Source organism: Boleophthalmus pectinirostris, unplaced genomic scaffold (assembly GCF_026225935.1).
Source record: "Boleophthalmus pectinirostris isolate CB_2022bp ecotype Guang Dong unplaced genomic scaffold, ASM2622593v1 HiC_scaffold_21, whole genome shotgun sequence".
NCBI lineage: Eukaryota > Metazoa > Chordata > Actinopteri > Gobiiformes > Gobiidae > Boleophthalmus > Boleophthalmus pectinirostris.
Genome location: NW_026571175.1, coordinates 24,146,887 through 24,207,982, shown reverse-complemented (window position 1 = coordinate 24,207,982; position 61,096 = coordinate 24,146,887). Strand labels below are relative to the sequence as shown.

The 61,096-nt window shown below is 37.4% G+C and overlaps 1 protein-coding gene across 1 annotated transcript; it reads right to left on the bottom strand.

Annotated features, from left to right (window-relative positions):
- Window positions 1-408: 408 nt before the first annotated feature.
- LOC110168920 (solute carrier family 45 member 4) lies at window positions 409-44,426 on the bottom strand. Its single transcript, XM_020934410.2, has 13 exons — window positions 43,374-44,426; window positions 15,512-15,700; window positions 10,543-10,722; window positions 9,340-9,530; window positions 8,915-9,098; window positions 7,686-8,156; window positions 6,367-6,638; window positions 5,208-5,369; window positions 5,020-5,119; window positions 4,856-4,936; window positions 4,643-4,773; window positions 4,109-4,177; window positions 409-4,004 (listed from the first exon to the last, which is right to left on the bottom strand). Exons 1-13 carry the CDS (start codon window positions 43,672-43,674, stop codon window positions 3,669-3,671), a joined length of 2,667 nt encoding a protein of 888 aa, XP_020790069.1. The 5' UTR covers window positions 43,675-44,426; the 3' UTR covers window positions 409-3,668.
- Between the last annotated feature and the right edge of the window lie 16,670 nt (window positions 44,427-61,096).

Here is a 61,096-nt window from a genome sequence, read left to right as displayed (position 1 = left end):
TTGACATTTTCACTGTTTTGATGAGTAAAATGGGCGTGTTTCATATGAACTTTGCACAATAAGTGGTTTAACAAAGACTTTTAGTATCACAGCCATTATTTGGCCTTTATTTTTTACTGAACCGCCTTGAACTGATTTGAAATACATCATATTGAACCAAAAGTGCACTATATCGAGATATGTATCGTATTGTGGCCTATGTATCGAGGTATGTATTGTATCAGCAACTTCTTAATGATACCAGCCCTAATGTCCAAGTAATTTCCGCTGTAGATCAATAAAGTTTGTCTAAGTCTAAGTTACATAATTTTAAAAAGATATATATATGTAGACATTTTGAGGTGACCAAAATACCTCTCCGGGTCAGGGTTGACCAAATACTACCAGAGAAAATAAAAACAGGAGTCATTTTGGTTTAGTTGAACAGAGTTTAAAGGTGCGTTCAATACAGTGTTCATCCAGAGTCCTACATATGAAGGCTCAAGCATATGTACATACATAGAGATATATACAGTCTTTATATAGAAAACAAAACTAACAAAAATAATCATCTTTTTATAGCAGCAAAAAAGAAACTAAAAGAGAATTAGGTATATTTACATCTTTTTTTCCAAAATAACAAGGCATATATATTATAGTACACTGCGCATACGTGCTTTCCCATTCTTTAAGTAATCTTCTTGACTCGGCCTCTCAAGTTCGAAGAATAATATAGGCAACTTTCTCAACTCACTGAAGGCAGAACTAAACCAGGCTGAGGTGGATTATAAATATTACATTGCCCCTGTGTTGTCATTAAAAGACAACTCAACATTCAAAGATCATCTGAGCGGCACTGGGAGCACCTGTTTCGGACGCCTGCTAAAGCCAAAATGGCCGCCACGGGGAAAGTGCAAACTTGTGTGGTGTTGTGGCCCTGCCTTGAAGAAATAAACAAAAATGTGAAAGCGTAAAGACAATATAAATATCTTTTCTGTATTGCAGCTGTCCAGAGAAAAGTGTAAACCGGTTTTGATTTTAAAAACAAACACTGAGATGACATATTTAAACACACCTTTTAGTAACACCTCCCATAACAGCAAATAAGATCAGGTTTCATTATTCATTTGGAAACTATATGTGAAAAATGTCTCAAAAAATAAATATCAGTTCTTCCTTTTGCAAAACAATGCTTTTGTAACTTTTTAACATGTGCAAGTTTGGTGCAACCCTCTTGGCTTTTTATCACTTCACATTCATTCATAAAGATGGAATCAAGAACTCAACTTCCCAGCATGCCGAGCGAGAGGTCAATGCTGTCAGGACATTCCCCAGTCTATATATAAAGTATATTTTGTGTTTTTTTTTACGTAGAAAAAGGCTTGGGACGAGACGTATACAACTGCATGGGAACACTTCAAGTATGGCGGTTGTTGCCTTAGAAACGGGGAGCGTCTTTCTAACATTTTGAGGTGAGCTGTGCAAAAACATCAGAAGTCACATGCGATTTTAAGAGTGTATGGAGTCTAGTTTAAGTCAAGACTCGAGCATTTTTCAAACAAAATACAAATACATCCAGCCATGCATTTTTCAGCACACACATCCCCAAACAGCCGATCGACAAAAAGCTCAGTGACTGCCTCTACATACTTTGGTGTCTCATGCATATTGCTGTTGCCACATGCAAATCCGCCCAGATCTCTAAAGTTTTATTAGCTCAGTTTGTCCTTGTCTGTTTTTAGTCAAGGGAGAGTGATTCCCTGGAAAAACACAAAGCTCTCAATAATTTCAAAGCCAAAATGATGTAATCTGCACTGAGATTAACTGAATGTACCTGAAACTTAAAAATAGGAATCAAAACTTTTGAGAACTTCTCTGTTAAATTATTAAACTATCCATAAAACTACCAATATGTAAAAAATAAGGTTAATTTCAGCTAACATTCACCACTGCAATTTATTTGCATGTTAAAACTCACAGCCTTCATCAGAAACTAATTATTTGCAAACCCTGGCCAACACATAAAATTCTCATCTTTCATAGACGGTATATATTTTTAAAAGGCTGTTATTGCAACAAATGGTCTGATTTGTCAAAACACGAAACACAATCACTATGAATTTTTCAAATCTTAACAGAAAGAAACTCCCCCAAATTCTGAATAAAACCCTTCGGCATACTTTGCAGCCTCCCAACAATAATATTTTAAAAAGACTCCCCTAAATATTGAAATACCTAAGTCAATGCAAGTATTTCTCCATGTAAAAATCAACATTTCCACATTTTTGTAACTGCTATAACTAGCATATAATAAACCCTAAGCCTCCACCAAGCCGTTTCTATCCTTTTGTAAACCCTCATTCACACACAACACAAGTCATACAACATGACTTCTTTCCTGATTAAATTTGGCCCAAAATACAGTGGACCCATCTCGCACTTTAAAGTCAACCCTGTCGTACTTATAGGCTACATATTCCCGACAATCGAGGCATCATTTTTACACTGAGCACAACAAAGATGGAAGCCACTTCAAAAATAACATATTTTTAAACACTCAATGGCTCAGCGAGTTGTGCTAAAACAGCATCTTCTGTTAAAGTTAAATCAAAGCTGGAGGAGGAAGACCGTCCCCTCTCTTGTTTGGTACGACATGCAGCATTAAGGTTGTCTAAATTATGTAATCAAAATAAACCTTGATCTGTCTACGTCTGTGAAAAATATGTAAGAGTGTAATGCCCTGTATACTGCACATATTGCATCTATGCTCATTTGTCCTGGAAATAACCTAATACACATTTTAATATAAGTGAATGTACACCAATCAGGCATAACCTCATGAGCCTCTCTTACACAGAGCCATATTTCTTTCTAAAAATCAGCTTGGTCACCTTTTACTTCTTCCAATACATCATCATTGATTCTAGCTTGGACCACTTTTGGCATCCACTCTGATCTCGTCATCTAGCCTTCACTATTTGGCCCTTGTTGAAACTTGCTTAAAAGTTTTGAGCAACTTTTAAAGTGGTCATTAAGTTATGCCTGATTTGAGTACAGGCTACTTGAGCAGATCCTTTTGTCCTGAACAAAGACATGTAAAGTAGGGCAGTATTAAACATTTGGGATCAAGCAGCAACAATGATCCGTTTTCAGGCTTTTGAAAAATGCCACTTCCAAATGTCTTAAAGCTACTGCGGTGGAGCACTGTCCAGAGTCCCACGAAGCAGTTTTGTAGTTGTTTATTCTCAACAAAGTCAGCGAACATCCAAAATGGCTGACATTCAATCAACTCCACAGCAAGGAAGAACGGTTTCATTTTCAGTGTCCGTTTCTGGTTTTGATTGTGTTTTAGTCCCCTGAAGATTTTTTGTTTATTTTTTTCCAGGCGGTGGCTCAGTAGCACCTCCTAGAGGCCCTGAGAGACACGACACAAACTCCTTATTTAGAAGCATCACCGATAAATTAATGACTTCTGGCTAATCAGTCTGTAGTCCATTGAAAGGAGAAGTGGAAGGAATTTCAAAGATGGCCAACAGCGAATGATTTTAACTTTTAAATATTGGTCTGGTGTGACACTGGTCCCGTTTAGGATGGTTTTATCTCCTAGAACCAGGAACAAAATCACTTCTCTGTCTGTTACAATGTGGACGGAGACTCTCAAAAGTCAATGAACGTGTCTTTTCAACCAATCACAGCGCAGACTCGTTCTCTGTGTGATTCGCAGAGGTGGTGGTGGTTGCCTTCCCCTCTTTGTTCAGTTTCCAGAAGCTTGGTTTCTCCTTGACGACGACTACAGCGACAGAGTTCTCATTGGGGTTTTCCAGCGTCGTCAAAGCTTTTTTCTCCGAAGCTTTGGTTGAATCTGCATCACTGCTGTTTGGAGTAGGGTAAATCACCAAGAGCCAGGCTGTGAAGAAACCGAGCAGAGAGCCCCCGGAGGCCACCATGGGAATGACACGTACACTGCCCACAGCTTCCACTACGGCTCCCAGCGCTGAAGCCACCAAAATCTGACTGATGTACACCTGAAATGTAATGAACGGTGAGTTAAGATCTGCTGAAGAAGTAAAGTATGTGTGCAGAGTAATAAAACAAGTATATATTTGTAATCATTTAACTAGAACTGCACCTGGCAGGATAAGATCGCACAGTCGATACCAAAGCCTCTTCTTGAGTTACCAGGGCTGTGATGGATGTACTGTAAAAAAAAATAAGATAAGTGATTAAGATGAATCAATTACATCACAATTATAATGTATTTGACTTTTCCAGATGCTTAAAGACAATTTACAATTTCGTGCATTATTAATTCACTCTATACTCAGTGGTAGTCAACTACAACTGAAGTCACAGCTGCCCTGGTGTAGCAAGGCTGCCAATCTGCACCAATGATTCCGTAACACACACCACATTCATACTTAGGCAAGGTGGGTGAACAAAAAGTTGGTAAAATTAATTATACTTTATGCTTGTAGTGTTATTGTTGACATATGGCAGTAACCATCTTTAATCTGTAATGTGTGTTTTTTAATGAGTAATAACAGATATTTATACACCAAAATATTGTATGAAAGAAAATAACTTAAATGGGCATCGCTTGTGCCACCAAAGTCTTCATGTAAACCTGTGGGAAACACTGAGACTAATTTGATTTACTACATACCTCTTTCATTTCGTGGTATTGTCCTAAAAGAGCATAGGGACAATAGCAAATGCTCATGGAGATGATGCCCATGCTGCTGATCATGACCATGGCAACGTACACATTGGGAAATAACGCCATGACCGCCGTGCCTATAAAATAAGAAATAATTTGTTTAAGCATTTAAGCATCTGTGGTGATTTGATGGTGATTGTATGATGTATGTTCATGTACCTATAGCAAATGCAAGTGTTCCCAGGATGTAGATAACCTTTATGCTCAAGTCAAAGTTGTCCAAGTATTTTTGAAGGATCGCTGAGTGAAAAAGTAGAATACAATTTAGTGACAAAATGAATCAACATATGAAGTGTGCAATGAATAATTATAGTTATAGTTACCTGAACATGTAGCCGCAGTTAGAGCATATATAACCAGCCCCCAGCACCCCATCTGAACACCATTCTGGTAGTTTTCAAACTCAGTAGTGTTTGAAGGAGCCTAAAAAAGTAAAATTAAATTTTAATATAAAAATGACTAACTAAAACCGCAATATTGAATAATTAAAACTGCAAATTGAGTGGCGTACAGTGGGATCTCCATGGTAAATGACTTGTCCCATGAAGTCTGTGAAGAAAACAGCTTCAGCGATGATGGAAAACCAGGTGAGGAGGTGGCACACGCACAGACGCAGCAGCTCAGGAGGCATCTTAAACATTGACAGCCACAAGAGGCGCACTGTGGTCTCAACCTAAGACAGGAGGAGGAGGAGGAGGAGAGTCAAACAACACAGCTAAAATCACCAAGAGAAGAGACTGCAAAGGAATCAAGAGTTAGAGTTTGCTGTTCAAGTCAGTATTGTGTATAATTCACTGAGAGATTCAGTCCTATTTTCAGTTACGGTTTAGGCTTAGTTTTTAAGTGAATCTTTGTTTGGAGAAAGAGCTAATTAAGTCCTTTTCTGCTCGCCTATTTATTACAATTAGTAACCAAGTGTAGCAAGTGCAAAAGCATTTTTTACAGCAGAAGTGCCAATTAACAGAGAAGACAATGATGTCCTCTCAAAGCCAAATATTCTCCTGTAGTCTAACAAATACTGAAAATCAAACTGAAATAACAAAGAAATAAACAGGGGTGATTCCGGCTCCATTGGCTCTGTTTCCAATTGGCTTTACAGTGAAAATTTGCTGCATTGAGTCTCGTAATTTTGCTCTTAAAATGTCCGTATTAACCTGCTCTACATGGTCCTGGTGGTTAGGAGTTTAATGAGACAAGATTCACCTCCGAGAACAAGACAAGACGAGATCTTTATATAATTTTTAATACGTAAATTGTGCCAAGTTCATGCCCTATAATTGCCAGCATCATGAACTTCATTTAACTGGAACTGAATGCTACAGGTGACATCACACTCCCTTAGGCCACTTCTTTATACAGTCTATGGACTAAACCAGGGACTTAATCAAGACTAGAACAGTACAAAACCAAGTCTACATCAGGACTAAACTGGGTTCAAACCTTGACCTGTATGAAGTGAAATCCCAAACAATAATATAATAAGATATTTGTCCCAGAATGAGGAGTGTTCAAAAAGAGTCGGAGAATAAGAAAACCATACACAAGATAAATAACTAGTAACTGTGATCATTGTAACTGTAATAATTATAATAACTGTAATAACTAAGTAAAAGTATGTAAATAACTACCATCTTACTAGACAGTTAGTATTTCTTTGTGTGGAAATATACCTCTCCCTCTTCGCTCTCTGTGTCCCCGCTGGAGGAGTTGGTATTCCCACTCCGATGTCTGTTCCTTTGCTTGTTTCTTCTGCGGTGACGGGCCTCCACTTCGTACAGGTCATTCATGCTGCGAGACGGTTTGATCAGGAAGGCAGCGTTGGCTCTGCGGTAACGGTAACGATGGCTCCCCACGCGCCCGTAGTACGAGAAAGTGCAAGATGGCTGCCGGTAGAAGGTGTGGCGATAGCGAGAGTGACGGACAGCAGCTCCGGTACTGGCAGCTACAAAATACACAAGAAAGTAAAGAATTTGTTTTAGTAATTCTGTGTACTTTTATTATTATATTACTATTTATAATGGCTTCTGATATTCTGGTTTCTTTATGTCTTTTGCTGTCAGTGTTGTTCATTGCTGTGTTGTTTGTTCCACTTTGTGATGTCATGTGGTAATACAGGAAATGCTCTACTGTGTTTTTAAACTCCATACACCTTCACTAGAACCATAACAATTATTACAGACCTGGAATTGCCTATCTCTGCTAAACAAAAACTAAAAGGTAGCTGATAAATTGAAAACTATCACTTCATCACAAGGCGGAACAGAGGATTTTGAGTTTTGGACATTTTGAGCTTTGTAGACAAACTAATAATAAAGACTTACTCATACAAACCACAACTCCAGCTGTGTTTTGAAGTAGTAACAACATTATAACATGATTTAAAGTTCACAAGAGTCAATTTTGCATAATAAAGAACAGTAAAGAGTAGTTCTGTACTTTTATTATTATCTTACTATTTATAATTATTGTTCCTGTTATTCTGGTTATTGTTCCTGTTATTTTGGTTTCGATATGTAGTTATTTAACTTAGTTCCGTATGTCTTTAGCTGTCAGTATTGTTCATTGTTATGTATTAGTAAATTAAATAATTACTTTAGTAAATATAAACACTACATATTACAGTAAATCTTTCAGAAAATATTAATATCATTGTGACAGTTGTGATGTGACTAAAATCTGAATGTCCTGACATATATTGGTTAATTTAAAACTATGAATCAACTGTCAAAAGTAGAGATTAGAGAGACTACCACAATATTTCAAATGATCCCTAATAATAATGTTACAATAATCTTTGGGCCAAGACTTTTTCACATTTTGTTTCATTTTACAATAGATGATTTCACTTTCACATTATGAATAAAATTGGATTAGAGTTAGAATTGAATTTACATTTTAAGATTAAACACCCAAATTCTATTATTTCCCAGTAATCTACGTGTGATCTTCAGTGCTTTATGATCCAAAATCCAATCCTTGCCATTCTCACCTTTGACCATCCCAGCGCGGTGAGCTTGACCTTTGCTGCTGAGCTTGTGACCATCACCGCCTGATCCGTCACCGTTAGCTACACCTGCTAACAGCCTCCCATTTAATGTACGCTGCTCATTCAGTTGATTATTTAGCAGCGCCTCTTGTCCGTCGTCATTCTCCATTTCTTGCAAAAACATTGACAGTCGGGATATTTTGGGTATGTGCGTTTGGTGGTGATGGTGGTTGACGTGCGGGCGGAGCAGGTCTTGGCTTCCTGCGCTGCTGCTGCGTCGGATGTTAGCGTTCCCCGGGGGAGGCGTGGCGTGGTGGGGAGGGAAGACTGATGTAGAGGCTGGAGGAGAGGAGCTGTTGTACGGAGACAAGCGATCGGCAAAGATGGACGGCTCCAGGTGACACAAGAACCAAGAGTCGTGTTCGATGTGGTCCAGGGTCGCGTCAGCCATGGCCAAAACACTGTCACTTTTACCTGAGGAGAGACGACTACATTAGATATGCAAGATGGAGAAGCAGCAGCTTGACTTGGAATACTTCTACTTCTATGTCTCCATGTAGATAAATAAATTTAATGCCACACTGTGGAAAATACAGGGAAAAGCTAAAACATCTACATGGAGAGAGGCAAGTGGTGAATCCTCCACCAGAAAAGTTTCCAGGTTCACTTTAAACTGTGCAAAATGTAACTTTTTAATAGGGGGTGTGTCACCTGCTTGTTTCTATGGATATGTCATTGCTCTGCCTAAAATGTTTCAAAGGACATTAAAACTATACTTTACTTTTTTTTAATAACAGGTGATCTTATAGCTGAAAAATACCTAAAAAAAACTGGCATTCTAATTGTGAGCATGGTCACCTTTCCACAGATCTGACTTGGTCTGGTTTGGTCTTTCCAGACAAAGCAATAAAATCTCCAGTTAGAAAAACATTTGATGGATCCTCCACCAGAAAAGTTACACAATGAACCTTTAAGGCAACAGACAGAAAGCTAATTTCCAAATTAACCAACCAACCCCTCCACGTGTTTATTTATTGTTTATTAATGTGTGTTAATTAATCAAATTAGTACTATTCTGAGACCTCCTGGACATTCCCAAGCTTATGTTCCTATATATATTGTATACAGAAATTACAGCACATACTGGAAATGTGATTTTGAACACAGTAACTCATATCAGATCTCCAATATCCGAGAGCTCAAGATGAACTGAAAAGCAATAATTGACTTACTCCTCACAAGCTCCACCTCCAGGAAGTCCATGTCCATATCATGCTCTGACTGGTCATCTCCGTAGTGGTCATATAGGTCAAAACTGTCCATTGTTTCATCTTCTCCAATCATCTCCAGTTTGGGGGCGAGTAATCCTGCCCTCCCATTGGTCGATGGTTGAGACTGGGCAGGATCTGGACTCTCCTGAGGGAAGACACAAGACAGAATATATAAGTAACTCACTAATAAAACAGATTATATTTTAGGACGTGTTTAACCATTGTAAGAGCAAGGGCTTTTGGAGGTCATTGAGCTTGGAGATGGTCAGCATTAATTAATTCTAGGCTCGATCTCTATTACATTGCATGATCGCCCCTAGTGCTTTGGCAGAAGTTTAAATAACTTTCTTAAAAACTTATTATACACGTTTGCATAATGATCTAACCTGGTCAAGACGGTCGTGCTGGGGCATGTACTGCTGCTCCTCGATGCTGAACAGGTGGAGGGCAACAGACCCTGTGAAGAGGATCGCAGCGAAGAAGAACAGAATCTGCTCTTGAGATTTAAAGGCTGCTCCCAGAAACGTGTGGGTCCAGTTGAGTCCTCCCAGAGCGTACCCCACCGCACCACCAAGACCTAAGAGACACATACGGAGTCATTCACCAAAAATCTACTAAACTATATTTGATTTTTAGCACCCATTGCATTGATTTTTTTTCTGCACATCTGTTTTAATATTAAATGTATTATGATTATTTATGTTTTAATTTGTTTATATTGTGATTTTAAAGTATTTCTTATTCTGTAAAGCATTTTGAATTACTTTGGGGGGAATTGTGCTGTACAAATTAACTTGCCTTGCCAGTAGAAAAATCATAATAAAAAAAGAAAATAAACCATGGCTACACTGAAAGCAGAATCAATGAAAAAACGTATTTGTAATTATCGTCATTTAAATAGTTAGATATAGTTAAAGCAGGACTACATGGTGATAGAACTTAAATCACTAAACAAAGTCCGAATAGAAAACAAAAGAGTAGCATTTTCTGTTATATTGTTCTTCGTTGTATTATTTGTTGGCTTGTCACAGTAATTACTATGTGAAAATATCGTTCAATACATGTTAGATGGAACTACGACTTTTTGGGGGTCAATATTTATCGAGGGTACATCTCTGCTTTGTGACTCTCTACATCTCCAAACTTCTATGACTCATTTCTTTTTGCAGCTCATGTTCATTAACAAAGCTGTTCATAGAGAATAGTTTTTTGAGGGAAATCCTACTTTAGTGATATTGTGTCAGTGGCATAAATTGGTTTCAGTATTAATGTTTATCATCTACATTTTCATCAGAAATATATTGTACTTTTGTTTTGTTTTGTTATCGTGACAGGCCTGTTTTTCATTTGGGTGTGGATTTGGGCAAGTGTGAAGTCCTCAGGGCAGAGAAATATTAAACTAATGGAAGTTTGGCAAGTGGAAACAAAAAATCTGGCAAAGTGAAATATGAAGTGCTTATAAAGGATGAACTGTCAATATCTTGTACCACGTAACATTTTGGGTGGAGGGTCCTTCATCTACATTTTCATCAGCTGTATATCGTACATTTGTTTTGTTTTATTATTGTAACAGGCTTAATGATTTGTACCAGCCGATGCAGCGTGAATGTTCAGGGCCATGTCTTGTTCTTCAGTGTCAGCCACGTCTAGCAGGTAGGCTCGGATCGGACCCTCCGTTGCATCCGCACAGAAGTCCAGGACCACCACCCCCAAAACAGTTAGGACTATCCCTATAGGCTGACTCCCCTGCTCGTCGCCCAACGCCAAACCTGCAACAGATGAAGAACAACAACAACAACAACAGTTTAATAATCATTTACAACAATATATACTATGCACTACTATATCCCATGTATCTCTATAATAGTTGTTTACAATGGAGTACAATAATTTTACAATAATAAGTAGTAGATAAGCAAAAGATATAATACTAGGAGATAAACACAGTGGTTTGTCATGATAAATAGCATTCCACATACAACAATCTATGATTAACTAATGAACCAAAGCAAATTTTTTGTATTAAATTGGCCATAATCTCAGTTAAAGGTCCTATATTATGCAAAATTGACTCTTGTGAGCTTTAAGCCATGTTAGAACGCTATTACCTGGAGTTGTGTTTTGTTTCATTCACACAAGTTTGAGTAATCCTTTATTATTGAATGAATGGAGTTTACAAACAAGGCGGAACACTTGTATTATCATGACATTAGGTGGAACAGAAATTTGAAATTGAAATTTAACACACAAACCCTAAATTATTCAAGGTTTGTATGTTAAATTGTGTGAATGAACCAAAATACAACTCCAAGTATATTTCTGATGAGGAAACATTATAACATTATCATCAGAAAATAGTGTAATATGGGCCCTTTAAGAATTATTGTTCCGTGAGAAAGAAATACAATACGAGTTATAAATACAAGCCGATTATTCATTTGCAATTTGTAAGAATGAATAATGAGCTTGTATTTATAATTCTGCTCAGCTGCTAAAACAATGCTGGTTATTGAAGGCCATGTGATTGGATGAACTCCCGGTGAACTAAAAACATGATCAATAAGTGATTAGCTTGGTTTCTGTTTGCATGGACACTTGTCACTACACATTACCCACAGTGCATTGCATCAACCCCATCTGCCTCACAACATCTCTGACCTCATGTAAGCTGCTTAGTGCTTCAGCATGATACGAATGACCCAAATATGACATGGGAACAAAATGCATTAATGTTCGGAAACGTTCATAGAAAATGTCAAAGGGTGAGTCAGCTTCAGTGTGTACTATGGTTCTGGACAATGGAGTGGTACTGCTTGCTTGAACGTGATTGGTCGAATGCAGGAAGCAAACAGGAAGCAAATCCCTGTGAACTGCCTGCTCCTGGGTTCCCATGTCAACACACACCACACGTAGGCACCAGCTCTTAAGATTACTATAGGAGATTTTCCCATGATTTCTGTATAGTATAATGCATATATTTATTCCATATTTATATATAAACGTACACAAAGCAGCGGCAGCTTAACCTAGAATACATGACAGATCAGAAAAATACTGACCCTAATTCACAAGAACATCTGTGGATTGATGACGGGATCATGGTGTACCCAAGCATGATATTTAACTACTAACACTTTTAAACTTAATTATTTTGTTTTGTTTATGCAATCACAAAGATACCTGGAGTTATGTTTTGGTTCATTCACACGTTTAATTCACAAACCCTGCTTATTTAGGCTGAGTTCTTATCTCAGACTTTTTTATTTTCCTTCTCTCCAACTTCTGATGTCATATGGTAATACAGGAAGTGCCCCAAGTTTTTTTTAAACTTCATTCACCTTCACTAGAATCATTTGGATGATTTCAGCCCTGGAATTGTCAATCTGTACTGAATGAAAGGTAAAATGTAGTTGTTAACTTGAAAACTATCGCTCCATAACATCACAAGGTGACGCGGCACATTATGAGCTTTTAGACACACTAATAATAAAGGGTTACTCAAACATGTGTGAATGAAACAAAACACAACTCAATGCATGTTTTTGAGGAGGAAACAACATTAAACCATGGTTAAAGCTCACGAGTCAATTTTTCGTAATATAGGATGTTTAATTATTAGTAACTGATTTAGAGTAATTTTCAGCTGACATCAAATGTAGTGAAGCCTTTTGATTAATCATACACCACCCTCCACGTTGCTGAATTAGCGTTTTCCTCATTTCCTATCACAGGTAAACTGGTTTGTTTTGTCTGAGTCTGACCTTGGCTCAGACCACAGCACAAAGAGTAGAACAAGATCTGCTGACAGAAATAACATCTGTTGCTGTTATTTATATCGCCATTCAAAATCCATTTCACGTTGCTCTATGTATTCACAGGCCCAGAATGTTGTGTGACATGATTGTAACCACCAGCAGGAGGTGAGAATATGGTGATAGATTTTAATTATGTTTGCATCAATACAGGGTGCAGTTTGGGTGTGTTTTTTTTTGGCCAAGTGTGAATTCCTCAGGGCAGAGAAATAATTAAACTAATTGAAGTTTGGAAATTTGAACACAAAAGATCTGACAAAACATATTAAGTGTTTATAAAGGGTGAAGTGTCAATATCTTGTACACTAAAGGTGCACTGCGTAACATTTCTAGTGCTTGTCTCCATGGTAATGTTATTGACTTGTCTAAAATGTTCCACAGTATAGACTAAACCTGCCTATCATGAGGGAGGCGGGCAGGTTGCAGCACTACATTACATTACAATTCAGATCTGTGGAAAGGCACATTTATTAACAGAGGGAATTACAGTATTTTTCAGGAATAGAAATACTTGTAATGAATAAATGCTAGATGGATGTGTTTAATGACATGCCATGAAGTACTAGCCAGGCTGGTGCCACCTAGTGCCTCCACTCAATTTCATTTCTCTCCAGCGACTAGATCAGGAATTGGAATACATTAGATGGTTCGCAAAAACCCCGGAAGTGTGAGTTCGGGCACCAGCCAATCAGTCATACATTCTGTGCTGGCAACGATTCCTGAGATCGAGGATTTAAAGCCGGAACAAAGAGAATGTTTGGTGAATTTTATTAAGGGGAAAGACGTTATTGCCCTTCTTCCTACGGGATGAGGGAAAAGCTTAATATACCAGTTATCCCCGTTAGCACATTACATACGTCATGACCAAACAGCAGTGATTGGTTAAATAAAAAAAGTACCTGTCTACTGTCGAGCAAACAAATTCTAACGCTGCAAGGTCAGACGGTTTCTATAAAGTGAAACCGGCTGATGAATCAGGCTAATGAAGCACCGTGCAGCTAGTAAATTTAATAACATAGAAAGAAGTCATGGTTTTATATTAATTTCTTTTATCTAATCATTACATTACTTCATTACTACATTACTTCTTTAACTTGTTCCAATGTAGCCCTGGTAAACAATCTATTCGCAGATTTATACATAACTGATTACACAAGAAACAGCTGACATAGACATAGACATAGATAGATCTATACTGGTGTAGCGTAGCCTACAGGTAATCAATGAATGTGATTGTATGTAAATGACCTTAGCGTGTTAGCACTCGGAGTGATGTAATGACATAACATCTGTTTCTCCAATGGACCAGGACAGGGACAGCTTTTGGCAAGGGATGCTCCAGTTACTGTAATTACAAATGTTTTGACCCAGTACAAGTGCATGCTGGGTAAATAGTTTGGGATGACAAACCTCTGAAAGATGCTAGTTTGTATTGTATTGCAATGCCTGCATAACCCATAGTATCAGATCATTCTGATGCAGCCTTACTAATCATATTGCAAAAATCTTGGCCTTTTTTAGAGCTGCTTTCCAAGATTAATGGTGAATGCTGTTACATAATCCTATTACTGAGAAAACAGCCATAAAAGTCTTCAGTGCTCTTAAATTGTGATAGGGAGGAGAATGCCAGTAGCTTGTGTTTTATAAGGAATGTAGCATTTATTGAAATCCCTCGATATAATATTTTCACAATATGCAAGTCATGGTACGATACTGATTGCGATATTTTATGGAGACTAAATTGTGAAATATGCTACTTTTTCCTTTAAAATTCTTTAAAAGTTCTTTTATTCTGTCATAACCCAAAAAAACTTAGATTTAAAATTGTTAAATAACATAATTTCTTCATACTGTCTGTGCTGAAATGGAGCAAAGGATCATGGGCTATGTAGTTCCCTCTGCTTTTTTAGCTGATGCTGCACCGTAACAATGAATTTAAGCAAAGGACTAAGTAATTCGATATATTATGATGGTCCATGATATTACTATGAGACTTTTGATGATATCACGATATTTCAATTGTTGTTACATCCCTAGTTTTTATGTAGTTTGTAAACTTGGACAAGAACCTCTGTTAAGAGTTTCTAGAAATGTGAGTTTCAGAAATGTATGTGGACATGTACAGTTCTGGACAGTACATAAAGAAGGCTGGTGTTAAAGCACCAATGTGTTACTTTTTAGCCAAAAATAGACTAAAATAAAAGCATGTTTTTATTTAGATGTTTTTCTCTCACTGAAAAACTTTGAAAACAACGGTGAGCAAGCTTCCTTTTGCTTGTTTCAATAGAAATGTTGTTCCTTTGGATATAATGTTCCACAGTATGACGTAAAACACAATCTGTCTCCATGAAGAATGTTTCCAAATATGGTTCGAAATTGCTCTTTCCATGGCACTTCCAGAATGTTACACAATGTTACTTTACAATAGGAGAAGACAAGGAGTGTAGATGTAGTGTGTATGTAGTGCAAAGGGACATTACAGGGGCACTGTGTAACTTTTTGTTTGGGGGTCTGACATCTGCTGGTTTCTATGGATTCTGACCTGTAACTTGGTCTGGTTTGGTCTCCATGAAGATACAAAGGTTTAATACCACACTCTGACACATTCTAAACAAAGCAATAACATCTCCATGAAGAAAAGCATTTGACAGACCCTCCACCAGAAAAGTTACACAATTTAAGTACGTCTGCGTGAGAAGAGGAGGTTACATCAAACAAAGTATGCATTGTGTAAACTGTACAATACCTATTAACGATCCATTGAGAAAGAGAGCCACCCCGATGAGAGTGCCGATACAAAGTGCCAGGATAAAGGGCCGTCTCCTGCCCCACCTCAGGGTGCAGCGGTCACTGGCGGAGCCGATCAGAGGGGTGAACATGAGGCCCAAGACTGGACTCAAGAACCACGTAAGGCTGTAGTATTGTTCTGGAAGACCTGAAAACAAACACAGCAACAAATTTAGATTTATTATAGACAAAGAGACAGAGGAGCTCATTCTACAGCACTCAAACAGTGAGAGATACAAAATACAATCATACCATACTCCATACAACTGTACAACAACTCACCCTTACGTAACAGATAATACTCCCTACAACTGTCAGTAACTAACCCTATGTCAATCATATATCTTTATGTCAAACTGCTTTCCTTGTAAACTGCTTATTTTTACATATATTTATTCCTTATTTGACACCAGCCTCTTTGCTATTTTATTATTTATTCCATTTATTCTCTTATTATTATGTGACATTTATATGTGTCATAATTTGTTACAGTGTTTGGCCAAGTGTCAAGTTTGTCTAAGTCTAAGTGTCATTTATCTTTTATTCCCAGACAGGTTTTTACAGGTTTCCTCATTGTCACATAACTCTATAGCACATTTCAGCATAAAATTTCAAAGTTTCCAAAAATTATAACAGAGGGTATAAATGCTTAATTTCACCTTGCCATTCCTGAAACACTAAAACTAGTAAAGTTAAATAAAAGCAAACCCATAAAAAACAATAAATAAATAAAATCAACAATATAATATAAAAAACCCACAGAACTCCTGCAGTGTTAAAAGCCAGAGAGTAGAAGTGGATCTTAAAACGAGACTCAAAACACGCCACTATGGGGGCTGTTAAAATGATAATTACTATATCAACTTCATTCAGTATATTAAAAACTGGAACAATATATTTTGGGGCTCAATATTTATCCAGTTTCTTTGTAAAAGTGAGGAAATATGGGGTATTTTGTTTTGAGCTGTAGAAGGTTGAATAAGTGACTTTTATGGCTAATTATTGGTTATGTATCTGTTTCAGCTCATGCTTCTTAATGAGACTGTCTATTTTAAAATGGTTTACTGGGATTATGCATTGTTGTTATTGTGTCATTGTCATAAAGTAGTTATATTTATCTGTAGCCATATATCATGCTTCAAAACTTGTTATTGTGACAGGCCTACTCCCTGGTTTACTCCTGGGTTACTTTTTACCACTTTTAAAATTCTTCTGAGGTCACATCACACTAGTCAGATATGATAATGTACAAATGGTTTACAGATTTTGGAGACTCCGTGACTTAATAGGTCCATTAAGAAAATAACTAACACAGTAGCTCGACAATGTAAATATAATAACAATTCTCAACCACTAGGGGGAACCTGAGCCACTTTCACAATGCATGTTGTACTTTGTTATTGTTTACCTGTTTACCTGTGTGTTTGGAGAACTATCTGCATCAGGTTCATAAAAAACACTAATAGTAACAATATACTGAAATGCATTATTTTTTTTTGACATCAGTTACACAAAACATTAACCTTGCATTATGAACTTTAGGACCAAATGTTTTGTACTTATGTTTTGTTTTGCCAATAGCGAATGGGACTACAGATGAAAATTTGCCTGCATGGGTAATACATGTTGATTAAAGGTGCACTCTGTAACTTTTTGTTTCTGTAGATGCCATTGCTTTGCCTGGAATCTTTCACTGTAAACAGCTCTACTTTATATTTATTAAATTACAGGTGGTTTTACAGCTCAAAAATACCAAGAAAAACATCCATTCTGACTGTGAGTGTAACTTGGTCTGGTTCGGTCTCCATGAAGATAAAAAGGTTTAATTCATCACAGTGTGAAACATTCCAGACAAAGCAATAACATCTCCGTGAAGAAAAGCATTTGACAGGCCCTCCAGCAGAAAAGTTACCCAATGCACTTTTAATCTGCACTGTCCCATGCTTAATAAATAAACAAACACATCCACACCTGCCCTGATTCAAATCCAGAAAACTTTATTTGTCCCCGAGGGCATTTGTCACATCCATTCAACTCCATCAGATCACCTCAGAGACAGTAAAGGGAACACTGCCTGTAGACTGTTTGTTTAGACCGGATTACAACACAAAAGACCAAGACAGTGAATCGTCTGAGCTGGAGAAAGACTAGAAGACTCAGGAGATAGGGTTTCTTCACCATAGAAAGTAGGCTGTCTCACAGGAGCTTGTAGTTGAGTGGGTAAAAGGATAAACGCTATGCTTTTGTTAGTAAAAGACAAATAAACAATAGAAAATACAAAATCTCCAGTCATTACTGTCTATTCACTTTAGTACTTTTGACATGTGAGTGGTAAAAGCCTGCAAGTGCATTACAAGCTCTTACTCTAAGTGGCTATTCAAGATGTATAATAGACAACCAAATCTCACTATATTAACCAATGAGGCTAAATGTAATGGGAAAACTGCTTTGTGGATTGTAACTATTTCACAAGAGCATTTGGAAAGAACAGTATGTGAGGTGAATAGTAGAACAAAAGAAAAGTGCTCAGGCATGTTAAGACAAACAAATGAAAAGAAAAAAAAAAAGCTGTCAGTGCAATGAGCCTCTCAGATTTGTTTACTAGTATAGCAGTAGGCAGATATTATCGGCCGATATGGGTGTTTTGTACCTCGTTATAAAGCATATACTCTCTATACTATGTCTATTTAATCCCATTTACAGACAGATAAACGTCCTAATATATGGTATCGCATCAGTATTTATCGGGGGAGTAATTTGTCTGTGTGTGGGATGCCATACTGCACCTGAATGCACCCCAGAGTCACGTCACTCACATACTCTTGTTTACACCAGTGTACGTTCACCATTCACTCTGCAAAATTATTTTAATGTGTTTAAGAACAGTTATCTGTAGTTTAAGGCAATCTGTATTCTATAAGTAGAAATTACAGTATAGTCATTTCTCAAAAATGTTTCTCAAAAGTGTATTACATCTACAAACCTTCAACAAGCATAAAGCTACGCACGCCTTGAATGACCTTTAATGGTTTTTATGCTTCGGTGTCAAACAAAACTAAATGGGAGAGTCTGAGTCTGCGCAGCGTGAATCATGTGAACAGTATGTTACACGTCTGTCACGCCTGAAGATATACACCTGTAATTTTCCTAAACATGGGCCACTCCCAATTTCAGAGCCTCATTCTTTGCAACAGATGTTCAGGACATGACAAACAGGGAGTCAACAGGCGTATAAAACAAAAGGAACAGTAAGGGCATACGCATATTGCTTTGAGGGTAGGTGATACTTAAGATGCACATTTGTTTTGTTGTGAACTGATATTCGGACCTTGTACCTAGAGAGAAAAATCTACAACATTTGGAAAATTTTCGTTAATATTTGTTTGTATTACTCTGCAAATAAAATGATACAGGTGCAAATTGTGAGACTTTTGGCGATATGATATTACGATACTTTGGTTCTTGTGACATCCCTAATACAATTTACCTTAAGTAAGCAAATAGACAATTTAAGTAGCAAGAAAGAATGACAATTTAATCTACTAAGCCTTATCATTGCCCACTGACAAAGCCACTAAGCAGCATCTGGCACACAGTCCCAGCCAAGATGACAACAACAAAGTAATGCATTAAAAGTATTGATTCTACCTTGTTTTAATGGCATTTGAAACTTTTAGGGTATGTCTGCCAAAATGAGGTCACTCTTTAACATACTTTAAGTTAAATGGGTCAATACATGACATTTAGAGCTATGGGAAATGGCATGTTTGTGAAGAAATTGTCTCAAGGCTAAAACGTGCAGTGGCTTTAAGTGGGACAGAAAAGACAGTTGATTTGTATAGGGAGGAAGTTATATATTACCTTACACTGCTTATAGATAATAAAAACACGATCTATATCCACAGTGTGTCTTCAGCTAATTATACAAAGTTTTTTCAGGTCTTGTATTTCGTGGCCTCCTGCTCAGATCCGTTGACAGCTCTGAGCGCTCAGTTACTGAATGTGACCCAGGCTCGACTCTTCACCTGGGAAAGGCCAACGTGCTCATTTTACACAGGGGCCAGTGAAGAGGCTGGGATGTATCTTATGCAATGAAATCAGGTGTTCAATACAAAAAAACAGTCTGATACACAGTGTTTTATCTGAACACATTCATCGAACGATACAGTTCACATACATATATATTTTGGGAGAACGTGAAATGAACACACTGTATTACTGCATGATGAACGGACTGTGAACGTGTTCATTCTGGTGTCTGTGAACGGCATGTGCTTATATTTAACTTTGTTCAATAGGGTTCCAGATTTCTTTAGTGTTCCAGGCAAAAACCCGTAAAGAGCCCTTAATATTTAGCGGAAAAACATTCAGTCTGGCATGTCTCCTGCAGAAAGAGTCTTTTCAGTGTCTTGTAGGATTTCAGCAAATTTCAGGCTCTCTCGGGGGCTAGTCGTGTTGATCATGTATGAATGTACAGTATGTCTGGCTACTGAAGTTTGAACCAGTTCTTTTCGTCATTTATGCAGTCACCTACATTTAACGCACATGGGTTATTAAGACGTATCCCACTCACTAATGTTCATTCAGTGTGAACCCTGGTTTGATAAGGATTCAAAATTTAAAAAAAAGATGAAATCTAACACATAGTTTCATTGTTAAAACTGATAAAATAATTGCGGTCTGTGGTTCTAAATGGGTTTGGGCAATGATATTGAAAAATAATAGCTCGGAGCAACGTACTGAAAAACAAGTTCATTTTTGGACCTATGAACAAACTATTAACAATAAACAATAATGAGTTATGAATGGACTAGTTCATTTTGAAATGAGTGAACTGAACTAGTTCATGTAGGAAATGAACTTTCCCAACACAGTTAAAACATAAAAATACTGACAGATTTGTGTTGTTTAAAGGGAATATTACACAATTTTTTGATCTATGAGTTGGTGTTTGATCATTACAGAAACACCTGGAGTTGTGTTTTGTTTCATTCACACATGCATAATAGGCTTTAGGAGTTCCTCTCTCAAACTGAAAACACTCTGTTCTGTTTGTGATGTCATGAGGTAATACAGGAAGTGTTCTACTGTGTTTTTTTGAAGTTAAAAAAAAGAAAAGTACGAAAGTTGTTCTTTTATAGTAACGCACACATCTGAATACAATAGCTTAAACTATAAATAGCATGTCTCACAAACACACATTGCAGCTTTGTTCCTGATGATCTGTCCACATGGTGCCCGGTGTTTCCCATGCGACAGGTTTGAAAAGGTCTCGACCCCGGCGTCGGACATCAGACAGGTCTTGGGAACCCGGTTACTACGGCGACTCCATCACCTTGACTTCCTGTTTCCAAATATGGCTGTCACTCTCAAAGTCTCAAAGTCCTTCCTGTGTTCCTACTAAAAATTGATGCTTTGTTCCTGGCGTCTGGCTTGGATGTATTTTTTTGCTTTCGGATACAAATAGTAAACATATGTATTTAGATGCATAACTCAAAAACAAGGCGATAAAACAGCAGACAAGAACCACTGATAGGGATCTGACTGTCTAGTACGCTGTCAACATCAAAACAGGAAAAGTGACGCTAATAAATATACTTCCCACACACAGTAAAGGCTGAAAACACATAGTAAATACAGATATGCCCCTGTTCCCACAAACTCACCTAGATGCAAAATAATAAAAAACTCAAATTCCCACAGTGCGACGTGGGCTACTACACTCACATCTAAGAACAATGCTGAGAGACCCAGCGGGCAGGAAGTATTTGAGAAAGAGAGAAAAAGAAAAGGAGACGGAGTGGTGGAAAAGGAGGGAGAGAGTGTGAGAACAGACTGATAAAAGAATGAATTAACAAGAAGAGGGGGACACAGAATAAGAGAGGGTCCAGTGAGACTGTATGAGTGAGAAAAAATAAAAGAAGAATAAAAGTCATGAATAGCACTAGTTTGACTGGTTAGATAGGACAGAGGGCTATTCATTCACTCATTCATTCACTCATTTTCTCTTAAAATCAAACATGAAACTGATAAAAGCATGTGGACAGCAAAAATAAATACACACAGCATATTACATAAATGAATATACAGAGACAACATAGACTATTATTGTTATCTTATAATTCTTATCTTTGGCTGCTAAGGATTACGGATGCACTGATTCAGCTTTTTTTCATTTATTAATTTTTTTTTTTTTTTTCATTATTCATTTATTTATTTATTCATATTAATTTCGATACTATGGCTTTAAGTATCTGTCGATATCAACCGTTACCACTGATAGACCAAAAACAGCATTTATTTCCTTCAAACTAAAATAAAATAAGATAGAACTGATCCAAACATGTTATTAAGTGTTAAGTAACAACAAAACTTTGTGTAAATAAAAATTCAAACATTATTAGACCCAGAAAACAGATCTTTGTACAAAACCAATATCTGAACCGATATTTTGAAGCAGACATCTGATCCAGCAAATTTCTCAAGATAGGCACCAATATCCGATACCAGTATTGGATCGTGAATCACTACTAAGGATTAAATCACTTTGCACTCTAAGGATAAAAGTTCTTCTATAGCTATGCTTCAATGATGGCCACTGATCTTTAAAATCTGCCAGACTCCAAAAAAACTGGGCCTACTTTAGAAAGTCTGTGTTATTCTTCCTGACTGATGGATGATTTGATGTTTCTAGTTGTAATAAAGAAGACATGATATCTTAAGAAATTGACTATATGTAAATACTTGTAAAGTTTTGCGATCAATGTACATAAGCAACTACATAATTTTTTAAACTATGTAATGACTAGACTGAGTTCATATAAGTTTTCTTCTGTCCGCTCCTTTTTGAGAAATGTGCTTTTCTGTTTATAGGAGGAGACACAGACAGACGTTCCGTGCATTGATAGATAGATATATGTAGCGTGTATATGATTATTTTTTTCTTTTGGTTTTAACTTAAAATCAAACAAATCAATCAATCAAATGTGCAGAAAAATGCAAAAAGACAATAAGGTGACAAACCAGAAGGAGACAACAACAGGAATGACTTAAAGCCTCAACTCAGGTGTGGGGTTTTGCTTTGCGGTTTTAAATGACAAATTAAATTCAGTCAAACTCAATTTCAATCAACTCAACCCCTATATCTTCTTTAACTGGTGACCTTACAGTCCCCTCTCTCTGCTGTCTATGGCACTCACCCACAACTAAACCCAGACCTGAACATGTGACTTCACCAGTGTTTATTCATCAAGTCTGGATGCAAATTTGAACTCCAAGCCCCAACGCTCATAGACATCATTTAGGAACTGAAAAATGTAGCACAAAACGTCTTTCTGCTGCTGATAAATGCATCCGTATACATAAAATAAGCCGTGTCTCACTTCAAAGTGAAGTTTACGATCAGCTGATACAAACAGGATTCCTCTCTGCACAGCCTCCCTCTTGTTTGGGGATAAAGAGCTGTGTCTGTCAGCATTTGGCACTTTTGTGTTTGTTAAGAAATTGGCTTTAATCTGAGAAAAATGTTTTATAAGTGGCCTTTGTTTCAGTCTTTGAAAAGAAATACACTGAACTTTGAAATTATTCAGATTAAGAATTAAGCAAAGGGCAAAGAAAGCTTACCACAATCAAAAACAGCTTTTTGTGAAACAACAAAAAAGGTCTGTCTTTAATAATTAAATGAATAAATGACATAACAGCATGTTAAAGTCCAATATTTTTTAAAGATGCACTATGTAACTTTTGAGGGTCCGTCACCTGCTTGTTTCTATGGTTGTGTTATTGCTCTGCTTAGAATGTTCCACAGTATGACATTAAACAGCTCTACTTTACATTTATTAAATTACAGGTGGTTTTATAGCTCAAAAATACTACAAAAATAGTTAATCTAACTGTGAGCGGGGTCGCCTCTCCACAGATCTGACCTGGAACTTGGTCTGGTTTGGTCTCCATGAAGATAAAATGGTTCATGGTTATTTGAAATAAACTTTAAATTAAGTATTGGAAATACAGGTTGAAATTTGTTTTTTTTGTTTGACACAAAAATGGAAAAATGAAATAACTGTTTTCCCATTTTATTGTTTTTCATTCTTAACTGAAATTCAAAAAAACTAATGGTACACAGACCATAAATATACAAATTCTTTTCTATTTTTGTTTTATCTTCTATTTATTATTTATTTATTATACTTTAATCATGTCTTGCAGATTTTTTTTTTATTGAAATATTTCAGATTATTTATATATATATTTTTTTTTTATTTAATATTTTTATTTAATTTATTTCAATGGTAGGTTTATGCTTTCACACCAGTAAATCAAACACCCCCATGAAGTTCCCATTCATAAAAACTAAACAATCTGTCGTATCCTGAGACGGCGTGAGAAAATACAACAGAAAACAAGAGGAAAATAATGAGAAAGTGAGAGTGAGTTCAAAGGTCACGGAGGGAGAAAGTGGAGGAGGAAGTGTCGAGGGAAAGGAAGCAAGGAAGCAGGTGTTTTTAAATAAACAAAACAAGGACTGAGTTCAGGTCAGGTGACTCGGACTGATACAAGATGAGACAGGGTACAGAGAGGAAGAGGTGGCAGATGGAGACTGAAGGAAAAAATTAAATGTTCTATTGTATTATTGATGGGACAACAGTCTGGTTGCTGGTTTGATGCCACAGAGAGTAGAGATATGCAGCTCTTATGCTGTCATTAAAAATACAAGAACACAAGATGTCTTTTGAGTTACAGGCACGGGACGAAACTAAAAGGGAGAGATGAAGTGATTTTGAAGATGACTGTAGAACACTTGCATTGTAAAAAAGTATAATTACTTGCTTACTTATTTTGAATTTATTATTACATGTATATTTTTGCTCTTTGTTATTATAATATACAATGATGTGTGAGCTACTGTGACAAATAATTTCCCTTGTGGATAATTAGTATGTCGAAGTCTTAGCTGTGTGTGTTTATTTTTTGTTTTTATGTTTTGTGTACATCTGGGGCCCCTTTTATAAGCTAAGGTACCTTCTGGGGAGTTCTCTTTTACAAGACTTCTGTAGAATTGTATGAAATACTCACAATGTTTGTATATGCTTTGTAAATAAATAAAACTAAATAAATATTTATAAACATGTCAGCGTAATTCCTTATCCAACCAGGAGTTGTGGAAAGTAGATCAGGTGTGAAAGGAAGTCATCTTGAAATGAAGACCTTTCGAATCATCCAAAAGTCATTTAAATTAATGGCGCTAGACTGAGACACTGGGCTTTATATTGCAAATAGCTAACTCAGTCGTGCCCTAAAGGGAGGAGTGTTAACCTACAACTGCTTTGCCTTTGTTTACAAGCTTGTCTCATTTTGGGTAATTCTATGGGGAGCACTTATTTAGCTCAGTACAGCATACATCCTACTTTGTCCTGGGTCCATATGATTACTTTTAAAACCTGTATACATATGTTTATTTACTTATTTTCTTTAAGTATGTAAAGATCAATAGCTTTCCAAATATATATTGCATGTGATGACATGAGAGGAATATTCACGTGTCTTGTTTTTAGCCCCTGACTAGTTTGACATGACATGTCAGAAGTTGCTGCTCTGCGAAGGCCAAGGGGCACATAAATACTTGGGGTGGTTCGTCCAGAGTTACCACTGTCCAACAACAAAGCTTGCTTGTTTTGTTTACAAACCGAAAATCTAAAATTTACAACTAAAGTAGTGACTAGGCCTGTCATGATAACAAATTTTGAAGTGTGATATATTGCTACAGATAAACATGCGATAAACTATCATTTTGAAACTACTAACAATAATGCAAGATATATTATTTAAATATACTTAATCATTAAAAGGCATGAGCTGTAGCAAATAAATAACAGAATGAAGCAAAAATTACCTGTAGAAGTCACTTATATACCTCAAATCTTATCGTATTACAACAAAAATAACACAAATCTCCTCACTACTGCAAAAAAAATGTACACACAATAAATATGGAGTCCAAAAATATATATTGTTTCAGGTTTCATATATTAAATGAGAAGTGGATATAGTAATTATCATGACAGGTCAAACAGTGACCCAACCAGCCATTAGATTTTTTAGCTTTTTGTCCAGACCAGCCAGAACAACAGGCATTAACCTGCCTGTCCATATGTAAATACATGTAAATAGTTGCCCCTGTTTTCTAGGAAGAAGGTCGTGCAGCCATCTTTAGTCTCAAGCTTTTGTGAATTTGAAGAATGAGAATTTTATATATGCCAATATGCAGATAAAATTGTGCTCTCATCCCTGTGATAATATGCAATTTTGATTATATATATATTTTTTTTTCTCATGCAGCACTACGCTACAAAATTAGCAATGGGTTTATTTATCTCTTAACACTGATACTAAATTGTGATAAGAATTTTATGGTACATCACCCACCTGTAATTTTGCCACAATTAGGCCTGTCACAATAACAAATTTTGAAGTATGATATATTGTTGTCGAAAATATTGATGAAAAGACATAATACTTAAACTAACAAATAGAAATGTAACAATAACTGTAATATCACATCGTCAAAAGTCTCACAATAATATCGAGGGTTGTCACGGTATATTGAATTATAAGCTTCTTTACTTAAATTGATTGTTAAGGTGTAGCAACGCTAAAAAACAGAAAACTACATAGACCATGATCCTTTGTTCCTTTTCAGTGCAGACAGTATGAAGTGAACTTTTCTAAAACTTGAACTTATCTTAATTCTTTGGAATATGATAGTAATATAGTAGCCAGGCTGGCACCACCTAGTGCCTTCACTCAATTTAATTTCTCTCCAGCGACTAGATCAAAACCCCGGACCTCTCTGGGCACCAGCCAATCAGTGAAGAGCCATATATTCTGTGTTGGCAACGATTCCCGAGATTGAGGATTTAAAGCCGGAACAAAGAAAATGTTTGGTGAATTTTATCAAGGGGAAAGACGTTATTGCCCTTCTTCCTACAGGATTTGGGAAAAGCTTAATATACCAGTTAACCCCGTTAGTGGAGCATTACATACGTCACGACCAAATAGCAGTGATTGGTTAAATGAAAAAAAGTACCCACCTACCGTCGAGCGAACGAATTCTGACAGATCAGGCATGTAGTACAGCATCAAAAGCTTGAAAAAGTAGCATTTCTATAATTCTGTTAGCATCTATAACATTTTGCAATAAATATTGGATCATGAAATAAATATCGTGACAATACGGTACTGTGACATTTGCATATCTTTAATGCCACTGATACAACAATCCTACATCAGATTTATGTCCAAAAACGAATGTATAATAATCACTTTGGTAATTAGTTTGTGTCTATAATGAGCCATAGATGTTCTTTATTCAACTCTCCACAACCCAAATCTGACCATGGTACAGAAAAATACCAAAATGCTCAAAGAAAAAGTCCCAGTGATAAATATTGTGACTCATTGTTGAACTTCTGAGATCTTTTTAATTCAGCATCAATCCCAAAGTGCGTCTCTCACCGCCGTTAGCTCAAAAGACGAAAACCAGATTAGGCTCATTCAACACTTTGGTATCAGGTGTTTTGTCTTTCTCTGGCTCCCTGTGTAAAAGCTGCCATTAAAATTGCATTGTAAACGCCTGGCTCTACGCACACACACACACACACACACACACACACATACAGCACACACACACAGACCACTGCTGTCTTCTGTTATGTAACACTGCAGTAAAGTCAGCACATGCTACCACACTACACCAACACTCAGCAAGAGACGCATATGAGAGGGGAAAGAAGTTTAAGAGGATTTGAGATTATTTTGGTATTATATGTTACACTTTGTGGCATTCATGGGGTGAAGAAAGGACAAAATGTACTTAAAATGTCACTACAAAGTAATAGCAAATACTAGAGTGGAAATTGAAAAGCAACAAAGTATTTTGAGGGAAAGAGTAGTAACAAAGGACAATATTAACGATGCAGCTTTTCAGGTGGAGGGTCTGTTACCTACTTGTCTCCATGGTGATGTTATTGCTTTGCCTGGAATATTCCATGGTCTGACATTAAACTAATCCATTTAGCATTTATTCATTATGGGTGTTTCTATTGTTCAAACTTTAAACTGCTTAGATTTAATATTTACTGTGTAAGATTCTCAACAAAGTACACATTTTTTCATGGAGATAAACAGGTGACGCTGTGCACTTTTAACTGTAACATTGTCGACATCTTTACTGTAATGTTGTTGCCAAGAAAGTTAATAAATCTTGAAAGCACCTGAAAAAGAATGTGGCATGATACTGCTGCTACTTTTATTGAAAATGCTTTATAGCCTTCAAGTATAAAAGACTTTTGTGTGAAATTCAGCCAGATGTGGAGTTGTGTCAGGTTGTTAGCAGACATTTCTTTCAATGTAAAATATATATATATATATGCAAATGACAATAAGCTAGGAGGGATAACTTCTTCTTGGCGTAAGCTTGTGATGTAAAAGAGCAAAGAAATGACCTAGATTACACAAAATTGACTCTTATAATGTTGTTACCTCCTCAACAGCATACCTGGAGTTGTGTTTTGTTTCATTCACACATGTTTGAGTAATCTTTTATTATTTGTCTTTTTACATCTCCAAACCTCAAAATGCTCTGCTCCACCTTGTGATGTCATGAAGCCGTATAGTTTTAATTTTAACAGCTAACTTTTACCTTTTGTTCAGCAGAGAATAGCAATTCCAGGTCTGAAATTATCCAAATAATCCAAAAATTCTTGAAGATTTCCACGCAAGAGCAAGAAACACAGTTTTCTGATACTTTAAATCTGATTTCAACAAAAATAAAGGTGTTGTTTCTTTTTATATTTTCATTTGTCAAATATTATCTGTGCAGCTTAGAAGAGTTTTGGCCCACTGTACAGCATGGTTGCTAGGTAACAGTCATGAAAATCCCTAGTCATGATTTCCAACCAGGAAGAAACATTTTAAAACCTCAAAAATTGCCAAATAGGGAATGAAACTGTAAAACTTTTGGTAAAATCTTAAATATAAAGACCTTAAGTGTGCTTTCGTTCAACCTGTCATAGGCAAATCAAGTGTACACTCTACTAAATGCAGCATGTGTGTGGCATGTGCTGTCCACTAATAATGAATGAGATGTGATTGACTGCAGGGGTGCGAGTTATGAGTGGCTTTGACCTATCTGACAATGGAGTTCCCACTGGCATCGAGTGACACCTCCAAAAACAGGTCTATAAAACCAATCGACTGTGGCCTTACATAACTCCAGCACAGTGGGTCACAACTGTCAGTTTTATTGGACTCAACTCTGCATTTGAATAGCTGTCAAATAGTCTAGTATTTTTTTTTCAACATTTACCCTTTTGGTTCAACTTATGACAGGAGAATAGTGAATAAAGTGTCCCGACTTTAAAGGTGCACTATGTAGCTTTATGGTTTGGGCTTCATTACCTGCTATTTTTTCTATGGATATGTCATTGCTTTGCCTGGAATGTTCCACAGTATGATGTTACACAGCTCAAAAATACCTAGAAAAACAGGCATTCTGACTGTGAGCAGGGTCGCCTCTCCACAGATCTGCCCCATAACTAGGTCTGCTTTGGTCTCCATGAAGATAGAATGGTTTAATACCATACTGTGAAACATTCCAGATAAAGCAATAACATCTCCATGAAAAAAAGAGTTTGACGGACCCTCCACCAGAAAAGTTACACAGTGCACCTTTAAGACAAGTGTTAAAAATGTACAAATATTACAAATCTATTATATTTATATTTATATCTCACAAATAAATACAGACACAGTGATTTTTGAAAGCTGTTAAACTGAGCTTAACTTGCAAGCTAAGTCGTCTTCCTCATTAAAATACCTATGACGAAGTATTATTATTATTATTATTATATTTAAGATTTTGCTAAACATTGTATAATTCTCTCTCCACTTTGGCCATTTTTAGGCTTAAAATTTTACTTTCTGGTTGGAAATTCCAACATCCCTCTAGGTAATTCCACAACTATTACCAAACAACCATGTGATAACTCCTCTAATGTACACTGAAATCATTTAACAAATAAAAAAGGTAGAAAACACTTTTACTTTGTTGAAATAAAGGTTAAAGTATCAGACAAAATGTGTTTCTTGTAAATTGTACTTCATTTTTTGGACAGAACTCTTCCTACTCGGATGTCATCATTATGGGACTCTCTAAAATAGAACTCTACTTCCAGTAATTTTCAACATATTTTCCAACTTTTCTTCACAAATTGCTTATTGATTGGTGCAGAACTATCATTTATATTTACAACAGATATTGTCCCATTAAATTAAGTCAAAATTAGAGAATCATCAAAACCTCATACGCACTTTTCAGATTATTCCAAGTCTGACTCATTTCATTAATTAGATATTTGTTTCATGCTAAATTCCAATGGACGACATGGAAATAAAAAGGTTTTGGGCCACATAAAAAGATGTTAAACTTAAATTTCAAACATCGATTCAAAATTAAAAGTCTACACCAATATAAAGAGAGGCACTGAAGCACTTGTCATTCACCACCAACCTTCTTAGGTTTAATAATTACTCATTTGTGTCATCTTGATCCCTGATGGCACATTATTATCTAGTGTCTGACTATCCGTCCATCTCCACAGACTCCACACTGCAGTGACAGACCACAGCTGTTTTCCTCTCACACAAAAATAACCCTGAGGCGGCCATTACTGCTCCATTAAAAACACTGGGCATACACGAGATGCACTCTAAGCAATTACTCCACACTTGGACCACAGACCAACAAACCAGCAAAAGGAAAATCTGAAAAATGTTTATTGATTTATCCAAATACAACTTCAGTTGGTAGCAAGCTGAAAATATGAGGTAGCAATCACAATTCCAGACAAACTGAAAATGAAATGACATAAACAACTACGCGCACTGTCAATCATGGTAGAAAAAAAATCTTGGAAAAATTGATGCCTTTTTCCAGTGGTTTATTTCTTCATCACTGTCATGTGAGTAGCATAATTGTTTCAGGGTAGATTGAAATATGAACTCACCTAATGCAAGAATGACTCTAAACTACAGGGTATTATACTGTCTCCATTTGTTTCTCTGCAAAGGACATTATATTGTACAAATAATTGCGGCCTGTAAAATTTGTTAACAACGCCCACTATATAAAAGAATGAGAACTTTGCACATAATTTACTTGAGACGGGTGCATTGGAGGAGAGGGAGCAGCCCAAGAACATAGAGAAAAATCCTGCACACCATTCACTTGCAAATTATGAGATTTATTAGGACAAACCGTGCAACGTTTTGGCACTAGGACTTCATCAGGCAAACAGAATGAGAGCTCAGGTGGCAATCTTAAATAGGGTGTGGCAAGCACCCAAGGTTGACAGGTCGTAAAGGAACAATGTGCCAAAAACAACATACCGTATTTTCCGCAACATAGGGTGTGCTCAAAAGCTTCCAACCCCATCAAAAAATGACTGCGCGCCCCGCAATCCAGACCACCCTATACACGAATCCACTCGGGTGTCCCAGCACGACTTTAGTAAACTACAAAGCCGCACCACCCACAGCGCAGGCAAACACGCACGGAGCAGACAGCGACCGCGCAGTGAAAAACACCTGCTGCCACACTCATCACTCCACGCCGACGAGGAATGGAACAGAGGAACGAACCGAAAAAGCGAGTGCACTTCTAGTCACAACTGAACAACTGAGTCAAAGCGAACACGGCAACAATCCAGCGGTCCCAGACAGCACCCTCCCTACACGCCACAACTGAACAAAGCCGAGAGTCACCATGGACAAACAAAATCCGACTGACCCATCTAACTGTTGTGTTTCGTTTAAAGTCCGGTGCGGTTTATTTGTGAAAAAAGTTTGAAAATAGACCATTCAATGACCACCTTATAATCCAGAGCACTTAATAGTGTGGAAAATATGGTTATTTTAAAAACTAAGATAATCAACATACAGTGTAATAACAATAATAATAAAATATTAATTATAGTAGAAAAAAATTATTAAATAATAAAAGAAAAATAAAATAGAAGAGCATCTGAATACATATAGACATTATATAATATATATTCACCAAACTATGGAATAAGGCTGTTGTGCCATATACACATCTATATTATACACATAGGATCCAGCCCATGTTCAAGGACTGTTCCTTTATGACCTGTCACCCTTGGGTGCTTGCCACACCCTATTTAAGATTGCCACCTGAGCTCTCATTCTGTTTGCCTGATGAAGGCCTAGTGCCGAAACGTTGAACGGTTTGTCCTAATAAACCTCACAATTTGCAAGTAAGATGGTGTGCAGGATTTTTCTCTATTAACAATCCCCACTTAAACTGCTATTTCAATTTGCAGGCAGTCAATCTTAGAGGCTTGTTTTCAGTCAATGAATTATCGTTTCATTCATTTTTACATCTATTATGAAAATGCACACACACACACATACACACAGGCCTGTCAAGATACTATAAGATCACTATATCAACTTATTGTTCAATATATGAAAGCTGGAACAATATTTTTTGGGTTCAATATTGCAAAAGTGGGGAGATTTGGAGTGTTTTTGTTTAATTTTTGAGCTTTTTTGAGCTGTAAATGTTGAAAAAATAACTTATATTTTGAATCATTCTGCTATTTATCTGTTGCAGCCCATTTAATGTTACAGTATATTTATAAATATTGTTTTTTTTTTAAATCTTATCTTGCATTATTGTTATTGTGTCAATGATGTGAATAGTTTCAATATTATCATTTATCTCAATATCTCTCTGTAGCAATGTATCATGCTTCAAATTGTGTTATCGTGACAGGCCTATGCACACACACACATACACACCTTCAGTGCTATGGAATGGCATAAGCAGCTGGTTTGGGTGAGATGACCTCATAGCGCTGGTCCATGCCTTTTGGGGTGACCCTCGTGATACAAAATGTTGTTGACAGAGTTTGACTGAGCCGAGCGCTTCGTCCCAATGACCCCGTGTGGATTCAGAGGTCAAACGGTGGCGTGTTATGCACTGGCCCCAGAGTTTTCACCAGGCTACACTGCTGTTCACATTGAGCTTATCTGAAAGCTTCTGGGGGGCATGGGAATCACACCAAGTCAACATCTGGGACAATGCCAACAAATGAGCCACCTGTGAGTGAAAACAGCTCTGTGCATCTGGATATTTGTGAGAAAGGGGGAAAAGAAAACTCTCAATTCACCTACAGGTCACTTAGGGTACTGCAACAACATACATGCAACTTAATCAAATTCTCATCACAGTATTTCAGAACTTCCAATTGACAATCTCTACTGAACAAGAGGCAAAAGAAAACTACTGCTTCATAACATCACAAGGCAGAACAGAGCATTTTGGGCTTTGGAGATGTAGGCAGACTAATAAGAAATAACTAAAGGATTACCCAAGCATGTGTGAATGAAACAAAACACAACTTTGGGAATGTTTTGACGAAGTAACAGCATTATAACATGGTTTAAAGCTTTGCATAATATAGGACATGTACGTTCTTCCAATATATTCTGTTCATATCTCCATCTGACCTCTTTGACTTAATCTCCTTTGCCTTGTTCAGCCCTCTTTATTGACAATCTTATATAGATACGTTTAATCCTCTGGGACTCTGCATTCTAATGTATTCAAATATAAATCGTTACATTGAAATGAATCTAAAGCCCTCGTGTTGTCAAGCCGCCGGCAGTCACCAGAGAGAGGCTTAGGGCGTTTGTTTTCGATGACTTCATGTCCCAGGAGGCCGAGCGGGGAGCTATGTGCTGACAAACAACAGCACAACAACTGCACCACAAGGACACACGCTGCAGCATTCCTGACGTCTCTAACACACACAGGGCCGGTTTATCTGCAGCAGCCTGGGAAAACACACTCCCCCATCCACACATGTATAATCACACAGGTATCTGCTGACTGGGCATTCTCATTACACAACAGGCACTGGTTTGAGAGATAGAGGTTACCAAGCAAAATACTGGAAAATGCAAAATATGTGCAAATACATAAATACATTTTTTATTTTAAGGTTCTATGTTATGCAAAACTGACTCATGTGAGCTTTAAGCCATGTTAGAATGATGTTACCTCATCAAAAACATAGCTGGAGTTGTGTTTTGTTTTCATTCACACATTATCCTAGTGTGAGTAAGCCTTTGTTATTAGTCTGTCTACATCTCCAAAGCTCAAAATGCTCTGCTCCACCTCATGATGTAGTGGTAGTTTTCAAGTTAACAGCTACCTTTTACCTTCAGCTTTTAATTTTTCATTCCACCTCGACTAAAATCATTTGTTACATACTTTGATTTACTTTGAGTTGCCTACAGGTATCCATAATATTCACCCAGATATTTAAAAAATGTCAACACATAACTTTACTTTCTCTAAAACCGTTTGTCTCTGTGCAAATGTCCACAGATAAATAAATGAACAGTTATATAAAAGGCCTAAGAATAGTGGGTCTTTAAATAACTTGAGTTTGTCTCCAACACGTTCCTCTTTCACAGGGGACACAGGCACAAGAACACGGAGATAAGAGCTGTCTGAGGCTGCCACACTGAAAACATACAAATTGAATGGGGACAAACCCAGGTTTCACCTTGTGTGAAGAAGGACATTAATGGCGGATAACACTTGGCATGGGCCCATATAGAAATGTGGTGTGAAGATTTGTAATTCTGTTTGGAAATTATGTATTATTGGAATATGACACAAAGTATATATAAAAAAAGTGATTGGCCAAGATACCGTATTTTTCAGACTATTAGTCGCTCTGGAGTATAAGCCACACCAGCCAAAAAATGTGTAATGCCGTGAAGCTGTGTTCTCCATCCTCGCTTTCCGCCAGTCCCTCATAAGTTTCTCGCTCACTCCAAACTTTCTTTCTGCTACTTGATTACTATTTTTGGCTGAATATTTCACTCCTTGCAGCAGGACAACAGATTTTTCTGCAGGAGACATGCACAGTAGAGCGAGAAGCGGGATAGGAGTAGCAGATACTGACACACAAGCCTAGAGCCTATAGCGCCTGTCACTATGAAAATTTTAATATATAAGTCGCACCAGAGTATAAGTCGCAGGATCACCCAAACCATGAAAAACCGTATACTCCTAAAAATACGGTAATTGTGAGTAACGATTATATCATGATAATTATGAAAGTTGCTGACAGTTTAAAAAATGTTATGGATATGCTACGATTCTAGTGAAGGTGTATGGAGTTTAAAAACACAATAGAACACTTCTTGTCGTACCACATGACTTCACAAGGTGGAACAGGGTGTTTTCCATTTGAGAGAGGAACTCAAACATGCAGGAATTGTGTGTTAAACATGTTTGAAGGAAACAAAACACAAGACCTGGTATGTTTCTGATGAGGAAATAACATAGCACAGACTGGAAGTGAAAGTGTCTATATATTTTCCCTGAGCGCCTGTTACAGTGCACTGAAAAAACATAATAAACCTAACTGTCCATTTCTTAATTCCTATCTTTGCTGCAGCACATTTTGCTCCGTCCCTCCCTCCTCCTCCTCCATCAGGGCGTCCAGGGGAGACTAGGTCAGATTATGGTGATTAGTCAGTGTGTGTCATCTCCAGTGGTTTATATAACTCTGTGTAACTGTGCAAGGTCAGATGTGAGATTAGAGCAGTCCATGATAGGATCACTCACGGATTAGGCCCCGTACCTGCCGTGCTGAAGCCAGGGCTAAAACTACCCAAGATCAGGTGTTCCAGACTGCAAATAGATGACAAGTCTTGGGTTACATGCTCAAAGCTGGTGAGGAGCTCTTCTAGGAAACACCACAATTAACACATTCTCACCATTAGTGGCTCTAAATAGTGGTGGACGAAGTGCTCAATTATGTTACTTCAGTAAAATGGACAGATACAGAGGCAAAAAGTTACTCAAGTAAAAGTACTGAAGTAGCAGTTCAAAAATATACTTTAAAAGTAAAAATTAAAAGTATTTTGTAGAGTTTTTTTTTTTTTTTAGAACAACTTAAGTATAAAATGTAGTGATTTTGATAATTAATTGGCTGATTTTAAGTGATTCGATTGATTTCTTAATTTTTCTAGCTGTTTTTGTGCTTTTTAGGTCAAAGTTGGGACGATAATTCAAATTTAAAAAATAAAAATAAGGCTCTGTCATTTCAGCAGGTCTCAAACTATCAAGAAAAGTACTTTTTACTTTTCAATCCAGATTAAAATGTAGTGAAGTAGACAGATACATGTTCACTAATTAAAGAGAAGTAAAAGTAAAAAGTATTCACAGTAAAATGTACTTAAGTAAAGTACAGATATCTAAAATTTGTACCTAAGTATTGTACTTTTACTTTTGTACTTGGTTACCTTCCAGCGCTGGTCTTAGTCTTAATTAAAGCCCTAGTACTTGACATTATAGCCAGTCAAAACACAAAATAAAAAGCTATGTAATCACAGATATTTTTCTTTTCAGTTCTTGCACCCCCACCCCATACTTGATTTTGTTTTTGTGTAATTGCAGGTAACTAGGGGAGGGTCAGACCATAGATACGCAAACAACAAGCTCTGTCTCAAGTTACCATCTGAATTTTAATGTATTTTTCCAAATTTTCTTGTTCAGTGAAGGTTAAAGTATACGCACTTTGGACAACATTGTATTCCCTAAAACTACACAACCATTAACACACTATGGGCATTTATAGAGATACCATTTAAAGGCCCACCACATATTGGAAACAAAGCTTAATCTAGAAAAGCATTAACTCCAGGCACATGCAACATTTACTTTGTACACCCTGAATTGAACATTTTCTCCAGGATCGCAGTAATCTGCTTTGGTGAAAGATTAAGCTAAAGGTTCCCCCAGCTCAAATATTCAGGAAATGAATTTGTAACATGCCAGGCACAGATTAATAAACTAAGCTCTAGGGATCAACTCTCTCGTTTTATGAAACAGAAGAAAGAAAGAAAGAATAGAATGCAACCAGAAACTTTTTACCATGTTATTTTGTATTTGTTTTTATTTTGTATCTCCGTTAGCTGTGGAAGTGCAGCTATTCTTCATGGAGTTACAAAGACGTTTCCTCACCATTAGCCTATTCTGAGTCCTTTTTCAATAGATTCAATAGATCCACGCATGCTTGAGTAATACTGTATGGTCCTGCATTTGAAGCTTGAGTGCTTGAGTGAATTTCCGTTTTCACCTGCCCCCTATCTCAGCCCACTTTCCTGTATTTACTTGTACTTATTCAGGCTGAAGTAAATGAAAATTTGCTGCTTGCTACAGTGAAATACCACAATGAAAATGCGAGGTCAGTCAATTCAACAGTATTGAACAGGAAGTCAATAGACGATATATTATTAGATCAATAAAAAGGTTTACAATGAACAAAATGTTTAAAAATGATCTCAGTTGTTCATGTTTTTCAAAATAAAACCAAAAATAAGAAAATGAAAAAACAACTGTTTTCTTCATTATTTGTCTCCAAAACCAAAATGAAAATGAATTATTTGTTTTTTCAGTTTTCGATTTTGTGTTTAAATAAATAATGGAAACAGATAATGGCTGTTTCCTGTTTCCGCGACTTAAACTGTGATGCTGGACTGAACCAGGACTAAACCAGGACTGCACCAGGACTGAACCAGGACTGAACCAGGACTGAGACTGGGGCTGAGATCGGGACCAGACCAGGACCAGAAAGAGACTGAGACCAGGACTGAGATCAGGACTGAGACTGGGAACAGGACCAGGACTGAGATTTGGACTGAGATGGGGACTGAGACCAGGACTGAGACGGGGACTGAGACCAGGACCAGACCAGGACTGAGACCGGGACTGAGACCGGGACTAAAACCGGGACTGAGACCGGGAACAGAATCTGAAATGAGACCGGGACTGAGACCGGGACCAGACCAGGACTGAGACTACAACCAGACCGAGACTGAGACCAGGACTGAGACCAGGACCAGACCATGATTGAGACCGGGACCAGACCAATTCAGACCTGGTTCAGTCCTGGTTCAGTTCGGCATCGCAGTTTAAGTCACGTAAACAGGAAACAGCCATTATAGGTTTTTTCATTTTGGTTTAGGAGACAAATAATGAAGAGAATAGTTCATTTTTTGTTTTCTTATTTTTGGTTTATTTTGAAAAACAAATGAACGAATGATACACGGATTTAGGTATGTTATTGTTTAAAGATGCACTGACATTAAATCTATCTCAAGGGAGACAACTACTAATATAAGCTACATTACAGGTCAGATCAATGGAGAGGCAACCCAATTCACAAACACCATATAATAATAAATGGTAGATAGATATGTTTAATCTCATACCATAGATTATTCCAAGCAAAGCAATAACTAAAATACCTGTAAAAGCATAAAATATCTCACAAAAAAGATGCAAATCTGGTAAGAGACATGAGTCCGAGCTGTTGAAGGTGCTGGAGTGAATATTACAAAGTGCTATCAGTATCAAAGGCTTGTTGAGCAGATTCGATTTTGCCTTTGATTTCCTCTTCCTGTCATCTAGATACATTTCAACGTGCAGCTACAGCATCAGCTAATGCCTTAATGAGACTGAGAGCCAGATAAGTGATATACAATGAAACAGACTCAGTAATGGACAGATTAAATACAGAACGAATGGAAAATGTAGGCAGAGAAAGACAAGAGGAGACCGAAGCAGGTGGTGAGAGCAGACACCGAGCTGGTTCAGAGCACGACGCCTTATATAACAATGTCCCCAGAGTTTGAAAGTGACACGGACAGCGTTTATGACAGCGTGACACCACTACAGACCAAAGAGACAGACTGTTAACTAATTTACTAGCTTTACTGTCAAAGGAGGAACAAAGAGGAGCTGTGTTTGTGTGTAATGACTTAGGGATAGGGTTGCAGTTGTTATGTTAGGTTCTTTATTATGCAAAATTGACTCTTGTGAGCTCTAAGCCATGTTATAATGTTGTTCTCATTAAAAACATAACTAGAGTTTTGTTTTATTCACACATGTTTGAGTAATTCTTTATTATTTTGTCTGTCTACATCTCCAAAGTTCATGATGCAGCAGTTTTAAAGTTAACAGCTACCTTTTATGTTTAGTTAAGTAAAAATTGAAAATTCCAGGGCTGAAATTATCCAAATAATTCCAGTGAAGGTGTATGGAGTATAAAAACATGATGATAAGATGATGGAAATAACATTATAACACACTGTATATCAGAAAACAGTGTAGTATGGATCCTTTAACATTGTTGTTATGGAAAGTTTATGCTGATAGATCAATTGTAATGACACTAATGATAAATGAAATAAAAATAAATGTACTTTCCTACTTCACCTGCATGTTGCTGACAGCCACTCAGTGTAACCTTCATAATCTCTCTCCACATGGGTTTTCAGAGTCATGGAAAATTTACAGTAGTTGCCATAGCAATTAATGCACAAGAAATGTAAAAATAAGATCAACTTGAATGCTAAAAAAAAATCACAGTAAGGCATCTGTAAAACAGGAACATGAACTGCAGCTGCAACCCTCCTTTGCATAGAAGTAGCAAGGGGTATTATCCTCCCCACTGGCTGCACATAAGCAAAAAAAAAAAAGAAAAAAGTGCACTATGTAACATTTTGGTTAGGGATCCATCACCATACACCTTCACTAGAATCATTTAGATTATTTCAGCCCTGGAACTGCGTTTACTGAACAAAAGATAAAACGTAAAATGTAGATGATAAATAAAAGAAATCACAATGTGGACCAGAGCATTTTGAGCTTTGGAGATGTAGACAGAATAATAATGAGGATTACGCAAACATGTGTGAATGAAACAAAAGACAACTCTAGGTATGTTTTTGATGAGGTGACAACATTCTAACATGACTTAAAGCTCACATGAGTCAGTTTTGCATAATATAGGACCTTTAAAGACTGGTTAAAACAGGTCTCCCCACTGTGAGTACTTGAATGGACAGTAAACTGCTTGAACCCGTCTTTTTCTAGTGGAGGCAGACAGGTGGCCTTGAGTCTGTTTTCTGCTCCATTAGCTCTCCGCACACAAAGCTTTTATAGGCATCAGCAGCTTGACCAATCAGCATGTATACAACTGCTCCTACCGTCAGCGCACCAATCAATACAAGCTTGTTTATTTCACTTTGAATCATGCTGAAGATCCCTCCACCAATGATCTGATGAGTGCGAGCAGCTTGGTAATACAAACTGTGGTTGCCAGTTCCCTTAGTGCTGAGATAAGGCTGTGCAAATGCTTATAATATTGCAATACTAAATTTGCCAATATTATACCAATATTAAATAAACATCATCATTATTTAGTATTTTTTGGTATATTTTACTAGGCGACAATTACTATGTCATCTTATTATTAAGCTTAATATATAAAAGCTGGAGCCATACATTTTGGGGCTCATTTATTGTTGTGTGCGTAATTTCTTTGCAAACACGGGGAGATTTCTGTTAATTTTATGTAAGATTTAAGATTTACAGGGTAGAATAAATAATAATGATTGTTGATTTAAAGGTGCACTATGTAATTTTTTCAGTGGGGGTCTGTCACCTGCTGGTTTCTATGGAAATGTCACTGATCTACTTGGAATGTTCCACAGTATGACTTTAAACAGCTCAACCACATTTATTGATTTACAGGTGATTTATAGCTCAAATATATGTAGAAAAACATGCATTCTGAATGTGAGCAGGGTCGCCTCTCCACAGATCTGACCTATAATATGGTCTGGTTTGGTCTCCACTGAAGACAGAAAGGTTTAATAGCATACTGTGAAACTTTCCAGACAAAGCAATAACATCTTCATGAAGAAAAGCATTTGACGGACCCTCCACCAGAAAAGTTACTCAATGCACCTTTAACCAAAAGAAAGAAGTCACTGGTCATCTTTGTTTCAAAACACTAAAAATTCCATGAAACTGCCAACACGTGCCCTCTGAGCAGACTGGAGCCCGAGACTGTGGGTTCAGAGGCAGGACAGAGCCGAGGACTACAGCCTTGTAAGGAAGGAGAGGAGATTGTGTAAATACAACTCACACAGACGCACACAGACACACACTCGGCCAACCCTGGGTGCTGGGGTTACACACACAATGGACCCCCTCAACAAGAGCCAAACTGTGGGATTATGAGCCTTTTCATTTGGACAGTCACACAAACAAAATGGGATGTGGATTTTTATGATTCTAGTATTTTGACGGAAACTGCAAAGGTGAACTGTGGAGCTTCAAGTGTAGAGGTTTGCCATCTGCTTGTCGTAATGGAGGCATATTTTGAAGTGAAAAGCGCCTACAATTTAATTAATGCAGTTATTGTACATGTATATATATTTCAATTACTTCAGTCGCCTTCCACTATTACTGCAATATGTAAATCTAATGTATACTAGTATATGCAATTCTGATTCTGGACTGTTTTTGGCATTTCAAATTTTTTCATAACTTATTGGCCAATTTAAAAGACAATTTTAATCTTATCACTACGGTTGTGCAAAAATACTGAAATATCGATATATAGTATAATTTAATGTAATGATACAGCATCGATATCGTGGGTTGCTGAATCGATATATCGCCAAGAGTATTTTTTTTAATATATTTTACTAAATTATTTTGTTACAGCCACAGTTTTGTTTCTTGTTCAGAGAAAGGAAACTCGTTCATGCAACACATTTGACATTCTTACTGTTTTTGATGATTAAAATGGGTGTGTTTTGTGTTCACTTTGCCAAGTAGTGGTTTAACAAACTTTTAGTGTCACAGCCATGATTTAGCCTTTATTTTTTTATTGAACTGTATTGAATTGATTTGAAATATATGGTATTGAATTGTATCGAATCGTAAGATCACTGTATCATATCGTATCGTGGCTTATGTATGGAGGTATGTATCGTATCGGCAACTTCAGAATGATACCCAGCCCTACTTAGCACTAGTTTTAATTTGGTGGACAAGACTACTTAGACTACTTCTTTTAAAATTATATAATTACAGTACTGTCTATAGTACTGTCTCTGTACTGTCTAATATAAAGGCCAAAGTAAATGGAGGTCCATTAGCTTCGACAAGAAAAGGATGACCCTTGAGGATTAAGCGTCCCAAATACCATCACACTCTGAAGTCACAGCCTGGGTACTGTCTGCATTCATTTAATATTTCAGACTTACCACACACAGCTCTGTATCTCTGTGCGGTTCCAAAATCTAAGAGAGCCTCAGACACAAAAAGTGATACAAATAAATAAGTGGGTTAGGAGAGCTTAATCAGGAGTAAATTTAGAACAAAAAAGGCTACTGAGGGCCCATTCATGTAGCAAACATAATTATGATGATGAGGGGTTGACAATGAAAGCTTTATTTTATTTTTAAAGGTCCTATATTACGCAAAACTCACTATTGCATCTTAGTCTACTTCTTTACACAGTTTAAGATCCTGACTTAAGTACAACCAACATTACTAAGATAAGATAATTAATCTTTTGGCAACTCATCTATGACAACTTAAATTAATGCATGCAAGGTCAGTCTAGTCTCCTCAGTGACGTAAGAGGAGTAAGAAGAAAGAAAGGGAAGCTACTGCATACGAGAGGTGACTTTGATTTATCAAAACACATCTTAGAGAATATATCTTGCCTTTCCTACACAAGTATCTTTTCAATCTTATGTTCACGCATTGTCCGCCCAAACAAAAAGACTTGGCATTTCCTCAGAGCTTGTCAAAGATGGCACCTCCATCAGTGTGACCACTGGGCTGATCGATTGTGTGTGAGCCTAAGGGAGTTGGTAAATCTCTTGGCAGGATTCACAGTAGGTGGTAGACAGAACAAGCAGTCAAGACGTCAGTATAAATGTCACGGCAGCACTGGGATAACAGGAGGCTCAAGTTGGTTATGTCACTGACTTATGGGGACGTCATTACAACACCAAGCCTCATTATCAAGCGGGCGTTTTTTGTTTAAAGGTCTTTGTTGTTTGTTAATGACACACAGAACTTACCTTTAACTGCACCACTATAAACCACTTTTTTTTTTTTCTTTTTTTTTTACAGCATTTTGAGATGTTAATAAAGGAGAAAAAAACAATGCCCTCAACATTCAACATTTAAGCAACATTATTAATAATTTAATACATTACCCACCTGCAATCACAGTAAAAAGTGTCCAGTAAAATGTAGGGATGTAACAATAACCAAAATATTGTGATGTCATATGGTCAAAAGCCTCTCAATAATATCGTGGGCCATCACCACATATTGAATTACAAGTCTCTTTGCCTAGAGTAACAGTCATGGTGCCGCAGTAGCTAAAAAAACAGAACTCTACTTAGACATGATCCTCTGCTTTGTTTCAGCGCAGACTACATAAAGAAATACCGTATTTTTTTGGACTAAGACGCACTTAAAATCCTTTAATGTTCTCAAAAATCGACAATGCACCTTAATGGTGCTCCTTCTGTATGAAAATAAATGAGAGAATAAAACATTATTGATATTGCGCCTTATAATCCGGTGAGCCTCGTAGTCTGAAAAATACGGTATTTATAAGCACCTTGACAGGCATATGGTGAAAATATAATGAAAAGAGATTTGAATAATGTTACATCTCTAGTAAAATGGTGCTTTAATACACTGACTGGACAAAACCCTTAACCCTTACTCAAAAACTAATACTACTATAGTATTTTTTTCTGAATTAACCCAACACACTCATCTTCAGTCATGTACCTTTAAAATAAGTAATAACTTTGCCATTACTCACCGATCTGCAGCAGCACAGGTGTGACCAGCGCCGTCTCCATGGCGTAGCAGAACTCTCGGCCGAACATGACCGCTCCATGCATCACCCATCTCTTCAGCGGGATGCCCTCTATAGACCCCTCGCTCTCCGACTCCCCTTCCCCCGCCGGTGCTGCGCTTCCTCCCGATCCATTTGCCTCTCCCGCTTCGCCCTTTTCCTCGTCCACGTTCACCACCGTTGAGTTTTTATTTCCGTTGACCACCAGAGACCCGACCTGCATGGCTTCAGCCTCTGTGTTCTGTGGAGGCATCCTGCAGGGCATGCACGCTGAAGAAATCAAACGCACCCTCCTGATCTATCTCTCAATGAAAATAGCAATACTACAAGCTATGTAAAGTCTTCGTAGTAGCAGGAAGTAGCAATAACAACACTAGGTAATAGCAGTTCAAGCTAAATTACTGGTATGAGAACAAAACATGTAACAAAATCAGAGCTTTACAAACTTATGTCCTGTCCTGTGAGGTAATAAAATTGTCTGAATTTGCTAAACTAGAAGGCGGTGGACATAATTTTAAAAACAATAATAACACTACTTTGTGCAGATCTGCATTGATTCAAAACTAGCTAATGTAACAGGCTAATCTTCAAGAAATAAAGAGCTTTTTTTAACATAGATCCCCCAAAAACGAAGGAAGCAGTTGTATTTTCACAGGAAGATTGCACAATACATTCCAATAGTGTGCATTTGAGTGAGCTCCTGGAAAGTTGTCAGCTTAGGTTTTGGATTTGTGTATGTTAAAGTCTGTACAATGGCTGTATGGTGCATGTATGCAGTATGTAGTTAGGTGTAAAAGTGAAAAATTATGGCTTTTCAGTCATTTGAGGTCCACCCTCAGTTTGGTTTACTGTCTATTAGAAGCAGTAAAAATCCATATAGAAGACCATTCGGTGAGTTCAAGAGTCATTTTTACTAAACAGGGCTCGAAGAGGGCGTGGAGGGAGGAGGGGGGAGGTGGAGCGGGGCGGGCGGTGCAGGTGGGCGGAGCTCCTCTGAAAATCCCCATCGATTGGCTGATCAGTCTGGAGGCGGGACGACAGGAGGACGACGTGGGCCACGAAGGAGATGCCCAGTGGTACAGTAGTATATGGGGACATGGAGAGAAAAAAAGAAAAAAAATAACAAGTGAGTCACTGCAATTAAACTTTCAGACGGCTACCTTCAATATGCCATATATAAACGTGTTTGGACCACATAGCCGGCGTAGTGTACGTCAGTGGGGCTAAAAGCATGGCACTAAGATGTATACTGAATCTTTTAAGTGTCCTGATGGCATAACGCAAATGCTGGAAGACGATGTTCTTATATCTGAAGTTCTAACTTTGGTTTTCCATTTGCAAAAATGTCTTAAGAAGTTCTGAGTGAATTTTGCTGTATGTTATATTTGGATAGAACATTATACTGAATAAACCAACTGTGTGATGTGAAAGAGGCTACAGTTTTGCTGAGGTCTATGTTTTGTATTTTATGTATTTTCTGAGTACTTTTAGACTATATTGAAATTCACCTTGCTCTATGTTACTGGCGACAGAAGCTAAAATTTTTACACACAATGCAACATTGTCAGTTATTGTATCAGGTTTAGACATTCTGATTTGCATTAAAGGGCTCATATTAAGCTGTTTTCTGATCTATATTATAATGTTGTTTCCTTATCACAAACATACCTGGAGCTGTGTTTACTTTCATTCACACATGTTTAAACACACAAACCCTGCATATTTAGGATGAGTTCTTCTCTCAAACGAAAACTCAGACTCTATTCCACCTTGTGATGTCATGGGCTAATACAGGAAGTGTTCCCCTTTTATTTTAAAATCCATACACCTTCACCAGAATCATTTGAATGATTTCAGCACAACAAATATAAAAGATGGTTACTAACATGAAAACTACTGCTTCATGACATCACAAGGTGGAACAGAGCAATTTGAGGTTTGGAGATGTAGACAGATTAATAATAAAGTGTTACTCAAACATATGCATTAGCCTAGCATATTTTCCTCAACAAAGATTCTCTATAAAAAGTCTTGATTTGAGAAATTATCTTACCCTCATTGTTATTCTCGTCATACCTCATTATACCTTGTTTATAGTTACAAATCCTTGTGAAAAAGTCTTATTTGAAATCCGTTTTCGTGAAATCCTGTCTAAATAGACAAACAGATTCAATACAATGTAATATTTCATTGCTGCAAACAGCCCTTTCTTGTTGATCTTTAACATGTGCAGCGTCTCTTGGTGCAGACACATGTGTTAGTATATTCGGCTATGAAAAGGCCCCATTTGCAGAGACAGTAATTGGCTGAGCACATGATTCACTCTCTTTCACACACACACATTTGAGCACCACTCTCTGAAAAACCAGACGGCGAGATAAAAGCCAGCAATGCGTTTTAAAGCTTTTTAGAACTGTACTAAGCTGCAGAACAGAAGAGTAGTGTGCGGAGACCTTGAGTGAACAAGTGGGCCCATACAAAACATCGCATACTAGCTGCTCAGTACGGCATTTCAACTGGAATTCCTCTGTTTCTTTGCAGTGGCCCTGGTGGATTATAAGCACTGGGGACAGCACGTTTCATCACAACCAATACTAGCTAATGCCCAACACGTGAACAATAACATTAGCAGTAATCTTCCATCAAGAATCTGAAAAAAGAGGTGAAAGTACTGCAGTTAAAATATGCAGACATACAGTTACTGCACAATATTAAACAAATACAAGTATCAAACTAGAGGTGCACAGATTATAGAAATAAACATATTGTGAATGTCATTTTGAAGATGGAAAAAGTTACAAATAACGGTACAATAAAGTGAAGTTTCAGAGTCATTTTACAATTGTCTGCTACTTAGACCTCATTTAACTTAGACTTGTCACGATTACAAATTTTGAAGTACGATATATTGCTGAAGTAAATAAAGACGATAAACAGTAATATTGAAACTAATTTATGCCACTGACAGAATAAACCTAAAGCAGAATTAGCTCAAGCTCAACAAGCTATTCTAAAATGTATAATAGGGTTGAAAAAAAAACATGAACTGCAATAAATAAATATCTGAATTAATATCTGTGTAACTTGTTGGGTGGAGGGGCTGTCACCTGCTTCTCTTCATAGAGATGTGGCTAGAATGTTCCACAGTATGGCCATAAACCTCTGAATCACCATGGAGACTTGCCAAACAAATTACAAGTTAAATTTGTGGATAGGCAACCTTGCTCAAAAAAAGAATGGATGTTTTAAAGATATTTCTGGGCTTTAAATAACACATGTAATTGAATAAATGCAAGGCAGACTTAATGCCATACTGTGGACAATTTAAGCTAAAGCATTAACATCTCCATGGTGGCCCTCTCCAGAAAAGTTACATAATGCAATTTTAAGTAATAAGTTTGTGTCTATAATAAGTCATAGAAGTTATGTACTTAACCCCCTATAGCTCAAATCTTATTGTAATACAGAAAAATCATATATTTTTTTATAATAAGCAGTAAATATCATTGTTTTGATGAGCTGGTCAGACTGGTAAGAGTTTATGTTATGACTAAGCAATGAAAAAGTGAGGTTGCCTTAGAAAAATGTCATTAAAAAAACACTTCTAAAATAAAAGCAATGCAGCTTTAGTCCATGCATGAGGTAATATTACAAAATGTTTATTTGTAATTCCAAATTGTCTTAAATGGGCAGTCAGAGTCAACCAAACATGTACAATGCCCAGGTCTGGTATAGTATATAATTATTTTCGACAGGCCTAATTAATTGATGTATTTTAACACATTTCTATTGGCTTGACATAATATCGTCTGATTATTGTTGCTGGGATAGTCCAAACATACCATGATATGAATTTGTCAATATTTTCCACCCAAGTTGATATGAATCATTTTAAACAGAGTGAAGAAAAACAAACCAGCAAAATAGGAATTATAGGTTTCTATTTTGATACCTTTCTCATGTCTATTAATATTCAGGAAGCGCTCAAGATGGTCATGAATATTTGATCTGGGCCCGCAGCCAAACGCCCCCTCCTCTCCACGGCTCGCACTGCAGTAGATTACATAACACAGTCCCCTTACAGTGCACACACACACACACAAATCTACTAGGTTTTAATTAGCTTTTGATTACAGCCCCACCACAAACCACTGCAAGTATTTCTGACCCAAAACAGCCCCAAAGTGACATAAGCAAACAATAAGTGGTTAAATAGAAGGGTATTATGAGCAGGGTGGAGATAGTTTTGTGTGTTATGCTTGGGTCTTAAAGGCTGTACCCGATTTTTTTTTCCGAAAAAGTCGAGTTAAATTAGTTTTGCAGAGGTAAAAGCAGCTGTTGTTGTCTAAATCCAAACAGCCTTATTGTCAGGGAATCAGGGAGTGCACTGTTAGCATGCTAGTTGTTTGCAAAACTCTGCTCTGGCATCTGAAAGTTGGGAAAGTTGGAAAAGTGCTTATAAACTCATTGCAGAGAATGGCTACAGTAGAATGCCAGGAATATGTCAGCAAAGTGAGGAATAACTAGGCCACTGCTGTTAAAATAAACAAGTGCTGTATTTAAAAATCAACGAGCAACGCCTTTAAATACTTTTTATTTTTTATGGTTACACAAAGAGTAATCTTTTTTTTTTTATCCCACCTTCATCTGCCCTTAATTGTTAGCCCAGAATCCCACACACAGTCCTGAAAGTTAAATGAATGCTATCTGATTTTGTACAGTTGTAGTCCGCATTGTTAGCTGTGCCATTGTTCCTGCTGTTTGTGGGTAACCTGAGCTACAGTTGTACAGAGTTACACTTCCAGCTTTTTCACTGACATACACACGGGCGGACTCACGTGAGGAGACATGGGGAGCAGAGGAAAGATGAGGACAAGACCTAAGACCTGGGGTTAGCGAGCCCTGGGGGGGGTGTCCAAATGTGGTATTAGTAACGCATGAAATATGTTAGACCTGGATTTAGGACACATAAAGACTAGCTGGATATCTAGTTGTATATTATGAAGTTGGAATAGGGATCTCAGACCTTATTTATGATTGCTTTTTTTTATAGCTGACAAATATCAATGAGTTGTCTATGTCTACTAACTGTTGTGCAATGTTTATTTCAACACAGGTCTACAATTTTTCAAAACGTTCAAGCTGAGCGAGTTCAGAACCGCTCTAACAAGCTCCAGTGTGAGTATTCAAGAATTAGGCCATGTTAAGTTATATTGTATTTCTTAACCAAATCAAGTCTTATTGAAATGAGTTTAACATATTTGAAATGAGTTTAACATCTATCAAAATAACATGGATTACCTGATAACTTTTAAAACAATATTGCCAAACTATGGGCCCAGTTGTCTCTTTTTTAATGTTTACCTTTGTCACGTGTGTCCATTTGTGTAGTTAAATTTTCTCTCCTTCTGCAATGTTTAAACCCACTAGGCCTACTATAGTTTTTGCCTACTCTTAACTTGTCCTACATAACTGTCTTCACGTGAACTATTTACTACTACTCCCCTACTACGTCTACTCTTATGACTACTTGACTGTACTGTACTGTCCTACATAACTGACGTGAGGACTATTTTAATACACTCCCCATAATATATCCTACTGATGACTACTTGACTGTAAATATTGAGATCTCCTTGGGACTTGGACGCAGTAGATGGAAAAAGTTTGGACTGATGACTGAGACCAAGACTGGGTTTGAAAGAAGACTCCAATAAAGTTCAAGGTCGAGGACAATTTAAGATGCATGCATCTCCTGTATCTCACGGATCCACACGTAAGTAGACCACTCTATTTTGGTGGGCGTTTATTCCTGGTCAAGAGATTACCTGCACTGGAGTGTGGAGAAACAGGGCAGGCTGTATCAACTGTGTTGAGAGCTTAAGTGGTCGCAATGTCAAATCATAGGAACAGGAATGTTTTAACAGTTTTGTTTTAAAGAGTTGTTTTTGACTAACATAACGTGACAAAGAGCAGTTAACTTGATATAGAGCAAAATGACAACCTTTCAAAGATGCGGAATGTCCAGTTGACATGACAATAAGTCATTATCAAAAAATGTCATTCGTGTTGTAATGTTGTTGTTCCAGTGTGTTCCTCATTCTTGTAAGAATCTGTTTTTCTGGTGAAATCATCATGAATTGTTATTTCTCAATTTAATACAGCTGTCTGCTCAAACACAGGCACTTTTCTCCTCCAACTTCTCCATTCAGTTAGCTTCTCTAAAGCTCTGAGTGAGTTAGGGCTGGACAATTTTAAGAAAAAAATGAATTGCAATTTTTCTGACAGATATTGTGCTTTTGATTTCATCATTTTTTCCAAATCAAAATTCAATACACATGAACATTTGCAAACATTACAGAAACTTACATCATACCAGTGTCCTGCACCAATGATTTGATGCTGGACCGTAAAGCATAGAGCCATAAATTGGGCTTTGACGCTCCCAAAATCATGTTGTCTGAGATCAAGATTTTCAGTCCAAAACAACAGATAGTTCAGCCTTAGAGTGAGTGACAGCTGGATTTATTCAATCACAATGAAGTGTGACGTTTCAGAAAAAGCTGAGGACTTTCTTTACCACTTAAACGCAATAAAATAGGGTTTATAAATTGTGATCAATAAATGTTTAATAAATTGTTTACCATTATTGTTTCATTATGATGCTTAACCTTTGACTGTACAGTGGACATAGCAAATGCACTAGCCGTTTGTTTCAAATAGGAAGTGATCATGGGAGTGAAGTGGTTCCTCCATGGTCCCTCTTTCTGTAACTACTGCTGTCAGGCTCATTATTTTGGTCTTAAAATGTCCCGCTGTTTGTGATCCATTTATTTTTTTTTTCATCCTTGAATAAGATATGAACAGTAATAAAACACAGATCTCGTGCCTGCTTCAGCTAGGGTTAGAAACAGGTTAGTTGGCAGCCTTGTTGCTAAGTGCGGAAGGACGATTGTGCACCTTCAACAGCCTCTCTCCTGACTGGCTCTTTGGTTTTACGCTCAGATTTCCAAATATGGTCCCTGGTTGTAAATGCCAGCCTCCCTCATCTTCATTTGGTTGCAATCGAACTCGATGGGCATCGTCACACTCCCTTAGTCGACTTCTATTATACAGTCTATGCAACCAAGCAAGGAAAACTAAGCAAAGCAAACTACTAAGAAATTTCTTTCAACCAGTCAATAATTAACAAAAGCCTTCTTAGCTCTATCCTATAGTAAACACACAACTAAGAACTAAGCTAAACTAAGCTAGAACTAAGCAGCCAAAATATTAAGGTGCTACTTAATCTTTGTAGCTTGTTTATTTCTCAGTGTGTCAAAATGTCATCTTTTTGCACGTTTTTCCAATGTGTTTTTTAACTACAAATGGCAACTAAACTAACCAACTAACTAACTAACTATTTTTAAATCTGAATTAAGTGGCATTGTTTCAGGTGTCAGAGGATCAGGGCACGTGACGCACGCCGGAAGGGACACTCACAACATGCGCTGACCCATATAGACAAGGAGATAAGTTACAGGGGTGATGACTTTGGGATCAGGTTTTGGATACTAACGAGGCCCTATGGATGTTTGTGTTTGTGTCTGAGCAGTGGGAAGGGGACAGTGGGAGAAAGGGAAGACATCAGAGAAAATAAAGAGTTTTTGTAGGCGCAGAGATGGGTTTAAAAGGGGCTGATAGTGCCAGTGCAGTGCTTGAGTTCTGAATGAGGGTCAGTCAGCCAGAAGAGGATCCCTGAGGTTAAACAGATGGGCTCGAATCGCAAGCAAAAAGAGGGGTCATTATATAATTTGTGACACTGCATTCATGTTAAGATATATATGTTTTCAGGCACTTTCTAATGTTTATTACACAGAAAAAAAAATTCTGCAAGGTAAGGATTTGTTGTAATACCACTGCTGCTTATCCTGTCACTAATTCTAACACAGCTAAGTGCAGAGTTCACCCCATAGACTGTAAGGACATAAGTAACCCGCTAGCCACTGCTTTCCAAATAGGAAGTGAGCATGGGGGCACTTCTAACTCCATTTTCTCAGGGTCTAATTGACTACACATTGAAAAATTGTCACCCCTCTCTCTGTAACTGCTGCTGTGAGACTCATTGTGTTCTTAAAATGTTTGTATTGACCCGCTCTGCGTAATCCTCGTGTTTTTATTTCGCCAATTTGTCCATAAATAAATTCCTATTCCTAATATGAAACTGGCTCCAATGTCGTTCCTATAACTGCTAGCTTCACAAGCTTTTATTCAAAATATCGATATATCATGATACTAAAATTGGTGATACAATATCATTACCGTGGGCTTCTGTATCAATATATATCGCTAAGAGTATTTTTGGTATCTTTAGCAATTGCACTACAATTTCGTTGCTTATTTAGTGGAAGGAATGCAATGCACTTGACATATTTACTGTTTTGATGAGTAAAATACATGTATTTCATATTCACTTTACCAAGGTAGTGGTTTAACAAAGAAATATTGTTGCTAAAATGTATCTGGTTAGAAAAACAGCCGTATATCACAGGGTATCTTGTGCAATATATCGATTATCGCATGTATCGCCATATCCTGATAATATTGTAAGCTGTGTAAACAAGGGGACCGTGTGATTCCCAGCCCTCCTAACATGCACTACTTTCCTTACTGTTCGCTCAATTCCCCTGAGAGCAATTTGTGTATCTTGTAGTTAGGCAGATGGTGGGATAAGTAGCGGTGGTCTTTGGGATGCAGAGGGGGGCAGCCAGTGTTATTGTGGTGCAGTACTGCGGCAGTGCTGAGTGTGCAGTGCATGTGAGTGTGAGTGGGGGGGCACATGTGAATCAACGTGCACTCGCGTCAATGACAAATCCCTTACTCATAACAGGGGGCTTATATCACAACACCGGCTGCTCGCGGACGTGACGCAATGTACCTGCTGTTCACTGCGCTCTATAGTATTTATGAACGTTTCAATATAACCCCTACCCAGACTCCCCTGTGAGGGTAAACCAGGCTTCAATCAAACCCCCCCACCCCCCACCACCACCTCGGCTACTGCAGCATCCACTCCCTCAAATATGAAATGCCATCTCATTAACCTTTATCTTCAGCTGGGATGAAAACATAAACAGAAGCAAAAGAGTGTCAGTTGAGTCTCGGGCAGGTTACATGCACCAGTGCACCGGAGCAGATGTGCCACATGTTCATTGGTTTAATTGGGTTATTTACAGTAATTAGATGTCATAAACCTGATTACAGCATCAATTGTCCTGAATATGATATCATGCAAGTGGGCCTAATCTAATCCTCTACTGAAACTACAACAACTATAAATAAACCAGAAATATTAAAAACAGAATCCTGCTGTGTTGGGTGAGTTAGTTTATCCGCTAAAAATATCCTTGTGTAGTGTTTATTTTTAACTTAGCAGGCTATTAGTTAGCTAGCTAGTGCCCCACATACAGCACTTACAGCATATTAATGGTAGCTTCACAGGTTTCAAACACATACATTTTTATATAAACATAATTTTGACCAATATTGAATGATTCCTCTGGGTTTTGGTTCCTGAAGGGAAGTCATCCTAAGTGAATGGGTAAAGTATTGTGTCCCCAAACCACTATTAAATTTCTTTTTTTTTAATTTTTTTGCTATAGGATATTGGAACATAAGGCTGTGCCAAATAGACAGATTATGATCATGGACTGGGACTGTATTTATAAAAGGACATAGCCAACCTGCTAACCGCCACATTCCAATGGGAAGTGAACTTTGCCATCTGACTCCATCGACTCTTTCACTTTTTCACTTTCTAATGAAAAACAGTCACCCCCTCTCTGTCACCGTTGCTGTCAGGCTTGTCATTTTGGTCTTTTATGAGTGAAACTTAAAACAGCGAGGACACTGCCTCGTGCTTCTGCTGACAGCAGTATCACACGCATAATTTTAAGATAAAAAAACTGGATAAACTCATTCCAACCTTTAAATGTGGATTATTGGTCCTATAAGGGCAAAAAAAACTTAAATAAGATTGAAAATTGAGATTGATCAAATATGCAATATGTGGGGAAAAAAATACATATCCCATATCTCCCAGCCATCACCAAAACTAATCTAGTCTAGACATGCCTTGTTTGTGTCTAATATTGTCCTTGATTTCTAATTATATCAAATGCACTGTTGTTATTCGTCAGCTGGTCCAAACACTGGCAGCCAAATAGACTGCAGTTTTGACAACCTGCCGACAGTTGCTTGGCCTACTTCTGCGCTGGAGTTACGTTACGGAGTGTGTCTTCTGACCACAGAACCACAAGCCAACAGCCACCCTCCACCCCCTCTGCACCTAACCAGCTCGCAGATGTACGCACCCTGCCTCTGCACCCAAGAGGCCTGGCCCATTTAGGAGGGACAATTAAGCCTGTCTTCTCCCTAAAGGCAGTGTGACCACAAAGAGAGAAAAACAATATTGATCTTTTTTGTTGTTTACTCAACAAAATGAAAAAAAATGTCTCAAATCTCTCACTGCTTTGGGGCAAAAGGCAGGTTCTTCCACTTTAAATTACTTTTAATGTGAGTGCTACATGAATGCTTAATATATCAGTGGGCAGTCTGGGAAAAATAAATCATTTAAATTGCAAAATTAAGCCTAGCCTAGTTTATCCATGGGTTTCAAGGTGATATAAAATGAGCTATGTTGTCATAAAGTTTGACAAATTAGTATATCTTTTGAATTGGCCAAAGTCCTCAAAATGACGCCAATTAAGGAAGCTGAAACACATCATCAAGTACTCATAATATCATTACAGAATGTTTTCATTTGTACCAAAATCGATATGTAATGCATAAAATTGGAGAACAAAGTAAGTACAGAGCAGTGGGCGTATGTCAGTGGTGGTGGGGGGTTGATTGATAATATGGAGTGTTGAAAATAAGCGATTAAAGATTGCACAAGTCATTCCAAATACAACTTTGAGAGGGTAAATGGTGAAGGGAAACAAATACAACATGGATAAAAGCATAATATTTTGCTTGCTGCTTTAGTGTTATAATTACAATAATTGATTTGTATTGTTAAGCATTAATCAAACAGTTGTTGGTCTGTAATTACATCCGTCTACCTCGTGACTTCGCTGTCCTGAAAAGCTGTATAGTATATTTTCTGCTTGATGCCTAAATAAATCCATCATTACTCATGTTATGTGTCTATAAAAACTGCCACTCTTTATTTTTAACAGCTCCTTTGGCCCTGACTGAGAGCCATTACCACAGCAGCTTGTACAGACCTGTCCAAGGCTGCCGCAGACATTAAGTTTGGTCTCCGCCCACTCATCTGATGGAATATTCCACTCACACAAAAAAACACATGCATCTCACTGCTCCCCACACTGACACATGCAAGACGCTGATAAAGCCAACGACTACACCAGCCCTCAACTAACCCAGCGCAAGCTGGTTTGGCCAGTGCAAGAACAAGTCTACCCTCTAAACAAAGCAATTGCAAATACATGCTAATTGGTGCTGTAACAAGCCAGAAAATAAGATCGCTAATTTGCTTCAAAATAAAGGAGATTGAGTATTTAAACATAACTAACATGTTTCGCCTTTGTTGTTTTTTGCTACTTATTTGGAATGTATTAATACTATTTACATATTTGTTATTATAATATATTGTGATGTGTGAGCTATGTGTCCAAGTAGCTTCCCTTGTGGATCAATAATGTTTGTCTAAAGTCTAAGTAGTTATCTGTAGCAACATGCCAAAAATGCAGTGACTTTAAACACAGGGGCCTCAAATGTGCAGTGACATTCAGAAAATATGCAACACTAACACTACTGCATTACTTCCAACATGTAAACATGACTCTAGCCTGACTATATAGCTTTAAAAGTGTACTGTGTAACTTTACTGGTGGAAAACTAGCAAGTGAGGCAACAAGGTCAAGTTATGGGTCAGATCTGTGGACAAGGGATTACGCTAAGGTATTTTTTTAAGGTAATTTTGAGCAATAAAAATACCTGTAATTTACTTAATTTGAGATATATGTGTTTTATTAGCCTGATTCATCAGCCGGTTTCACGTCGTAGAAACCGTCTGATCTTGCAGCATTAGGATTCGTTCTCTCAAAGGTAGGCAGGTACTTTTTTCATTTAACCAATCATTGCTATTTGGTCGTGACGTATGTAATGCACCGCTAACGGGGCTAACTGGCATATTAAGCTTTTCCCAAATCCCATAAGAAGAAGGGCAAGAATGCCTTTCCCCTTGATAAAATTCAAACATTCTCTCTGTTCAGGCTTTAAATCCTCAGGATCTCGGGAATCGTTGATAATCATTAGTAATACAGGAAGTGCTCCACTTTGTTTTTAAACTCCTTACAACCTCACTAGAATCATTTAGATATGGAATTGTCAATCTGTACTGAACAAAAGGTAGAAGTTGTGTAAAATTAAACTACAGCGCCAGGACACTACAAGGTGGAACAGAGCATTCTCAGTTTTGGAGATGTAAACAGACTAGTAATTATAATGTTGTATTATTGTATAATAATATTGTGGACCATCACAATATACTGAATTACAGTTTTCTTTGTTTAAATTAAGAGTTATGGTGCAACTTTTAAGTCTTATTTCTTTGGATTAAGTCTTGTCAAGGCATTTTAAGAGGAAAAAGTAGCATATTAACAATTTTGTTAGCCTCTACAAAGTATCACAGTGAATATCATACTGTGAGGTTCATACCGTAACGATATCATATCGTGAGACTTGGATATTGTTACACCCCTAATAATAATAGAGGATTATTCAAACATGTGAATGAAGCAAAACAGGACTCCAGGTATTTTTTTTGAGGAGTAAACAACATTCTAACATGATTTAAAGCCCACAAGAATGCATTTTGTGTAATATAGGCCCATTAAATCTTAGCAGTCTGACAAGTGACAACAGACATGGCCCAAAACCTAAAATCAGTGTTTGAGTGTTGTAAACAAAAGTCTTAAAATACTTTACATACAGCTTCAAACACGTCTTATCTTTATACGCTCATGGTTTGTTCCGTATCTGTAGATATGAGGCAGATCAGCTCAAGGTGAAACACAAAACGTACCAGAAGTCCTCATTCTTAAATATGAAAAATGCACATTACAGCCAGTGTTGTCATGTTCTTTGTTCTTAAAATAAACTATGGAAAACCCCTTCAGATACGAATCACACTTACACAATAACATTATAGTAAAGATAAAAGAGGGCATTTGGAAGATAACATATGGAAACTGCTTCTACAGTACTGCTAATCCACACAATTTTAAATCTAACTTTACTTTGATTGATTAACCTGTCGAAAACCCAAACCCACACATACAAAAATACATGCCACCCTGCCACTACTGCATTACTTCAAACATGTAAACATGACTCTATCCTGATTATATAGCTTTAAAGGTGCACAGTGTAACTTTACTGGTGGAAAACTAGCAAGTGAAGCCACAAGGCCAAGTTACAGATCAGATCTGTGGACAGGCGGCTATGCTGACAATGACAATGCATGTTTTATGTATTTTTAAGCAATAAAAATACCTATAAAACATGTGAACATCTATAGCCAGCCTGATTCATCAGCTGGTTTCACTTCATGGGAACCGTCTGACCTTGCAGCATTAAGATTCGTTCTCTCGACGGTAGGCGGGTACTCTTTTTCATTTAACCAATCGCTGCTATTTGGTTATGACGTATGTAATGCGCCGCTAACGGGGCAAACTGGTATATCAAGCCTTTCCCAAATCCCGTAGGAAGAAGGGCAATAACGTCTTTCCCCTTGATAAAATTCACCAAACATTCTTTTTGTTCCGGCTTTTAATCCTCAATCTCTGGAATCGCTGCTAACGTAAAATGTATGGCTCTTCGCACTTCCGGGGATCTTGTAAACCGTTTAGTGTATTCTGATTCCTGACCTAGTCGCTGGAGAGAAACTGAGTGGAGACACTAGGTGGCGCCAGCCTGACTAATCTATAGCGGCTCTAGTTGTTGTACAGGGCCAAATATACGGAGGCGATAATGTCTGACCTTCACCAAACCATGAAAATAATGCTCTTTTCTACACAATAATCAAAGTAATGCATGCTAAATATAGCTAAATGTATAGAGGCCCTATTGATATTGTAAAAGGAGTTCAGAAAGTGCAGCTATAGATCCAGCCCAAACCAGCCCCAACTCACCTGACTTTGACTTCAGTAAGTGTGTCAGGCAGCTCCAGTTTATTTTACCCAAAGCCATTACGTATAATCTGTCATTCTGCCAATCACTCCTGGCTCGGAGTCAGTGATTTGCTAATTTAATTTGGAGGCGGGATAAAGTCAATCCTGGGATCTTTTGTGCCCCGGATGACTCAGTGAGATGAGACTGCAGACTGGAACAGGACCAAGCATATTTGGACTTGATTTACGGCAGATGTCTTTGAGACAAAAATGACTGTGCAAAAAGACTCCAACTAAAAGCATGATACAGCGCTCTTAAAAAGCATTAAATCAGCCATGTGAGCTCAAATAAACTACTCCGAAGTGTGACCAGGCCAAGTTTGTTTTGGTTTTTACACGGTCTAGTCTCATCGTGGCAGCAATTAAACTGATTTATGTTATCATAAAAAATTATACCCAGAAAAAATACTGATATGAGATACTCTTCTGAATCAATACTGGGGAAAAAAATTATACAGAACAATGGATCTTTATTGAATAGTCTTGCTCAATAGCAGAAATCATATGACTACATGGTATATTAAAGGTCCTATTTTGTGCAAATTGATTCTTGTGAGCTTTAAGCCATGTTAAAATGCCATTACTGCCTCAAAGACATAGATGGACCTACATCTCCAAAGTTCGAAATGCTCTGTTCCCCCTTGTGATGTCATTAAGCACTCATTTTCAAGTTTCAACAGCAACCTTTTACCTTTAGTTCAGTCGAGATTGGCAATTCCAGGGCTGAAATTATACAAATGATTCTAGTGAAGGTGTATAGACTTTAAAAACACACTGGACATGACAGTGACATCAAAGAATGTTTTCTGTTTGAGAGAATTAGTGAAGAACTCAGTCTAAATATGCAGGGTTTGTGTGTTAAATATGTGTCAATGCAACAAAAGACAACTCCAGTTACGTTTTTCATGTGGAAACAACATTATTAGCCAGGCTGATGCCACCTAGTGCCTCCGCTCAGTTTCATTTCTCTCCAGCGATACACTAGATGGTTTGCAAAAATCCAGAAGCACAAGTCCGGGCACCAGCCAAAGAGCCATACATTCTGTGTTGGCAACGATTCTCGAGATCGAGGATTTACTACAGGATTTGGGAAAAGCTTAATATACCAGTTAGCCCCGTTAACGGCGCATTACATACGTCACGACCAAATAGCAACAATTGGTTAAATGAAAAAAGTACCCACCTACAGTGAGCGAACGAATTCTAACACTGCGAGGTCAGACGGTTTCCACGAAGTGAAATTGGCTGAAGAATCAGGCTACAACATTATAACATAGATCAGACAATAGCATAATATAGGTGCTAAAAAACGACATAAAACTACAGTTTTATAGAAAATTGCATTCTTTTGTAAGAAGGATGGATATTTTATGTATATTGTGATTTTAAAATCTGTTTCAAGCCTTTTGCTGAGTAACAAACTCGAGTTTCATATTTAGTATCCTGTCACTACAGTTGCACAGTAAAATTATAAACTTGTGACTAATGGGCTGCACTAAACCAACAGAATGTGAATAACAAATAACTAGTACACAACATCATAACAGAAATTACACCAGACAACATGATCACATTTGTCTCCACACCTAGATATGAAAAGCATCTATTTAAGGAAGTTCACAACTCCAAAAACAATCATGAAAAAGAGCTAGGTCAGATGCCAGCTCCCTTTAGCAGCTCGAAGCCTGAACCTAACACAGCCTGACGGTTTCCTGCTGACAGTAAGGGCCACTAACCTTTGCACTGCATTAAACAACAGGAAAAACTCTGGCAGACTGAATGGACGGATTAATCCAGATTGAGGTTAAGTTTATTTTCATTCAAAACATGTTGCAATCTCAACCTCAATACATATTATCAGTGGGCTTATCTTTGCCACTCGGAAAAGTAAAGTGTGAATAAATCATTGTTATACTTTAGCAAGAGCGCCATGTGGTTGCCAAGGGTAAATATTATGCTAACAAAGACCATGTTTTCATCACTAGCCTACCACCAGATTCAACAAAACACACACGCCATTTTAAACAAAACTGTAATTTTGGGGCTCTTTGACCATATACCTTAGTGGTATTACCCAGTCTTTGTAACAAGTCATGCTCTGGAGGTTTAGGTCATGTGATGTTTTTGAGATTCATACTTCCTCTTTTACGTGTTTAAATAATAAGACAGACTGTCAATTAAAATGTGTTTTGAAAAACCCTTGTGTCATCCCACATTATTGTTTGGAACCCGCTACTGAGCAAAACCAGACAAACCAGGATTGGCATAAAGTAAAACAATAACTACTATGTGAAATGAAGATGAACAAACAAAACAAAACAATAAATCGAAACTGAAAAACGCACCATCTTACTGACGATGCAAGATTGTTACAGAAACCAGTAATCACAGTATAATAATGTAAGGCATAATAATAATAAAAAAAATAATAAGTACAAGAATTTTAGTTGGAAAAAATATGTAATCCCAATGGAATCTGTACTCCAAACATATTACACCAAAATGTTAAGTGCTTTTTATCTGGCTGTTTATTAGTGATTAACATTACTTTTTCATGCAGAAAGCTTTATACTAGAAGAAAGTTGATTTATTAGTGATTGTGAATGAAAGTAAACATGGATTTTGTTGTTGTTTATCCATGGGGTTGATTGTGAATAATCATAAAAATCATGATTCATTAAAAACGTATGATAACATACATTTTGTTCAATAAATGTATGTCAAATTTTTGGCTTCACCTCTTGCACGACACATTTTGCCCTAATTTTTTCTGTGTTCAGACTGCTTCGAGCTATACAAACTGCCACACTGTAGTACATTAAGTGAAAAACACACATGCACGAGGGTTGCCTGAGAAGACACTAAATAACGTGATAGGCTTAAACACAACATCATTCAAGAGTTCTGTGCATGACGGTTTCTACAAGAGATAAGAGAGGCTATTCACAGCAATGATGCAACAGCTAACAACACAAATAGAAAAACACTTGTGCTCAACAGATACAAATAAAGACTGTTAGGAGTCAAAAACATTGGATTTTCTCAGAAGTAAATTTTGCAAAGTCAAGACCAGGAACAGTAGTTCATCTGTGGAATGCATTGTTAAAGGTGTGTTATTGCTTTGCCTGGAATGTTCCATGGTATGACATTTAACTTATCCATCCTAGTCCTTATTCATTACTGATATCTCTTTTGCACAAAAAGACATAATACCTTCTGTGAATAGAGGCAACTCTCCACAGATCTGAATTGTAATGTGGCATAATGCTGTTGCCTGCTTGTCTCCTTCATGATAGGCAGGTTTAATCTACACTGTGGAACATTCTAGACAAATTAATAACATTTCCATGGAGACAAGCAGGTGGCGGACCCTCCACTAGGAAAGTAACCAGAGATGGGACCAAGTCGTTGTTTTGCAGGTCTCAAGTAAGTCTCAAGTCTTTGACTTCA

Coding starts and splice junctions, on each gene's coding strand:
- LOC110168920 (XM_020934410.2), bottom strand. CDS start 43,674: ATGCCCTGCAGGATGCCTCCACAGAACACAGAGGCTGAAGCCATGCAG. Junction 9,099..9,339: donor AGCACGACCGTCTTGACCAG/GTTAGATCATTA, acceptor GTCTTCCCTCAG/GAGAGTCCAGATCCTGCCCA. Junction 4,937..5,019: donor AACTGCGGCTACATGTTCAG/GTAACTATAACT, acceptor TTTTTCACTCAG/CGATCCTTCAAAAATACTTG.